The 72089-nt window shown below is 37.5% G+C and overlaps 2 long non-coding RNA genes across 4 annotated transcripts; one reads left to right on the top strand and one right to left on the bottom strand.

Annotated features, from left to right (window-relative positions):
* Window positions 1–22540: 22540 nt before the first annotated feature.
* Window positions 22541–23897, bottom strand: LOC113691472 (uncharacterized). Of its 2 annotated transcripts, XR_011816239.1 has the most exons (3): window positions 23883–23897; window positions 23554–23766; window positions 22541–22987 (listed from the first exon to the last, which is right to left on the bottom strand). It is a non-coding gene; the product is annotated as an uncharacterized lncRNA (long non-coding RNA). The 2 variants fall into 2 exon arrangements; XR_011816238.1 differs by lacking the exon at window positions 23883–23897 and having other exon boundaries at window positions 23554–23874.
* Window positions 23898–45292: 21395 nt separating this feature from the next.
* On the top strand, window positions 45293–67822 carry LOC140008924 (uncharacterized). 2 transcript variants are annotated; one of them, XR_011816236.1, is made up of 4 exons: window positions 45293–45679; window positions 48288–48350; window positions 53524–53586; window positions 67613–67822. It is a non-coding gene; the product is annotated as an uncharacterized lncRNA (long non-coding RNA). The 2 variants fall into 2 exon arrangements; XR_011816237.1 differs by lacking the exon at window positions 67613–67822 and adding an exon at window positions 53873–57031.
* Window positions 67823–72089: the final 4267 nt, after the last annotated feature.

Raw genomic sequence — 72089 nt, 5'->3', positions numbered from 1 at the left:
CAAGCATAAATGAGGGATACAATTTTGGGCATATTGGCAAATCAAGTTTCAATCTCTCCTTTTTTTTTGGGGGGGGGTTGTCGGTAGAGTGTTAGGTCCTATATTGGCAGGACACTTATTTTTTCATTTTTTTTCTCTTTGAAAAACACTTTAGTAGGTTCTTGGTATATGAGTTTACTTGTGAATCATATACATTTTTAAGAGATACATTAATTTTCCTGCATCATCATACATGATAACTACCACTTTTTGTATGTCATCGTATGTCAAAAGTAATTATTCTGGAATACCAATATGGTCTACAAATGAGTCGACAAACTATTTCTACCCAAGCATTTTTCCCTTTCTTTTTGGTAGCATTAAAATATGTGCTTGAATTTTTTTTTTTTTTAAATTGGGTGCCATAGAGACACATAAAAATCACAAAAAGAAAAGGAAAAGGAAAACACATTGGAGGTGAGGGTTGGAGCCATTATGAGAAGTGTAGAACTACTTTGACTGCTTCAATTGCATACATGTTCACACTAAAACACTTTAACTCTTTTACGGAGCAAATGACACCAAATGCAATGAGCTAAAAGAGTAAATCTTCTATATACTTTCAGTAAAAACTGAGTTTATATTGATGGCTTACCATATTGTGCCATTTCATTGCTAGAAATGAGTAGCTTATTGAAGCCTGTATTGATTATCAAAATATTTAATTAACAAATATTTAGTTTGTAACAAAATCATCATAAAAAGTACTTCATCTTCTTTTCTCCCTCTGTTTATCATTATATTTTGTGCTGAAATTGGTGGTTCCCCACTGATTTGCTGCAAAATTAATTGGAAGACAGATTTGATTTGTTTAATCTTTTCTCCTTCTACGTTATTTCAATCATACACTATCTTTTGCTTATTAGGTTTTCGCAAAGTGTGAACCCTAATTCAAATATTTTTTCAAGTTAGGATGGATTTTGTAGTATGAATAAAGAAATTTTTGTATGGTAAAATATTTTGAAAGAAAAGTAGGAAACAAAGATGAAATAGATGCTGAAAGCAATGATGAAATAAATATATCATATATAAGGGAAAGACGCTAATGTTATGGCGGAAATAGTTGCAGCTCTGTGACTGGAAATCCTAATTAATAAGTTTTTCTTAAATATATCCAACGCATTTGTTTTTTTTATTCAATTATTGGTTGCGTTTAGTGAAGTTTGTCTCTCAAAGTTTGATATCGCATTTGCGGTTGGATCCTAGAGTTCCTAAATCACTCCATGGAAAGAAACATCCCAGATTAACTTGAAGGATGGATTTTAATTAGAGTCCACTATCATTCCAAAATTATATTGGCTATTATCCTTAGAGTTTGGTTTGTTTATTTGTCAAATCGAGTTTGAACAAGTTTTATATCAAATTTGACTGTTATAGAACATAAAACGCTGTTCAAATTTAGCTTGATTAATTGGGAAACTAAGATCGAACAAATTTTTACCAATCGGATTTCGATTCAAGTATTGAGTAATTTATCTTTCAACTTTGTCTAAATCACCCCATGGAAAAAAAAATCCCAAATTAACTTGACGGATGGATATGTATATGTAGCTTTTGGATTGCTTTGATGGATTTGCTAGCTTTTGGATTGAGATTGCTTGTTAACCTAAGTATATGTTGTTAATTGTCAATTATGTATATAAATTGGTAGTGAGATATAGAAGTCGGACCACGACGACGAAGCCGTAAACCTAGGCAAACCCAAGAGCAAGGGGAAGAGCAGGAATTTGCAGTTAACTAGAACCAGGAACAAGGAACCCATATAAGTGATCTAGTAGCTACTGCTTTAAATCGGATGACTGACCTTTTAGAGTGTATAGCACCCCGACAGGATCAAGGGGTTGGGAATGTAAATCAACCTAGGGAATGGGAGGTAAAATTATCCATTACGAATTGGGAAAATCGTTCAAAATATCCCTCACATTTTACAAAATGACTTTTTTTGTCCCTTACTTTTAAAAGTGTACTTTTACGTCCCTTACAAATTTATATTGATTAAATTTGGTCCCTATCTAGGTTTCCGATTAGTTTTTTATCGGAATCCACCACGTGCCTTGCACATGATCATTTTTTAAGGGCAAAATTGTCAAATCAAAATTTACATAATTCAATCCATAGTCTCTCACATTTCACAATATGAATTGTTTTGTCACTCACATTTCACAAAAATGAATTTTTTCATCCCTCATATTTTACAAAATAAATTTTTTCATTTCTCATTGTTCATGTGTATGAATAACTTTTTTTTAAACTAATTTATATATCTATTTAATCTTATATGGACAATACAAATAGCATGTAATATATCTCTATTTTTTTTAAAATAAAAATTTTATTGCTGCAACCAACAAACATACCCAGATCGGGTCCAACCCATTTCCAGGAGTACAAATTCAAAACCCTGACCAAACCCACCACCCCCTACCACCGGCACCTATGAAAGCTTGGGAACCCGTACACATCCAAGGTAATGTCCCCCCTCACCAACCTCGGTAAAGCACTATAACCCTCATAAACGATAGTATGCCCATCCTCCACTCCAGCGTTAGACAACCTGTCCGCCGACTTGTTTGCCTCCCGATAGCAATGAGACACGGCTTCAACATACCGTCCATATTGCTGCAGTTCTCGTAGCTCCTTCTGCAATCGCCAAGGACATCTAATCTTCCCCTGAATAAACATCTATTTAATTTTTGCTTAAACATACTGTTTATGTGAAATTAAAATAGATATATATATATGTAGGGGTTTAAAAAAATTGTTAGTTTTTCACTCATATTCAATCCTTTTACTCGAAAATTGAAAACCAAGGAGACATTTAATTCTAAACATTATCAAGTATTTATATCGAATTAAATTTAGACAGAAAAAATAAACAAAGCAAAAGTATCACAAAAAGAAGTAAGTAATTGACATTTTCAAATTTTAAAATAATCATAAGGTAAGAAATTCAATTGTTGGACTTAAAGGTAGCGAGTAAAAATTTTAGATTTAAATTGTAATTTGTTAGCATGACTATAGAATTCAAATTAACACCAATTAATTAGATACTCTTATTAAACAACTCAATAAATGAATTATTACTAAAATAGAAAACATTACAAATATTGAATAGATTCACATGGTGAAATCACATATATATATATATATTTATATATATAGGTTTAAAACAAAATTATTAGATTTAAACCCATGTACATATTGATCTGTTTAGGTGAAATCAAATAGAGATATATTATATATTATTTGTACTGTTTAGATAAAATCAAATAGATATATTCATGAATTTAAAAAAAATAAAAACTATTCGTACACGTGGTCAATGAGAGATAAAAAAAATTCATTTTGAGAAATCTGAGGGACGAAAAAATTTATTTTGTGAAATGTAAGGAACGAAACGATTCATTTTGTGAAATGTAAGGGACTATAGATGGATTATGTAAATTTTGCTCCTAAAAATGATCACATGCAAGTCATGTGATGAATTCCAGCCAAAACTAGTCGGAAACCTAGATAGGGACCAAATTTGACCAACGTGAATTTGTAAGGGATGTAAAAGTACACTTTTAAAAGTAAGGGACGAAAAAAGTCATTTTACAAAATGTGAGGGACGTTTTGAACGATTTTTCCTTACGAATTATACAAGGGTTGCATTTAAGAGATATAGGAAGCAATCCAGGAACTAGAAGATAAGATGCGAAAAGAATACTTGAAACTCTTTATAATGGAAGGTATGAATTTCGAGGGCGAAATTTCTTTAAGGGGGGAAGGATGTGAGAACCCGAGAAAATTATGTGTATACCTTAAAATTATTTTATTTTATTTACATTGATATGAGAAAAATTATATAACGAATAAACGGTTAACTTAAATGTCTAATTGAATCCCTATAAATTGAGAATTTTGAAAATAAATTCAATAAGTACATGTCTAGAAGTGTAGAAAATTTTACGAATTAAATAAATATATGACATGCATATCGTAAATTGTGTTAATTACAAATATTATTAGACACGTAACCTATACTAAAAATGTAACAAGAACATGTCTAATAAGTTTTTCTTAAAGCTAAATGTGTTAAAAATCAATGTAAGAAATTTCCCACGAAAATACAAATGAAGTTAGGAGTTCATGCATAAAATCATAAAAATTTCAGGACTTAGAGAGTAATTAAACTACAACCAAAAGACCAAACTAACCTTAAAATTCTAGACTAATTGCCATGCGGCCATTACTTGAGCTATCAGAATTTCACAAAAACAAATGGAACCGAATGGAAGCTAGGCAATTATCTGCTAAATCCAAGCGGTGGGAGGTTAGGATCTAACTGAGATTGGGTGGTGAATTGAGACGGCTGTCAGGAGGGAATGCATCACCAAATTGCTGAATAAGCAATAACCGAATGAGAACAGCGTAAAGAAACAAAAATTGGCGGTGGCTGAGAGCAAAACCAAAGCTGTCGTCCTTTCTTACTTTCTTTCAAAAACAGACTCGAGTGAGTGAGAAAAGAGAGAGAGCACGGTTAAGAGAAACCAGTTAATGTTAGGACCGGCCCAGGAATAAACAAACTAAAGTTAGTACAAATTAGGCGGTATAACCGACCATATAAAGACGGATAACAAAGTAGATAAAAGACACAGGAGATTTACGTGGTTCGGTCAAATTGACCTACGTCCACGGGCGAGGGAGGAGTAATATTTCTACTATGAAGAAGAAATACAAAAGCCGTAGGAAAGTGGTTCCTAGGCCAAAAGGCACTTATAAAAGGTTTAGGAAATATTCCTAAACACAATACAAGAGAACCTAAAATATTTGACTAAATGGGATAGATGACTCAAGAAACTAATAACCCATATAACTCTCTTGAGTGGTGCCCATCAAACGTTCAATGGCCTCTTCTATTTATAGGGATCAAGAGGGAAGCCTTCCGTTTCTGATCTTAGATGTAGGACGCAAAATTCTGCCATCCAAGGTCAAGAATTGCGGCTGCGGCTTGACAAATCAACAAATCTCCACTTTGGAATAATTTTAGTTCCACCATTGACAATAGTAAAATTACTTCACCTTCTCCACATAAGCCCCAATGGGCGTAACTCACCAACAATGAATACCAACCAAATCCAAGCACTGCTTGAATTTGTAAACTGGAAGAGGTTTCGTAAACATGTCAGCTGGATTGTCCTTGGTATTGATTTTCTGAACAAGGACCTTTCCTTCAGCAATGATATCCCGAATGAAGTGATACTTTACATCAATGTGTTTCGTCCTCTCATGATACATCTGATCTTTAGTCAAGTGTATGGCACTTTGACTATCACAGTGAATAACAGTAACACCTTGATGTAGACTAAGTTCGCTAAATAAACTCTTCAACCACAAGGCTTCTTTGACTGCCTCAGTCACAGCCATATATTCTGCTTCTGTAGTAGACAAAGCTACGACAGGTTGTAGAGTAGCTTTCCAACTAACAGCACAACCGCCAATACAAAATACATAGCCTGAAAGCGATCTTCTCCTGTCAAGATCCCCAACGTAGTCTGAGTCTACAAAACCAACCAAAGTGTTATCATTTCTTCCAAGCTCCAAACATACATTTGAAGTACCTCGTAAGTATCTGAGAATCCACTTCACAGCTTGCCAATGTGCTTTACCAGGGCAAGACATATATCTGCTAACAACATTGACTGCTTGTGTAATATCTGGACGAGTACAAACCATTGCATACATAATACTGCCGACTGCACTGGAATAAGGAACCCGTGCCATATAATCTTTCTCTTCATCTGATTTTGGTGATTGAGCAGCAGATAGCCGAAAATGGCTAGCAAGAGGAGTAGATACTGGTTTAGCATCTTTCATGCCAAAACGCTCCAAGACTTTCTCAAGATAATTTTTCTGGGTTAAGAACAACTTCCCTACTCCTCGATCTCGATTGATATCCATGCCAAGAATTTTCTTAGCTGCTCCCAAATCTTTCATTTCAAATTCACTATTTAACTGCAGTTTCAAAGTGTAAATTTCTGACAAATTCTTGGCAGCAATGAGCATGTCATCAACATATAATAATAAGTAAATGAAAGAACCATCATTTAACTTCCGGAAGTAAACACAACTATCATACATGCTCCTCAAATAACCATTACCCAACATAAAGGAATCAAATCTCTTATACCACTGTCTTGGAGACTGCTTCAATCCATATAAGGATTTCTTCAATAAGCAAACATTGTCTTCTTTACCTTCAATTTCAAAACCCTGGGGTTGTCTCATATAAATTTGTTCTTCAAGTTCGCCATGTAAGAAAGCTGTCTTAACGTCGAGCTGTTCTAACTCCAAATTATACATGGCAACTAAAGCAAGCAAAACACGAATAGAGCTATGTTTAACAACAGGTGAGAATATATCATTAAAATCAACACCTTGTACCTGACTATAGCCCTTTGCAACCAATCGTGCTTTATATCTTCCATCTTCAACCCCTGGAATACCTTCCTTTTTCTTGAAGACCCATTTGCAACCAATTATTTTCTTATTTAACGGCGGTTTTACAAGAACCCAAGTTTCATTCTGATAAAGAGATTCAATTTCTTCATTCATCGCAATCAACCATTTTGCAGAATCATCACAAGAAACTGCTTCTGAATAGGTGGAAGGCTCACCAACTGCATCAGTTTCTTCTGCAACAGACAAAGCATATGCAACTAAATTTGCATATCTTTGTGGTGGTCGAATGTCTCTCCTTTGTCTATCTCTGGCTATGGAATACTCCTTTTCTTCTGAACTATCTTCAACAGTAGATTCAGGTGCATCTATTGGTACTTGCTGAATAGAAGATTTGGATTGAGAAGGACCAGAACTGTCAATATCAAGCTCCACCTGCTTCTGTGTACTATCAATAGTACAAGGACTAGAAGACTCCTTCTTGGAAGATAACATAGACAATTCATCAAAAGTAACATCTCTACAGATTACAAATTTTGGGGATTTGGGATCAGGACACCATAATCTGTATCCTTTCACCCCAGAAGCATATCCAAGAAAAATGCACTTTTTAGCCCTAAGCTCCAATTTTCCATCATTCACGTGCATGTATGCTGGACACCCAAAAACTTTTAAATTGGAGTAATCAATAGGAGTACCTGACCAAACTTTCTCAGGAGTTTTGAAATCAAGAAATACAGAAGGAGAACGGTTGACAATATAACAGGCCATATTGATCGCCTCTGCCCAAAAGTCGTTTGTCAACCCTGCATTGGAGATCATACATCTTGCTCTCTCCAAAAGCGTTCTGTTCATACGTTCGGCCACACCATTTTGTTGAGGCGTCATCCTGACGGTGTGATGCCGAGCAATTCCTTCATTCTTACAAAATTCATTAAATTCACCTTCACAAAATTCCATGTCATTATCTGTTCTCAACCGCTTAACATGTTTTCCTGTCTGTTTCTCAATCAAAACTTTCCATTGCTTGAAAGTTAGAAAAACATCATTTTTATGCTTAAGAAAATAGACCCAAACTTTTATTGAATAATCATCAATGAAAGTCAACATGTACCTGGCACCACCTTTAGAAGGAGTACGAGAAGGACCCCATAGATCTGAATGAATGTAATCAAGAGTACCTTTTGTCTTGTGAATTGCTGGTGAACTGAAGCTGACTCTTTTCTGCTTCCCAAAAATACAATGTTCACAGAATTCCAATGGCTCGGTACTTTGTCCACAAAGAAGTCCTCTTTTGCTTAGTATGCCCAAGCCTATTTCGCTCATGTGCCCCAAACGCATATGCCATAATTTGGTGATGTCTATATCTGACAAAGATGATGTTGAAACAGCAGAGCACCTATAACAGTAGATCCCTGCAAAATATATAAAGTACCAGATCTGTGTGCCTTCATAACAACAAGAGCACCTCGAGTGATTTTGAGAACTCCATCTCCACCTGAATACCTGCACCCAATAGACTCAAGAGTGCCCAAAGAGATGAGATTTTTCTTCAAATCTGGAACATGTCTAACATTTGTGAGCGTCCTCACAATACCATCGTACATTTTAATCCGGATCGTACCTTTACCAACAACTTTACAAACAGCGTTGTTGCCCATTAAGACAACTCCACCTTCAGTTGATTCATATGTTGAAAATCAGTCCCTATTAGGACATATATGATACGAACAACCCGAATCTAAAATCCACTCATTGTTAGACCTAAAAATATTTTTCGTTGCACAGAATATGGTTCCATCATTCTCATCAGCTGCTATACTAGTTTCAGCGGATTCAGTGTTTTTCTCAACAAATTTCCCCTTTTGCTTTTCTTTATTTTTCAATTTAAAGCAATCAGAGATAACATGGCCATTTTTTTTACAATAGTTGCACACCACATTTTTATATCTGGACTTGAATCTACTTCTATTTTCTGTGTTTCTCTTTTCAGATCTACCCCGAACAAATAAGCCATCGGCTTGACTCCCACTAGTTTCCCCAGTAATATCCCTATCTATCTGCTCTTTAGATTTTAGTGCAGATTTAATTTCCCGATATGAAATTGTTTCCTTTCCATAAATCATAGTATCACGGAAATACTTAAAGGATTGGGGAAGGGAACACAAAAGTAATAGGGCCTGATCTTCATCATCAATTTTCGAATCTATATTCTCCAAATCCATAATAATGGAATCAAATTTATCAAGATGGGAGAGTATAGATGTATCTTCAGACATCCGAAGCATATACAAACTCTGCTTCAAATATAGCCGATTCTCGACTGTCTTCTTCATATACAAGGCTTTCAATTTATCCCACATAGTCTTGGCCGAAGTCTCCGTTGCTACCTCACGCAATATCTCATCGGAGAGATTCAAAATTATGCTGGATCTAGCCTTCTTATCCATATCAGCGAAATCTGCATCCTTTACATCTTCTGGTTTGTTCTCGATTCCATGAATCGCTAAATCAACTCCATCTTGAACAAGAATGGCCTCCATCTTGAGCTGCCACATGCCGAAGTTAACATTCCTGTCGAATTTCTCGACAACCGTCTTTGTTATCGTCATTGTTGTCACAAAATCTGTAACCTGAAGTTTGTCTAAAAAACTGGCGAAACAAATATGCAAGTCTCGTGAGTGGGCCCCACAGGGTGAGCGGGCCCCACGAGATAAGCGGGCCCCACGGGACGAACGGACCTCACAAATGAACGGGCCCCACCAGATGAACCTGTCTTGCAAAATATATCAACCAACTCTGATACCAGTTTGTTAGGACCGGCCCAGGAATAAACAAACTAAAGTTAGCACAAATTAGGCGGTATAACCGACCATATAAAGACGGATAACAAAGCAAATAAAAGACACAGAAGATTTACGTGGTTCGGTCAAATTGACCTACGTTCACGGGCGAGGGAGGAGCAATATTTCTACTATGAAGAAGAAATACAAAAGCCGTAGGAAAGTGGTTCCTAGGCCAAAAGGCACTTATAAAAGGTTTAGGAAATATTCCTAAACACAATACAAGAGAGTCTAAAATATTTGACTAAATGGGCTAGATGACTCAAGAAACTAATAGCCCATATAACTCTCTTGAGTGGTGCCCATCAAACGTTCAATGGCCTCTTCTATTTATAGGGATCAAGAGGGAAGCCTTCCGTTTATGATCTTCGATGTAGGATGCAAAATTCTGCCATCCAAGGTCAAGAATTGCGGCTGCGGCTTGACAAATCAACAGTTACAACTTAGGTAAGCATCATAATCAATTAGCCAGAGCTGAGGAAGGGACTGCAAGGAACGGGAGAATCGAGTGCTAGGAATTGAGGAGCTGAAACCGAAACTTGAGCAGCCTGCAACATCGAACTTTAAGGGGAACAGGTAAGATTTTATAACAACTCGCTGTTTAGTTGGTATAATTGGATAAACACCAGCTGCATGTCGAATTTAGCTAGGAATTTGAGCTTGTGGCTGAAGTAAATGTCGGGCAGCAACTGTAAAATTGCAGGAAAAGGGAAATTGCAGAAAACTGAGATTAAAGCCTGAACCTGCAACTGTTATCAAATTTTTCTTGGGATGATAACATTAAGAAGTGCATGCAACAGATATTTCTTCAGTATTCTCGTGAATTCTAATCATAAGCTGTCATCCTTTCTTTAGGATAATTTTTAGCTAAGTCATTACCCTCTATACGTTCAGTTGGGACATAAAACTGAATTCGATGGAGTCTGATGCATGCTGCCATGCATCAAGTTTTGCTGCTAAGCTTAGGCACGGGATTTAGCCCAGCATTCCTCTGAATTTTGGTCATGAACGACTCTGCTTAGCTTAAGATAACCTGCAGTAGATTGAGTGTCCTCTGCATAAGTGATTGAGACCAGAAACTGAGGAAGTAAAGGCGAGAAAATGTCAAAAGATAAGCCACTGTTTTACTGGAAAAAGTATTTGCTGCAACCGAGGGGGGGAAGAAAGAAACTTTGGTGATCCTCTATAAACTTTAACTTCTAAACCTGTGTAGTAAATGTAACATGTCATACGGACCTTAAACCTCAACAAGGAAGATTGGAACCAGTAGAAACTCAACTAAATGCTAAAGTAGAAATGAGTGCAGGTTGGTTGGCCGAGGGAGTGAAGCAGAATGTGCTTTTGTCCGGCCATTTTTGACCCTGAAAATGTGAGAACTGGGTGTCGATGTCTTCATAAGAATGGTTGACGCTATAAAATTCACCTCAATCTCATAAGTGTAGCTTCAGTTATGATCAAAACACCAGAGATTGGCAAAGCTACGTTTCTCGTTGCCTCTCTCTTGTTTTTCCGAATGCATTCTACTTGATGGTGGCCGTGAGGAAACCTATTTTTGAACAGCATTTCATCTAATTTCCAACCCTATAAGCTTTCATAAATGATAGCTAAGGTTGCTCTAAGATTCAACGACTATATCTAGTTCCACGAGTAGAGTTAAATTAAAGCAAATGAGAAGAAAACTCATGATAGTTATATACCTAAATTGGCTTCTAATCACTTAATATTGTCTTTACACATATGTTAAAAACTATAAATTTGAGGGCCGAGTGTAGTGGAATAAAATTTAATTTACAAATAACTTAGAGTTTAACTAATTTAAAAAGGGAACCAATGGAATATTCCTAAGTTTTAAACTTAGAATCTGGAGTAGAAAATGATTTAATCCTAATGTAAACATTTTATAAATTATTAATTTTGGAAAGTATGTATATATCTTGATTTAAGATAATAAAGTCAATAAGTCTCGAAATAAATTGGGGAATAAATATTGCGTATATTTTGTATTTTAAGGTCAGACTTGATTTTAATAGTTTAAACAATAAGGTAGAATAAATATTGAATATGTTATATTTTTTATTTTAAAGTCAAACCTAATTCGAATGATTTAAATAATAGTTGAACATCTACAAATTATAAATTTACCATGGAATTATATATTTATCTTAGGAAGTAGCTGCGAGTCAGGAAACAAACCCGAGACTTGAGAGTAAATTATTTGGATAATTTGTGAGTGCTTTTCGAATTTATGTGTTTAACTGTTTATGTGTATCTAAATGAAATTATGTGACAAATGTGCTTATTATGAATTATTACTAAATGATTCCTTGTGAAGTGTATCTCAATTGTCCCTTGCCTTCTAAGTTGAGGGTGTAGTTTATCACACTCGACTTAGTTGAGCTTGAAGGTCAATAATTGACTGAATGTTACTGTAAGTGTGCATGACTGTAAGCCATATGTGTGCCTCGCCGCATCGGCTGAACTGGGCCCCAAAACCCTCTATTCAACGGACTATTCGAGCCAGCAAAGGGCTTGGTCGGGTAGGACGGTAGCTTTGGGTAAATGTTTCAATATACTTGAGTATTACCATGAGGTTGGGAGATTATTGAACTGATTATTGAATGTAGTGGATTGTTTATTGTTTTGGAGGACATAAGGAGGCGAATTGGCGGAATTTGCAGTGATATTGAAATGAATGTACAATAACAATGAAATGAGTGTCTCTTGACACAGAAATGAATGCTCAATGACATTGAAGTAGCTCTAATGCGAGAACCGTATCCTTTTAAATGTGATTGTTTAGTGAAGTGTTTTCTCAATTACTTAATGAAAGTGATTGCACAGTGAAATGTGCACTACTTGCTTAATTGTACTGATTTAAGTGTTTATTAAATGTAACTTGCTGGGCAAACCTCACTGAGCTTTAGCTCAGCCCTTTAGTTTTGTTTTTCTTACAGGGGTTGGAGTCTGAAGGATGATCAAGTAGAGTTAGAGTGTTTTGAGAGGCCTAATGTTATATATTGATGTTAAGACCTGCATTTTGTATCTCTTAACGGATAGATTTATATTTCATGCTACTTGGTGATGTACTTAAAAATGAACGTTTGGATGATTCACTTTTGTAATTTGTAGTGGATAAAGCTTTTGTCTTACTAAGAAGTATTAAGAATGGATGTTTCGATGATTAATGAGAATTGTTATCTTTGAAGTTAATGTTAGTGAACGAGTCTTGGTGAGAGCCAAGCGGGCGGTCCACTAACTTCTAGGGTATGCCCTAGGAGGAGACCGGGCCGTTACAGGTAATGTGAGAACTCGAAAAATTACGTGTGTGCTTTGCATTTATTTTATTTTATTTACCTTGATATTGAAAATATAACATATAACGAATAAGTGGTTAAATTAAATGCCTAATTGAATTTTTATAAAATTGAGAATTTAGGAAATATCCTAGAATGGTATAGAAAAATTTTACGAATTAAATAAATAGATGACATGCATATCGTAAATTATGTTTGCGAATATTACTAGACACGTTTTTTTTTAAAACACTAAAAAAACACTTTATTGAAAACGAAAGTAGGTGAATGAAAACATACAAAGCTTATATATCCCACATCCTACGAAAATTAGGACAACCTACGCGCTCCAAAGCCAGTTCCCCCCGAACCTTACGAGGCAAAGCGGAAAGACAAGTAAAAACCCTCTCCTGTTTCGAATCCGCCCCCATATTAGCCAAGCAATCAGCAGGCTTGTTTGCCTCTCGATAGCAATGCGTGATCTCTATGAAGTAGTGCTTATAGCTGAGCAACTCGTACATCTCCTGTTGGAGCCGCCACGGGCAACTTTGACTCCCTAACAAAATCCGCACCAAGATGAGCGAGCCCGACTCGATGTGCAAACCATGCAAACCTTGAGCGACACATAACCTTACCCCAAACAACATTGCCCTGAGCTCCGCATGCAAACTCGTCAACGAGCCAAAGAAACAAGAATAGCGGACAATGAGCTTCCCTTCCCTATCATGCACCATACCTCCACCTCCACTAATCCCCGGATTTCCTCTAGAGCATCCATCTGAGTTCAATTTATGCCCTCCCGTAGGAGCCACCCATGCCACCTGAATAATAGACACCCTCCGTCTCACACCGACCAAAGCCGAGTGGAGAACATCCCATGACTCAAAAGGACCATTAACCTCAGGGAAGCGGCAATGGAGTAAAGCACACAGTTGTAAAAATACCTGACGCACCACCTCCGTGCACACCGCTCTCCTCCCCTCAAATACCCCAATGTTCCGTGCTTTCCACAACTCCCAACAGACTAGCATTGGGAGTAATCGATAGACAAATTTGATGCACGCATTGTGTCCCCGGCGCAACCACCAACGCACAACCCGATGACACACCGTGGAGACCCTAGCCAACTCTCCCTGACTTTCCTCGAAGCAAGCCCAAACCGCATGTGCTAACTCCCCCGTGCAGAAGGTGTGTTGGATCCCTTCCTCACTCGGCTCAGAGCAACAACCACACCTAGATGGGCCCTGAACCCCAAATCTCCGTAGCATATCCATAAAGGGAAGACGCGACCGCAACAGCCGGAGCATGAAAAACCTAGACACGTAACATACACTAGAAGTTTAACAAGTACATGTCTAATAAGTTTTTCTTAAAGTTAAATGTGTCAAAATCAATGTAAGAAAATTATTCACTAAAATACAAACGAAGTTAGGAGTCCATGCATGAAATCATAAAATTTTAGGCCTTGGTGAGCAAATAAACTACAACAAAAAGACCAAACCGACCTCAAACTTCAAGACTAACTACCATGCAGCCATCACACAAACTATCAGAATTCATAAACAAAACCTAGAGAAAGTAAGATTTGCTGTGATAGGAACCGAATGCAAGCCTCTAATAGATCAAGTGGTGGAAAGGAAAAGGAGTAGAAATTGTCTGACAGTTTGGGCGGTGGAACATTTGCTGAGTTAAGTAATGACCGAGAGAAAGGAAGTGCTCTGCCATTTTGGACTTCAACCGAGAGCAAACAAATAGAGATAACAGAGTACTAAGCTTTCTTCCTTTTCCATACCCAAAACCGAGAGAAAGAGTGAGAGTGAGGGAGCTCTCTGATTCCATTCTTTCCTTCCAGTCAACCGAATGAGTAAGAGAGTAAGGTAGAAAAAAGGGGAACTTGGAGCTTTCATCATGAGGAAACGAAGGAGGAAGGAGTCTGCCTGCGGGTTTCTTCTTTTCCAACTTCGATTGTTAGAAAAAGGCAGGTAAAATGCTGCAACAATCTTTTAATTATCTAGTATAACTGAATACTTAAGCTGCATGTTAAGTTTTAGCTAGGAAAAATAAGTTTTGGCTGAGGAAAAATTCTGTTTAATGACTGATTAAGAGCTACAAGAAAACTCTGTGATGGCCGAGAGAGTGGACCTGGAATTGCAGCTTGTTACCAGAATTTCCTTTGGAGAATGATGCTAGGATTGCATGAAATAGGTTCATCTCTGATCTTATAGGATATCTATTTGTGGAACTAGTAAAAATGTTGATAGATTTGGCTTGAAATGTTGAAAGAAAGCTGCTGAAATTTTTCAGCATGGCCGAGAGAAGGAAACAAAATTTTATCCAACTTTCCCTTTGAATCTTTGGCTGTAAATTTCATATTGTTGCACAAGATACACCGTAGCATGATAACTACACTCTGCATGTTGAGCTGGAGTGGAAAAATGAAGAATTTGTGGAGAAAGTTTCACATTAAACTGTCAAATTGCTGGAAGATTATATGTTAGCTGATGACAGATTTATGGGGACTTCTTGGTGGAATAATTTGCTGCAATTACCTGTTGTTTGATTCATTTCATATTGGACAGAATGTATGTTAAGTGTTTAGTGTTTAAAGCAAGCAAAGGATGGAAACCTTGTTGAAAATTTTGGAGCAATGTTGCTGGAAAATCTGTTTTGCTGGCCGAGAGAGGGTGAAGGCTGAAACTCTCATGTTAATTTCGAAAATTTCATGATAATTGGCAGTAATCTTAAGTAAAACATCTCATAACATCTTGTCCTAGTTTTCATGTACATCTTATTGATTTTAACACTTGAAAAGCTGGTGAATTGGAGCAAATTTAAACAACAAGCAAACTAGAATCTGGTTTAGCTTAAAAGGAAAGAAATGAAAAGTTCACTAACCTTAATCTTTAAATTTGGCATGAAAATAGTTTAACCTTAGTTTAAACACCTTACAAGACCTTAAATTTGGTATACATGAATATTTCCCTTGTTTGAGTTGATAAATTTGATGAATCTTGAAGAGAAATGTGAGGAAGGTTGCTGGAATTGTTGCATCTTGTGTGACAAGCTAAGGGACTTGAGTTCTAGCAATTTAAACCTTAAATTGGTGAGTGATTAGTAGTCGGACATAAAGATAAATGGATGAGAAAAGTTGTTATATCAACTATAGGGATCTAATAGGCTATAAAACTTATATGAAAAGATATACAAATAAAACATGATTCAAACGGCTTTATAAGCATTGTATGTTCACCGTTAAGGTAATAAACTAGTTTTACTCATGATCATAAGTAAGTAAAAGAGATTTATAGGACAATAAAGTACTTTAAAGGTAGTTATTTCTAAAATTTACTTTATTAAAGGTTAATGTTGAGTTTTAGTACGATAAATCTAGCAGTATAAAAGTAATGAAGTCACAATACTGGAATTGCTACTTAAACTTCCTCTCTTTTGAAAACTAAAAGTCGAAGGGATGAGTGAATGTAAGAAATGCACTAGTCGCCTCATTTAAACAAAGCAATAACTGAGAATTCGGTTGGAATGGTGACTTAAGGCTAGAATACAACACGTATGTTGATTATACTTTAGAACCTCACCAAATGAGTAGTTAAATAATTATGGCAATTATAACTTGTCTTAGGAGATAGCGGTGTGCAAGAAAGCAATTCCGAGATCGAAGTGTAATTTTTTATTACGGTGAGTGTTTCTGAATTTATGTGTTTAACTGTTTATGTTACTTAAGTGAAATTATGTGATAAATGTGCTTATTATGAAATATTGCTAAGTGATTCATTGCAAAGTGTATCTCAATTGTCCCTTGCCTTCTAAGTCGAGGGTGTACTTTATCGCACTCGCTTTAGTTGAGTTTGAAGGTTGATAATTGATCAAGTGATATTGTAAGTGTGCATGACTGTAAGCCGTGTGTGTACTTTATCAGATTGGCTAAATTGGGCCCGAAAACCCTCCGTTCAACGGACTATTCGAGCCAGCAAATGGCTTGGTCGGGTAGGACGGCAGCTTTGGGTAAATGTTTCGATATACTCGAGTATTATCATGAGGTTGGGAGATTATTGAACAGATTATTGAATGTAGTGAATTGTTTATTGTTTTAGAGGACATAAGGAGGTGAATTGGCAGAATGTTCAGTGATATTGAAATGAATGTACAATGACAGTGAAATGAATGTCTCTTGGCACTGAAATGAATGCTCAATGACATTGAAGTAGCTCTAATGCGAGCGCCGTATCCTTTTAAAAGTGATTGTTTAGCGAAGTGTTTCCTCAATTACTTAATGAAAGTGATTGTACAGTGAAATGTGTACTACTTGCTTAATTGTACTGATTTAAGTGTTTATTAAATGTAACTTGCTCAGCAAGCCTCACTAAGCTTTAGCTCAGCCCTTTAGTTTTGTTTTCCTTACAGGGGTTGAAGTTTGAAGGATGATCAAGTAGAGTTAGAGTGTTTTGGGAGGTCTAATGTTCTATATAGATGTTAAGACCTGCATTTTGTATCTCTTAACGGATAGATTTATATTTCACACAAGTTGGTGATGTACTTGAGTGATGTATTTAAGAATGAACGTTTGGATGATTCACTTTTGTAATTTGTAGTGGATAAAGCTTTTGTCTTACTAAGAAGTATTAAGAATGGATGCTTGGATGATTAATCAGAATTGTTATCTCTGAAATTAATGTTAGTGAATGAGTCCTTGCGAGAACCAGGCGGGTGGTCCGCTAACTTCTAGGATATGCCCTAGGAGGAGACCGGGCCATCATAGTTTGGGTAATGGATACCCATTGGCAATTGATTAAAGGGGCTCAATTGTTAGTTTTTTGGAAAAGTATAGTTAATTTGAAAAAGTATTACAATTTTTTTTCTTTTTTTATCTGCTAAAATATTTAACTTACTCCTACTCCTACTCTATTGGGCGGAGTCTAAAGAGGCATGTGTGGGAGTTAGGAGCGTGAAGAATCAAACCGGACAAGTACACTATTGCACTCTCTGAATTTTTTAAAACAAGAAGTACTATATTTCTTGTGTGATACACTAAACGGGTGTTTGAACTTTTGGCCTAGTGCATAGGAGAGTTTAAAGGATAAGTATCCCAATTCAGAGGTATAATAAATATGATGTATGTATTTAGGTGGCGTTTGGTTCGCACATCGGAATCAGATTCGGATTCGGAATTGGATATCTTGGGTTTGGAATGAGGTCATTCATTCCAATACATTTGTTTGGTTCAAGTACTTGGAATGTGTATCATTACTATAGTTGATGTTTGGTTCGTCGACTTTTTTGGAATGGAATATAATAAATCTATTATAAACCACATCGTAAATGATAGTTATTGGCTCTTTGTAAATGGGATATAAGAAATTTTTCACTAATTAAATATATTAGTATAAATGTATTAGTAAATTTAGTCTAACTAATTAATAATTTTTATCAGTAAACATGTATAATTATTTGTATAATTGATAATATTAATTATATTACATAAATTAATATACATTATATAATACATATAACTAATAATATTTTTATTATAAGTTTGTAACTAATTAAATTAACTATTATATATATAATTAAATATAAATATACAAATGTTATAATATAAATATATAATTATAATTATATAATATATACAAATATTAATTATACTAATATTTTATATAAATGTAATATATATTACATATTAAATATAGTTATTATTATATATTATTATATTTAAAATAATAATTATAATTCTAATTATATAACTTATTAATATTACATACATGTATATATTATAATTATATGCACATATAATATACATTTATAAATATACATACATATTATAAATATATTATTATATAATATTAATAAATTTATAATATATATTATATAGGTATAATTATATTTAACTAAATAATTATAATATATAATTATATGATATAATAATAATATTATTATAAGTTTGTAACTAATTAAATAAATTATATATATAATTAAATATAATATACAAATGTTATATTATAAATATATAATTATAATTATATAATATAAACTAATATTAATTAATATATACTAATACTAGTTAGCTCAGGAGGTGGTGTCGGGTATTGGCAAAAGAGCCAGGGGTGGCAATGTCGTCTTGAAGTTAATTAGATATGTCCAAGGCTTATGACAGAGTGTCTTGGTTGCATATTATTGGGGTATTACGGAAGTTTGGTTTTGGGGAGCGATTTATTGATCTGGTATGGCGGTTGTTGTCTAATGTGTGATTCTCGATCATTATCAACGGGTCGTCATACGGCTTCTTTAAGTCTATGAGAGGGTTACGTCAGGGTGACCCGCTGTCGCCGGCCCTGTTTATTATTGGAGCTGAGGTCTTGTCGAGAGGGTTAAATGGACTCATGGTTCAATCGGGGTTCTTGGGGTTTAAAGTCCCTAATGGCTGCCCCTCTGTAACTCACTTGGCATTCGCGGATGACGTGATTATATTTGCGAACGGGTCCACCTCTGCTTTGAAGGATATTATGCAGGTGTTGGAGATGTATCAACGGTGCTCGGGGCAGCTGATAAATGCTCAGAAAAGTGGCTACTTGGCTTATCCGTCATTGCCTCCGACTAGAAGAAGAGCGATTGAACGTGTTACGAGGTTTGCTTGGCAGCCTTTTCCTATACGTTATTTAGGGTTTCCGCTGTACCTTGGGAGGTGTAAATCGTCGTATTATGGTGAAGTGTGTCAGTCTATCCTTGGAAGGGTCCTGTCATGGAAGTCAAAATTCCTGTCTGCGGCAGGCAAGATGGTGTTAATCAAGCACGTGTTGTCATTGATGCCAGTTCACTTGCTGTCCACGGCTGTGATTCCTGGCAAGGTGTTTAACACTATAGAGAAGGTTTGCGCGAACTTCCTGTGGGGGTCATCACCCGAAGAGTCGAAGTTCCACTGGATACGGTGGTCTCAGCTGTGCTATCCGGTTGAGGAGGGTGGAGTGGGGTTTCGAAGGCTTATGGACGTCTATTTAGCTTTCTCTTGTAAACTCTGGTGGAGTTTCTGAACGGGATCGTCATTGTGGGCTACTTTCATGCGAGCAAAGTACTGCAGAAGGACCCACCCTTGTCAAGCAGAAATGAGGTTGACTGATTCGGCAGTCTGGAGACGGCTGTTGAACGTGCACCGACACGTAGAATTGTCCATGATTTGGTTGGTCAGTGACGGGTCGTGTCACTTTTGGTACGACAACTGGTTGGGCACTGGGGACTTATTTCTTTGAGCATCAGTTGATCCGAATCTCTCATTTCGCAATTGCACGTCAAATGGGCACTGGGATGCAAACCTCTTGCTTCAAGCTTTGCCACGGGATATTGTTACCTCCATTTTACAACACCCGATCCCTGATGGGCGATGTGCTGATGAAATCATTTGGTTGCCAACACCTTCTGGAGAGTTCACATTAGCCTCTGCTTTCCGGGATGTGCGGCAGGCCCGTAACACGTCGGTGGTCTTCTCGAAGGTTTGGCGCTCCCGAATCCCTTTGAAAGTGTCATTTTTTATGTTGCGGCTGTTGATGGGGAGGTTGCCGCTACCGGATACTTTATGTAAACTAGGGTTTCATTTGCCGTCTAAATGTTGGTGTTGTCAAGTTGGGGCGGAGGAGTCAATTGAGCATGTGTTCTCGACTAGCCAGATAGCGTTGGAGGTTTGGACTTTTTTTGGTGGTCTGTGTGGTCTTAATTCGCTGGGTTCTTCACTGTGTGCTCACATAGTTGACTGGTGGTTGCGATCACACAAGTCGGAGATGCGACGTTTTATTTGCCTTATCCTGCCAAGTTTTACCTGTTGGCATATTTGGAAGGCTAGGAATAAAGCAATGTTTGAGGGTGAACAAATGCGGTCTTCAGCCATTTGTCAAGCCATCTTCTCGGAGATTAAATCCATTGTGGAGATTCAGTTCAAAGAGAGGATTGGGGTGCAAACATTTGGTCAGCTGTATGATTGCTCAAACTCGCCTGCCAGTGTTAGCTTCAAATTTGTACGCTGGGAGGCAAAGGAGAGGGGGAGGTTGGTACTGAATACGGATGGATGCTCTAAAGGTAATCCGGGAGTGGGTGGAGGGGGTGGGGTTCTTCGGGATTCAACGGGGCTACCCCTGGTTGCGTTTTTGGCCTTCTTTGGAATAACTACTTGTCTTCGCGCAGAGACTTTGGCCCTTCTGGTTGGGCTTCAAACGTGTGCTAATAGGGGTTTTACTAATCTATGGGTGCAATTGGATTCTTTGGTCTTAGTTGGGGTTCTCCAGCGGCGTACCCAGTGCCCGTGGCAGATTCGACGCGAGGTCCGGCAAATTTGGCAGTTAGTCGAGGATCCTACTCGATTCTCCCATTGCTATAGGGAAGCAAACACAGTAGCTGATGCGTTGTCCAATGTGGGTATATCTCATCCTGAGCACCAGGTCAAAGTCTATGATTGCTTTCGTATGTTCCCGAGGTTGGCCCGCGGGGCAATCAGGCTGGATAGATTAGGCATGCCTTCTATTCGAAAATTTTGGCATATGTAAGCGGAACTTATTGATTGTTTTGGTGGAATAAGAATTACAGTTTGATTTAAAAAATATATATATATAAATATAATATATATTACATATTAAATATAGTTATTATTATATATTATTATATTTAAAATAATAATTATAATTATAATTATATAACTTATTAATATTACATACATGTATATATTATAATTATATGCACATATAATATACATTTATAAATATACGTATATATTATTATATAATATTAATAAATTTATAATATATTATATAGGTCTAATTATATTTAACTAAATAATTATAATTTATAATTATATGATATAATTTTTCCCTGCAATCTAATTATATTATAGAAAATTTTTCCGCATTTTATTTTTTTGGTATTCATGCTTCTTTTAGCCTATTCTTGTTTGTTGTAAATTTTGCAATAGTTGATCATAGAATGTAATTATGGAGAAAAAAAATCAGAATCAATTAAGTTAAGTCCTAGGTATATTCTAGATTTTGACCTTTTTGGTTTAAAAAAAAATCTAAAATCTAGATGTAAAAGAAAATGAAAACAGTCCCTATAACCAAGACAATACAATCTTTTAATTATAGAATAATTATACCTATTTATGGCTTTGATTAATTTTTATTTTGTATTTCTTTAGCATGCAGTAATATTTATTATTCCCTTACATTTTCCCAACTTCCAGTTTTTAAAAAAAATTACACTTGGGGCCCGTGCCTCACCAAAAACTCCTACAAACTCACTCTTTGAAAAAATTATGAATTTTTATAATGCGTCCCACCCTATTGATGTCAATTAATGGAAAACAAATAAATTACATGGTCTTCGGTTTTCTATTCAACTAAACTAAAGGAAGCTAAGCCAGAGTCAACGGAAACCTTCAAAAAAAATAAAAAGGAAAGTAAAACAGTAAAATGGTAAAATAACCATCCTTTTTTAGTGTCATGTTTTCACCTTTTGGATATTCCAAACAAAGGGTCATCTTTTCAAAATCAACACAACTTTCCATTTTACCATTTGAAAAAAATACCTTTTGCGTGCCACTACACTCCATGTGAGGGCCATGTTTAAGGTTCATCCAAAATCAGTACATTCAAACTTAATAATTACATTTTTTTTCTTAAAAAGTTTGATTTTCAAAAAACAAAAAAAAAAAAACCTCAAATATGGCACATAGGGAGTGCAAGATTTTCAAGGCCAATTTTTATATTTCAATCAGTGTTTATTTTTTGTTTTTCATGGAGAATATTGGTTGTGCATATGACTTTCTTTCTTTTTTTTCATTAGACTTTTTTTTTTGCATCCAATTCTTTAGCAGATATTTTTGGTGTTTATCAGAGTCCAAACATAATAATCACATGTACTCATAACAAGTTGAAATCACAGAAGATGACCCTTATACTTGGACAGAGGTAGTCCATTTATATTTAAATGAATACAAGACAGATCGCAACAGACACACATGGATAGACTGATTAAGTTATCACTGAGCAGTGATTTTTCAATGATAACACAGACAGCACCGTACGTTATTAGCAACTGACATAGGAACAACAACTATTGGCGGCACATATGCAATTCTAGTGAATTGTTCGCCTTTATTTGAATACAAAGTACGTTGCAAATTGCAGAAAATAGTAGGCTTTCAACAGTTGTAGACACAGTAGCAAGCATAATAACGATGCTGACCATTGCCATTCCAATTACATTCTCCGGAGTAAACATGCTCTGTATACTTGCAATAATTGTAGCACCTGTCAGAGGAACAATCCCCGGACCAGTTCTTGGCAAGCCTCTTGCAAAATGAAGCTTCAGCCATTGGCATCTCTGCATGAAACAAAGCAAAACATTAGAGTTAGTCCAAAGTGTATGGTATATATCAGGGATCTAGCCCGTCCACCTAAGGGATAGGTGTTTGTTAGTATTACAGGGCATGGTTCCTCTATGTCATTTTTTGTGTCAATCTTTATCCCATTTTCTATTTTTATGCCACATGTATTGTTATTCGCAACACTATACATGTATACTTGCAGTATAATTACATGTCACGAGAAATTAGAAAGCGCGAGAGAAAATTCAAAAGCAGAGTACAGGGCTAAACTTTAAGCAAAAACATTTATTGAAAAGCATACGGCGCATATGTAATACAAATTAGTTCGTAAAATTTTGATTGTGAGTGTACATATACATGATACACACTTATAACTATTCTAATTCGTTGCTAGTGACAACCATTTCTGTTTGTTCTACTCGAAGTTCTCTAACTAAGAGAGAGGTAGAGACAAATAATTAAAACTTTGGGAATGTACAAATATACGCCATTCTATGCACGTGTTCACCATTTAAGACTATAGAAGTGTAAACTCTCTTACTAAAGACTAGCTACAACTTACTATTTGGTACGAGGAGGAGGAAGCAGATGAGCAGGGCAAAGAAGGTTGCGCAGCTGAATTGAGATTTAGCCATCTCCGATATCTTATGTTAGCTATGCTTGTGAGAACACAAGTTAATGATGATAACTATTTATAGCAAGAGATGGTGCAATTTGCCAAAACCTAATCGGTAGTTGTGTTGAAACTTCTTATCGCTGAGTTGTTAAGAGAAAGCTACAAATATCAAAGAATTAAGACAAAGTCTAAGTCAGAATTAGCTTACGAAAGGAGTTTAAACAGAGCATCAACATCATTAAGATTTGAAATTTTTAAGTCCAGCAATTTCTAACCTCTTTTAGTGGAAAAGATAATGAACATTAGCATAATGTCGCAAAGCTTAAGTATAAACTCATCTGGTTGCGGGATCGACGGTTACATCATTTTCACATACAATCGATGGACGCATGCCGAATTTTGGTACATCAATTTCGAATGTAGAAGCCACAAGGCAGAAAGGACGGCAGCAATGGAATGCTGATAATTGAGCTATTGCATGCATGATACATATACAGTTTGCACACACATATTCATGTATATAAATGTATACATACATATGTACATTGTCCAAAATTTATATTGAGGATTGAAACTTGAACCCCATATCCCTCAAGTTTTCAATGGACATTCTTGTGCTTTATTTTCTGACAACCAAGACTATCTAGTAAAGGAAGATGAAATATAAGCTTTTAGAATTCTTTTTACCTATGATCTATTTAAGTTTTCTTGAGATTTAACCATGTCCATTATTTGTATTTTACCAAGCGCGTGGAATAAAAAAATCAAGGATGATAAGAATTTATAGCAGGGCACATATAGCGAGCTTTTCAACAACTTGATATACGTTGAAATTTGAATCATTCATATCCGTGGAAGATCAAACAAAAGGAAATGTACGAATAGAATAAGGACCGGTACATTCAGCAAACATCACTTATCCAAGGACATAATTAATAGCATTAGGACCGGTACAAAATTTGAACAGATCAAAAGATAGCTTAATTTCCTACCGTCTTAATAATTGTGGGGAACTAAATTTGGACATCCTTCGCCGCATAGTGTTATTCTAAATCGCTGTCAGTGTCCTGTTAAGGATTAACGCATACTTTTGTCTTCCTTCGAAAGAATCGTTTTCTAATTTCAGCCCCTAATTTTCACAGTTTATTGCACGTAATTACTTTAGTTCAATGTCTTTCACTTCTTCAAACGCCTTGTGTTCGTAAAATATGCCATTACTTGTTACTAAAAATTAAACTACAGGAAAAACTCTTTAAAATTTTGTTTCTTGAGAAAGATCTTGTGAGATCTGGTGCTTATTTCATCAATTACTTGAAGGCTTACCACTGAAGAATCTTGTTTTGATCGATTGTTTGAGAGATTAGTCTACTCACTGCACTCAAAATCTTTTCTACTGTTAGATTCAGGGTTCAAATATCATGCCTGCCAATTGGAGATGGAAAAGGTGTGGAGAGAGATGGAAAAAAAATCTTGTGTAACTTTGACATGTATTAGAGTTTTTGGAACTTTGAATATTTTTTTTTTAATTAGTTGATTCTGACTCTAAGAGTTTGGTTACGTCATTATGGATTTTAGCTCTCCAATGCAAAAGAAGAAGAAAAAAGAAATAGTATTCACTGGTAATCTTGAAAACCTAGTTTGGTAAATAATTGGAAATAGTTCTTAACCCTGATATAATAACTTTTATTTGATCCCGTCTCGATTATCTTGAGGAGACAAAGTCGCAGACAATATAATATTAGAGGTAGCCTGCCAACTACACCAAACCTGTACGCTAATTAGTAATAAGTTTGGATAGTTGACTAATGGTAATATAGTGTCCTTGATTTCGATCCACGCATGTATTATATTAGCTCTACCAAATCAAACCTTGCATCCATAGTAATGTTCACCCTACACCAATACGCAACATACATCAGGCTGTTATAATAAATGAGAGTCAAATTATCAAGTTGCGTGAAACATTTATAACAAGAAACAAACACTTTCTATAGTTTTGCTCTAACAGGATGCCTCGAGATACTATTAGAGTAAAACTGAAATATTGTAGCCGGATGTAAATATTAGGTGACGCCTCCTTGTGTAAATGCCATTCTTGGAAACAAAATTTTCATCCTTTTAATTCAAAAGCACACGGAGTAATTAGGTATTAATCTTCAACTTCCATATTCAAATTTTAATTGCCTGTGTGCAAGACATAATATATGCCACTAAAAAAGTCGTTCAGATAAAATTATTCTTCCCCAACGTTTCTTTGTCAAGTAATCTTCCTTGGAGCTTCAGCATGATTATAATATATAAGTCAATATATCTTTGATAGTGCCATTTCTTTAGAAATAGTTTCTTACTGCTCGCATGATTGTTGAAAATTTCAGAGAAAATAGCACAATAGTGTGGTATGAGCAAATTTCCAAGGAATGGCACGATTGTACGTATGCATGCATAAAAAACAAAAGGATGAGAAATTTTTTGTATTTCCTTTCTTTGTTTCCTCCTTTGTAACTCGTAAGTGAAACAAAGCATGGCGGAGTCACGACCAAAATGGTGGAGTCATGACCAAAATCACGAGGGACAATTGTTTATTGTTGGTCAATATAAGGATTGAATTGAGAGCCAACAATATTGATGGTAGTTGGAATTGGTCAAGGCTCAAAACAACTATCTTGATGGTATGGACAACTACAAGATGCGAAAACGCCTAATTTCTTATATGATGGGTAATATATTGTACTATTAATTGATAGTTAGCATAATGCGACTAATCTTAAGAAATGTTTTCTTGAAAAGCAAAATTAGAATTAGCATTTCTTCGTGTTTTATTAGTTAGTTGAATAACTAGTATTTGTGTTTTACAAAATTATATGCACAATCAGTGAGTATTAAATTGCAGTGTATTTAATACCCAAATAAGTTATACAATTACAAATAATCAGAGAGTGAGTTAATAAATCAACCAAATAAAGAAGTAATAGTATAGCATAATTCAAATTTAGCAAACAAAGAAATATTCTGAGAAATCTTTTGTAACGTAGAAATATTCTACGTGTATTTTTTTTTGTTCTTCTTTCCCCATAATTAGCTCTTTTATCTCTTCAATACAATAAATATAATTGGCTATCCCTTTAATATTTCTTTCAATCTAATATCATATCATTTGACTTTTTATACATGTATTATCTTATTTCATATTTTTTGGATTTTGCTTCACTTGTTTCTTATTATAATGGGGTTTTGATTAATTTAAATTTTAGTAAGTACCCACTATTATTTTGTTTGTGGGGGTGCAATACACAATTTCGGTAGTTTGAGAGGATACAAACTATTAAACTATAACTAAATAAAAATACAATTGACAATAATTGTAAGGTATAAAAGGAAATTTTAAAAATTTGAGGGAGCAATTACCCACCCTCAAATGTAAATAGCTCTGACCCTGCCCCCTACTACATTGAATAAAATTTCTCACCCTACCAATAAGTACAGACCACAAGCTTATTATTAGGGAATAATTTCAGAACCTTCCTTGTGGTTTCTAAAAATTTCATATTGCTCGTCTCAAATTTTTAAATTGCACAAACCTCCCTGACTTTTAATGTCAAACTAAAATTTTTTTCAAATATCCTAAATTACCCTTTTCAAATTGAAAAGAAAAAAGGAGAAAACAAAGTTTCCTAATTCCTTCCTCGACTCCATGAACCATTTATGTTCCAAACAAACTTCAGATCATCAAAAGACCAAACCATCCAATGTAAAAACGGTTTTCAGTGCTGGATATCCAATTGTCAACCCAAGCTTCATAAGTGCTCAAGCGCTTCCCCAACTAAAGCTTGCATTTTTTTTTAATGTGGTGTGGAAGCTGCCCTTTTCTTCTATTATTAAATGGATAGTTATAGGTAAAGATCACTCCTAATTGCTAATATTAAATCTTAATTATAATATATTCCCAATCAAGGGAATCCTTTAAGGATTAAAGTAAGTAGGTTGGAAGGCCCACACTTCTGCCGATATAGAAAACCCAAATTTGATCCAATATAATCAAACCAATCCAGCAGCCAAAAAATCCCAACCAGGGCTCTTCACCTTGCCCCAAAACTCTCACCCTAAACAAACACTAATATTTCAAAGAAATTCAACCTCAATGCTTTCTCAAAACAAAATTTCCATCAACTACCAATCTTTACATCCCAAACCGCCTCCACCTTTCTCTAGTCCATTTTGCAGCTTCTTTCTAACAAACAACCTAATTCCCATTAAGTCAAAAACCTCCATGTTTTAAAGTTTGATCAATATAGTTCTTGTGCAGAAGATAAAAATAAAGGTTAAATGCAAAAAACTGTCTTGAACTTTTATAACTATTGCACAATACATCCCAAAGTATGTTTATAGGTACTTTGCACCCTAAGAAAACTATCATTCACAAATTTCATGGTCAAACAAAGCGCGTGTCTTGCAAGCTCTGTCTGTTGAAATTTCCTAACAAAATTGCCTTCCTTCCAAATGAGTATAAATGGCTATCTCCACCTACCATCACTTGTCCATTCTGCTCATTTATTATCATCTTCATCACATCCTTTATTTCCTTTTCTTCACAGATGCCGCACAGTTTTCTACACACATGGAGCACAATCCTAACAGTTGTAGCTCAGGCAATGCATATGAAGCAACAAACTTCTGCTCAAGATGTAGGTGTGGAAGAATAGCACCTCTATGCACTTCATGGACTATTCACAATCCAAGAAGAAAATTATTTGAAATAACTATTGTAGTATTTTTTGGGATGTGATGTATGTAAAAAAAAATGATTGGAAAAATAAAAAGTTGATTGGAAATTGTGTTTGTAGTGCAAGCAAAATATTATTTAGAATAATTTTGTTTTCCAAAAAGAAAACAAAAAGTACAAAAATTTTATCTTCTCAAATGAGTAAAAAATTTCTAAAAAAGTGTCGTTAACGAATAATATACTGCTACTAATATTTTTGTTTTTATTTTAATCTTATTAATTGCCACTTTACTACTAATAATTAGATTTGTTATAAGCTCATTTGTTTTAGATATACCTAAATAATTTGAATACCATACAAAATATGCTTTGCAATTATTGTTACTACTAATAATTGAACATAGAAAAGAGATGAAAAGAGAATAAGTTGAAGTTCATTAAAAATACTATACGAATAATAATACTAAAAAATTAAAATAACTAGTCATACAAGACAGAAAAGAATAAGAAAAATGTAAAATGGAACAAAGTAAAGAGTAAAGAAAAAAGTACCAAACATAATTGATATATAAATAATATTCCAAAAAATAGTTTTCTTTTCACATACATCATATCCCAAAATTATTTAGATACTTCATGTACCATCACATCTCACTCCATGCAATACAATAGCCAACTGGACATGAAGAGTGCTTTTGTCCGTTATTTTTTTGAAAAAAATTGAACTTTCCATTAATGTTGTAATCATGCTTACACTGGCTGAATACATTCACAGATAACCAATTACTTGTCTACGAAATGATGAAAACCCTAACTTATCCATTCCAATATCCCCCCTTGACCAATCGTGGTAGATCTGAAAACCTATTAAACACCTGACCTGCATTAGAATCAGCACCCAAATTTGCAAGACGGTCAGCAGGAGCATTCGCTTCCCTGTAACAATGTGAAATCATTTGAAAATGTTGTTTAAACATAAGCAACTCATCCAGCTCCCTCTGCAACTGCCATGGGCAAGCACTAACCCCTTGAACGATCCAAATAAGGGTAAGAGAATCTGCCTCTAAGTGTAACTCCAAGTACCCTCGAGTAATACAGTATCTAATGCCAAGTAGCAGCGCCCGAAGCTCCGCATGCAGACTAGTCATTGTCCCAAAGTGCTCCGAGTAACCAAATACAAAATTACCTAGACAATCACGCACTAGACCACCTCCTCCACTCAATCCTGGGTTCCCCAGAGAACATCCATTCGAATTTAACTTGTACCCCCCCTGCGGGGATACCCACCTGACCGACTGAATGATCATCCTCTTTTGTCGGTTAACCAACTCTCGAAGCATCTTTTCCCACGAGGAATCTGACCACTAAATCCTCGGGAGCTGTACATGAAAGATGTCACTTAGCAATTGGACTATCCGACTCACAGTCTCCCTGACCCTCATTCTCCGTCCTTCAAAAACCTTCCTATTCTTTGTCCTCCATAATTCCCAGCAAATCACCGACGGGAGAACACTATTCAAAAACTTCAAATATATGTTATCCCCTCTCCTTAACCACCAAAACCATACCATATGTCGCACCGTATTCACCTCCCTCATTTCACCAACATTAATATCGAAATGACACCAAACCAATCTTGCCCCTTTTCTTGAACAAAAAACATGATTCGGGTCCTCCTCCCGTGGATCCTGGCAACACCAACACCTAGAGGGGCTGCTTATCCCAAATCTCCTCAATTGGTCCTTAAGAGGGAGCCCGCCCTGCAGCTGTCGCAGTATAAAGAAAGAGATTTTAATTGGAAGACTGCTGCCAGACAAAGGCAGAAAGCCATGAGCTGTTAGTAACCCGTTCGACAAGTGAGTAGGCCGATAATGTGGAAAAGGTGGCAGAATTTGTCAAGGTCCAAACCATTCTATCATTGCCCTAAAAGGATGGGAGGATGGGGGTGCAACCTCCAAAACTCACCCTGCTAGAGCGGCATCCAAATACTGATTAAGCATGGCGACATTCCAGCCCCCCCGATCGACAAAATCAGCCACCAAATGGTCATGGAAGATTTCCACCTTGTTGCATAAGACTCCTGATCCCATCCAGTTGTCAAGCCAAAAATCCATCGATCCTTGCTGTACGATCCAGCTAATGTGGTCCTCCCCTACTTGCTGCACCGCAACCATCCTCCTCCACGTATGGGAATTCCAATGGCTATCCTCAACTAGACAAGGATTCAACCCCACGCAATAATTTCTTGACATAAACTCTGCCCATAGCGACTGCTATTGTCAAAATTTTCACTAGAGTTTAATCGAGATTAAGTCGTAGACCTCCCTAATACCACGTAGACCAATACCCCCTCTTCTCGCTGCCGACACAAATCCTTCAACCGCATCTAGTGGAATTTAGTACCAAAATCAGATGACCCCCATAAGAAATTTGCAAATAACTTCTCTAATGCCACGAATATCCCCTTTAGAGGAGAAGAAGCTGTGAGCAAATGATTCGGCATTGAGGATAACACAGTCTTAATCAATACCACTCTATCTCTGGCTAACAAAACCTGATTCATCCATGACAGGATATGAGCCGCCACTGCATTATATATATCTGCAAAGTAAACTTTTTTTCGCCTTCCTACGTACAACAGACATCCTAGGTATAGTATCGGGAAAGCTCGCTTTGGAAACCCAAGTACCTATCCAATCAATGCTGCTCTCTGTGACGGAAACCGCGGATGAGTCAAGAAGCAGCTTTTTTGGGGATTGATCCATTGGCTTGATGCAACACTATATTCCTCCAGTACCCTTTTAATCGATTTTAGAGAAGATCTCATACCATTGGAGAATATGATAACATCATCATCGTACGCCAAGTATGATACTATAGGGCAATGAGGAGGTAGTTTAAAAGGGGTGAATCGCCACTGTGTGACTAAAGTATTTAGGGCTCGAGACAACACTTCTGCTTCAATAATGAATAAGGCTGGCGATATGGGATCCACTTGTCGTAAGCCCCATGAAGACTTGAAAAAATCTTGTGGAGAGCCATTAACCAATACCGAAAACCAGACATTAGAGACCAAGTGCCATGTCATGTCTATCTAAGTCTCACTGAACCCGAAGTGACGAAGCACTTGCAGAAGAGAATATCATGAGACTCTATCATATGCTTTCATCATGTCTAATTTAATCACCACGTTACCACCTCGATTTGTCTTCTTGATATCTGTTAATAACTCCAGAGCTAGCAAAAAATTATCCGCAATTTGTCGCCCTTGCACAAAACCGCTCTGCTGTGGAGATATGATCCGGAGTAATATCTTAGCCAATCTCTTCGATAGAAACTTGGAGATGATTTTGCTAGCAAAATTGCACAGACTTATGGGCCGAAACTGAGTAAAGTCTTGTGGGTTTTCCACCTTTGGCAGTAGAACAATTGAGGTAGCTGTGATACTCTGAGGGAGCTCAGCACCATAGAAAAATCTCACTACCACCCTGTACACATCCGTGGCTACCATCTCCCATGCGAAGGTGAAGAATTTCCCTGTGAATCCATCTGGGCCCGCTGCGCTCTCCTCATCCAGTGCAAAGATTTTGTCCTTGACGCCTTGAAGAGAAGGAATCTCCATTAACAGCGAATTGTCCTGGGCAGTGACCAGTTTCGGAATGAACTTTAAAATTTCATTGGATGTCGAGCCTCCCTCTGCCTTGAAAAGCTCCTAGAAGAAGCATACCGCCGTATCACCAATCTGTGGCTCCTCCTCGATCCACTCTCCATCCGCCTTCCTAATCCGATGAATCACTGCCCAACGTCTCCTTTCTACTACCACTAAGTGAAAGAATTTGGAGTTCCTGTCCCCGTCCAAAAGCCACTTCACCCGTGCTTTCTGCCTCCAAAAACCCTCCTCGAGTGTCAGCGCGCGCCGTAGCCGCCCTCGAGCATGATGCAGCTCACAGCGCAATTGATCCAAGGGATTCAGGTCGTATTTCATCTCGGCATCCACTACCTCATGCTTTGTGCATCGAGCTACCTCAAAAATATCACCAAACAAATTCTTAGACCATTGTTTGAGAAATTGTTTAACATTCCGAAGCTTCATTGCCAATATATGCAGGGGACACCCACTGACCGATTAAGACCAGCAATCTTTAACCACCCCAACAAGTCCTTATGTGTGGTCCAAACATTCAAAAAGCGAAATGGCCTGGGTTTATTGTCCAACCTCGTAACGGGGAGTGATCTGATGGATCACGCCCCAAATGCTGGACCATGACTTGTTGCTGCATCTCCAAAGCTAACTCACTTATTAGTAGTATGTCAAGGCGCTTCCAAATCCGAGCTGCACTCGAGTGATTATTACACCAGATATACCTCGACCCAGAGTACCCCGCATCACTCACTCCCGCCACTGACATGAAATTCAAGAAATCCAATCCTTCCGTCGGTGTGAATGGCAAACTGCCCCTTTTTTCCCCCTCATTTGTAATCACATTGAAATCCCTTTCTTGGTCCGTGCGTTTAGTATGAATACATGACAAACTAATGGAAGCTGGAAATAGGTGAGATTGTACTTGAATAGTTAAATATTGGGGCGACTTCCCGATACTCTAACAGTTAAACAAAGACCAGTAAAACACCCAAACAGAACCCCACTGATTGGTTATGCAACAGTCCATCCCCAACTTTAGTCTAATATCAGTAATATTCTCCAACCCCGTCTTTAGTTCAACAATTACCACTAATTGTAATGAGTACAGTTTGATAAGTTTCCTCAGTCTTTTTAAATTATGAGCTCAAGTCACTCCCCTTATATTCCAAAAAAGCAACTTAATCATCAGATAAGACAGAGAAGGAATTTGTTGATGCATTAACCATGGATCTTAGAGTTCTATCAGAAGGGAAACCTGCACGAATACCTCGCGACTTTGCAAAGGACATCTCCTTCAGTCCCATTTTCTCCTACTCATGGTTGCCAGAGATCACCACCGGGTCTATATGCAATGTTTCCAGCAGCGACGCCTCCCCTTGAACAGCATTCCTGTGACATCCGCCCCTAGGGGATAAATTTCCCACCCGTCGCTGAGTTTCCTGTAGTTCCTCAGTCCTCCCTGCGTCAGCTAAATCCCTTGCTGTCCGCCCTTTTGCTTGCACCCCACCAGCCTCCTTTGCCATCCCCTTTCCACTAGATTTGATGCTCCCCTCACCAGTCCCAGGCAAGGCAGTCACCTCCCCTTCGCTTGTCTCTTCCACGGCGGCCATTGCCTGACTGTCAGCCGCGACACTCTTCCCCACAGCAAAATCTGGATGCATATCTATAGTGGGTGGTCGCATAACTGCCCCATCAAGACTCTCGTTGGACTGCCCTCCCACATTATCCTTCGTGCTGATAGGAACAAGGTTCGTAAGTATCGGTCCCGCCTGAGGCTCAGCCGCGGCCATCTGCAGCCGCAAGGTAGACGTCTTCCCAATCACTTTCGCTGGCACCTTGCCATGGTCATCTGTGGCAGCCGACTTTACATGACCTTTTATATTAGAAAATAAAATTCAATACAAGATTCTTGCATAATATTCTAATATTAGGATAACAAGAAATAACATTAACAAACAGATCAAATGGGAATGCCATATCCTTATTTAGCAATAGTAAAACTTCTCTGGACGTTCATAGTTATGCCTAGTATAGCATTTGTTCCCATTTTCTACATGCAAATCTTGGGAATGTGCAGCAGCTAGCTTTTTGTAACTCCAGAAACAGGAAACACAGACAGTTTTAATGGAACCAAAGATGGAGATTTCCCTCAGCATTTAAAATAACAGAAGCAAGGAAATCCAAAGCCGCTTCTGTGACAAGCTGCATGCTGAGCTCCCTCCCAACTCTTGCATTGGCTATCGCAATTCTCAGTTTTTATGCATATCCCAGTCCATGTCTGGCTGCGCTTCGAGCAAATTTTTCCTACTACCTCCGCCATCTGTAACTCTGTATACAATAAGCAAGAACATGTTAAAAATTTTCAGTTTTTTTTGTTAATTGTTTTTGTTTATGTGATCAGAGCATGATGCTTAGTAAAGCTAAATCAAGTTTACCCTTTCTAATAGTTTCTAAAGGGCCCTAAAGATTAATGTAAATATGTGGTTTTCATGCAACTCTTAATTTTCATAAGGAAGTATAGTAGGCCTAAGTAAAGAACGAGAACAAGTGAGGGGCTAAGTTATAAATGCCGGTTGACAGAAAAGAAAAAGTTGATGACCGCATCTCAGAAAATAAACAAAAATCCATTTGTTTATGTAGTGCAAGAGAGTTGCATTTTTGTATCCAACTTTGATAATCTCTCTTGGACTTAAGACTATTATTAGTAGTTAAGTACTATACTAATTCTTTTTAAAATTTTGTTATGTAATGGTAATATTGATATATGACAACATGCCAGAGCATTACATACTTGGGAAATTGGAATAAAGAATGACTTCAGGTGCGTGATTCACTGCAAAGTTTGGTATAAATAGTGGAAGTTTTTGACAACTAACCGATTGAAGCAATGAGGAGAAAGCAGAAGAGGACTGCAACCAAGGTCTTGTAGCTGATCAGTTGAGATTTAGCCATTTCCAATCTTTAATCTCTTTGCAATTCGTGTTTGAAAAGAGTAAAGATGACATGTATATATAGCAAAAAATTAGTCTGTGTTCGGGATCTGACCTCACAAGTTGAAAAACGTCGAGTTCAAACTGATTATTATAATTTGTATTACTTCTGGTATAAACTTAGTACAATTTTGAAGTAATTATAAACTGTGCATCAATTTAGTTGTATAAGTTGATGAGAAATTTCTAAAATTATGATGAATTTTAAAAAAATTCTACAAATGGGGCATTTTGAGTGTGGGGTTCCATCCAAGGGATCTTCGCATTCAGCAAATACGAGCTCCCTCAACTCGCATTTGCTGAATGCGAAGTCTCTTGAATTTTCCTCCAACGAAATCCAAAAAAAAAAAAGAAAAAAGAAAACCAGACCTCGCATCTCTTAAATGCGAGGTCAGTTACCTCGCATCTCTTAAATACGAGGTCACTGTGCTCAGACCACAGACCGCAGAATGCGATCTCATCTCAAAGCTCAGACCCCAGAATTCTGGCGTGATGCCAGGAATACAGGAGATGGCACGGTCGTGTTACTAGTGCTGCTTACACCTCCCATGTCCTTGGTCTTGTGGAGAAGGAATGTTCCAGACAGGATAGTCACAAAGCCACATACTTCAGAGACAATTTGCGATGCATTTTGACTGTCCCAGTCCTGCATGAAAAGTTTGAAAGTCAGCCTTTTGTTGCTCTGATTCGTCCCTCCTCCTCCCAATCCACAACACTAAAATATATATATATATATATATATATATATATATATATATACACGAAAGGAAAAAGCTAATAATAAAAGCCAAATGAAAGTACCTTAAACATTATAATGCTAGCTAGGATGGTGAGGGATGTAAACATAACATAATATACTGGGGACACCACAGCTGTATTAAAGGCATCCAGTGCCTGCAAAATGACATGTACAATTATCAGATTACACATTTTTCAGGTAACTGGAATCCATTGCAGCAACATAAGAAAGGTACAACGAATTACAGTTTATCTACAACAAAATCCATAGTCAGAAATTTAGTATCACTTGTTCATGGAAAAGATAACAGGAAAAAATCAAGAAAGGGAACATTCGTGCTCTCTGAAGAACTGAAGAATTTGCCTGTCATAGCAAATGGTAAAGCCAAAGATAGTGTTCAAGACACAGATGGCAGAATTTGCTAATATTTCAGTATGTCTACTTGAAGCCAGTTGACGAACCTTGCTTTTAGACCAAAGGAAGTGATTTATCTTGCCCCAGGGACCAGTTTATTGTCATAGCGTAGGAAAGGAATCTCAATATAGTGTTTGTTTATCAGTGCTAATAAGGATGTAAAGAAATAGGCAGTAGATAACCATCATTTTCATATGATAATGCACTGATTGTTGAAAATTGAAATCCATCAACAAAGACATCATTTTCTTTTTGTTTATGTTAGAGCTGTCACGAAATGAAAAATATTGTCCTGTCAGAGCTCTCCTTTAAAAAATATTTATTTTCTATGAGTAAATGCGAGCTCCTAAAAAAAGTAAATATAAAAAATATTTTTGTTTTTTTATAGCTCGCATGTAATAGTAAATTTGTTTTCTTGGAGCTCGCATTTACTAATAAATGCGAGATCCTTCAAATATAAATTTAAAAAATATTTGTTTTCTTCGAGTACTAAATATTTAATTAAAAAAATTAAATATTTTAATTAAAAAAATATTTATTTTGCAGATATCTCATTTACTAAATGCAATGTCTAGTACAATCTTATTTTTTAAAAAATAATTGTTTATGCATTCATTGAGTGCGAGGACTAAATAATTTGGATCTCGCATTCGATAAATGTAAATTCCTAGAAAATTATATTCAAAATTTGCTTTTTTTTTTTTAATTAGGAGCTCACGATCATTTTTGTTTTTGCATTGGCATTTATCATAGAGGAATAAATCCATATGAATAATATGGATAAGCCATATGAATGTTTTTGAGAAGAGGCATTATTGCTCCGAATTGGTTGCCTAATTACTTTAGTGTGGATATGTTCTTCTATGCTCTGCGGTCCAACGAGGAGAGTGGAAATGCACAGGGCTATCTATATATGCACATATTTTAGTGAAGAGTGATGATAAGCAAATGCTTGTTGGCATATAAAAGTAATCAAGTAGAGGGTGTTTGTACTAACAATTCAAGAATTAATGAACTGTGTTCATATTCAAAATAATGGTTGATTTGGAATATGGAACTTGCAAATTGCATCTATATCTTTTTTGACATTTCTTACTTGGAAGGAACTAACATGCTTGCTCAATAAAAGACCACAAAAAAAAATTAAAGAAAAAAGTACACTGGAATGCGGTAGTTGAGTTGTATTGCACCACCTTCAAAAGTATACCATAGTAAGAAAATTAACCAAGGCCGGGTTGGATGTATGTACCCTCCTCAATGGAGTTAAACTAAAACAACCTAATTAAGAGGGATTCTTAATCCTGTTGAGGAACTTGAGAGAGAGCTGAGGTTAAGCCATTTGACACGGGCAAAAGCAAGGAGCAATTTCTTGCGATGAATGTCATTGCTTTGAATTTCAATGAACAAGAACTACAAGCTGAAGATTGCTGGAAATGCACTGAACATTCATTTTTAGACATCTGAAACCAAGCAATAGAGCAATTCAAAAATACTCTTCTTAATTCTTGGTACTTGTTTAAAACAAAAAATGAGACTGTATGCAAGCTACTTCACATGTATAGGACAACGATGTGGAGGCCCCAACAGTTAAGTGGTAAATTTGACGTGAGATCTGTACAGATAGCCCACTGAGGACATTCCCAAGGATGTCTCTAGCAGCAAAACCAGTAGCCACTCCTGCATGGCAAGTCAAAGCATGATGATATCAATTATCAATGCTTCTTAAATTTAAACACAACTCTTCTTTAAAAATATAGAATGCAAGCATTTTTTCCCCTTCAATTGGAAAAAAAAACTTCTAATAAGAATTTTCAAAATCAGGAGAGCTGAATCAAAATATTCACAGGTCTTAGTGCCATTTTTTTTTTTTTTTTTTTGCAATAACCAAAGCAAGCTCTTTGCCTTTCATTCTATTTTTACTTTGATCAAAATATGACCATTTAATCCAACCATGGCATAACTTGGTGACTACAACCTGTTGCTTCCACTACATTCATAAATAGCTGTCTAATAATCCCTATAAGCCCTCCCCCAGATACCAAGTTCTTTCTTAGTGACTACAACCTCCAGCTTCCACTACATTCATAAACAGTTGTAGACCTCCCCCTGATACCAAGTTCTTGACCCTGAAATATCTTCTAAAAGGCAGTTTAAACCTGTTGAGCTGCTATGAGAATCACATAGGGATGCGTAAAGGAAAGCAAAATCATGTGGGAGGAGCAGCTTGGCTGCTGTTGCTGTTTCTATTCGTGGCGCTGCATTTTTGGAACTCTATCATGTACTATTGGGTTCCTATTGCTTCTTCCTATAATCAAGTGGATTATGACGAAAATTTTTTGGGGTAATACGAGTCAGCTTATTGTTCTTGTGTGTATATCATTATTAAATCAAGCTGAAACAAATTATATCCAGAGCGGTGCATTTCATATTATATCCACAACTTCACTTAATTCATCATCTTTGAGGCAGGAGGACGCCTCATATATTGCAGAAGTTAGCAACTTCTGTTCAGGAATTTTCACAAACGCCTTGTATACATCCATAAAATCACAGGAATTTACACTTTCTTGCTTAAATATCGCTCCAAAAAATATCTATCTAATCACACGAATTTACAACTCAAACACGAGACCAAATGCATCAACAAATGACACCATCATTGAAGACTAGGCATGGCAAGCAAATAAGAGACAAAACGAAAGAACAAGAACGCTCAATAAATTGCCAATCAGAAAAACCATTTCAATTCAGAAAACAAAAAATCCCAGAAAAAAAAGAAACTCAGAAAAAAAAAAGAAATTCATTCTTGGAAACCTCCCTTGAGGGTTTGTCTAATATCACTTAAAATTCTTGAAATGTTAAAAATATCACTAACTTCGCATTGGATTGTGCTAAAAACATGAATAAAAGAAAAGGAAAATAGAAAAACTCCAACTATCTCTATCTATAAAATTTCAATTGTTAGAATGTACAAGCCAAAAAAACTTTACGTGGTGGATCATTTATACTCCATTATTGACAAAAATAGAATTAACATAATACAAAGAATTCAAATTACATGTATGTTTATTTTTCTAACTTAATTATATTCTTCGTTTATAAAAAATTTTGATGATTGTGGTTTATATGCAATAGAGTCATGTATATACAATACTTTTGGTAAAACATGATATTATCAATATTTGATATGTTAGAATTCAAGCTATAAATCAAAAAGTGTTTCATTCATGATTTCAAATTCAATCTTAAGGGATATGCCAACTACATTGGAATGTTTTCTGTCTCTTTTCATTTAATAAAATTTTTAAAAGTAACTAGCTTAAAAAAATAAATAACATAAAAATACTATATTATGATGTTGATGATCAAAATTTCATAAAAAATTTTTAGTATCTGAAAAATAATATATTTTAAAATATTACAATCACGTGCAAAGCACGTGAACTATTACTAGTTGATATAAATGCTTGGGAGAGTTGCCGTAGCTCCTCCATCTCCAACAATATGGATATGACAACTTGCTAAGCAGAGTGTTAACCAAAGCGAGTCAAGCTGTATATGGAACCTGTTATAAGTTCTGTTCAAACATTGATGTACACAAAACAACACAACCTTGATCAATTTCCTGAGATATGTACAGGAAGTGATCAGCTCAATTATCTCAAAAACCAACATAAACTTCCACCTACAAGCCTTGTGAATTTTCTGATCAAGTTAATATGTTTCTAGATGCTTATCCAACCATAAATTCCATTATAAGGAAAAATCAAACACTTTAAGCATACAATTTACAATCACTTGCTTCAAACACCAGAAAATTCATGACAGCTATAAGAAATAAACTCTTCAATTTGGTTCAAGAATTTTGGATTGGACTGGCGTCCATGATGTACCAAGATCATTTTAACCCCTGTTGCTAAGGTAACATAAAGCAAGGCATTCTGCAATAATTTAACTAGGTGGCAGAACTAAAAGGCTAACTACGCAAGTGAGACTGAAAATGAATAGAATGCTAAGAAGTCCAAGAGGTTAAGTTCGTTTCTAGCATATTCTCCATATGCTAAGAAGTCCTAGAGGTTAAGTTGGTTTCTAGAATATTCACCATATGCCATCGTCAAGAACTAGAAATTATGCCATTGTTTCTTTTGCTTTTTAGAAACTAATATGCCATTGTCAAACTCAAACTTCATGGCATTAGAATTTCTTCAAAAAAGTGACCCTTATACAGGTTGTATGCCCCAATCCCCAACTCTTGCTTCTACCGAGCTTGCAATTTTTTCCATGGTTGATTGTATGAACAGATTTAAAATATAAAAATAAAAACAGAGGAGTTGTACAGTCCGGAATGGGTATATTCATTCTAGTTCCTCAACCAAGAAAAATTCACAGTTGCCCTCACAATTAACTAAGATTGGGATCAAAACTTCCATGCATTCATAAGCCTACATGCAAGTACAAAATATTTAGATTCTTCAAAATCCAATCATATTAGGATGGACCTTACTGACTATACTCAATGATCAGATTTAAGATGGAAGAAGGTTGAATGTTGCAGAAAGAAAGACCACTGTGCCAGCAGTGTGTCTTGAATAGCAAATGGACTGGGTACCTCAAGGTTTCTAGCCATGCAAAAACAGTTATTTAGGTGTATTACCTAAGCGAGCCTCATTATGCAAATGTTGATGATCTAGAATTGTTAACAGTGATAACTCAGAATTGTAAGACTAGATATATGGTGCAAGGACCTACAGGTTTTTCCTGCATCTCAAAACTATACATAGTTTCTCAATAAGAAGCAAAACTTCAAAACAAGTAGCTAATACATACCACTACTTAAAAAGGTAAAACAAATTGCATCGTTTAATAGTAAGTAGCTAATAGCAGTTTTTTTTTTTTTGGGGGGGTTACAAAAGCATGAACTAGAACCTGAAACCTTACTGGTCTGGTAGCATTACAACCCATCAAGGTACTGAAGAAACAGCATTACAACAAAACTAAAAGATGGACAACTTAACTTAGCCACTAGAATGCCACAAACAGACTATTCACTAAGAGAATCCTAATTGATTCAGCATATTTTAAGCATTAACCGTATATTAAGCAGCCAGCTAGTAAACTTTCAAAATTGCCAAGTTATAAATAGCAATGCCAATACCGTGGATGCTAATCACGAAATCCAACTTACTGGTATCATGCAAAAATGCCAAATGGCTGGTCACATGAACACTAGAACCAAGTCAAAGTTATCGGTAACTCAAAAGAAAATGAAGCAGGACTAGCTGTGAAGTTATATGCAAATACCACTAATTTTATCTACATCTGTCTCTGTCGTTTTCTTTCTGCATTTACGTTTACTCTGGCTCTGCGGTGCAGTGGGTCATTTGACCCAAGGATTTCCCCTCCCTGAAGATATTTCCTCAGACTCGACAGAAAAAAATGGAAAAAGCAGCACAACCCACATGATATTTACATCCAAATTTGACATCAAATCTGAACTTTACATCGGATTAAAGTATTAAATAAATATAAAACGCATAAAAATCAGGCTTTGCAACAAAAGTTCATACCTTTTATGCTGTTTGTGAGCTACAGAGCACAGCCACGAATTTGAAAGCCATTTGCGAAGGGAAAAGAAAATGTGCAGCGCAAAGGGTCACAAATTTGGTTGGGGATGACTGCTGAGGCAGAAATGGCAGCTGGTTGGCGTGCAAATGGCGTCTGGTGGAAGCTCAACAATGGCGGACAACAACCGACGAGAAAGAAAGAGATTGAGGGATTTTGGGCAATTTCCTCTTGGAAGCTTGGACTGGTGTCTAGCTACGCAAAAGACGAGAGAGTGAGCTGGATGTGCAAAGTTTCGTTCCAATTTCTGCCCCTCTGCTTATGGATTTGAATGCCGAATGTTTGACGTAAAGAACGGAGCTCTATTTTTGGGTTTAGGTGAAAGAGACTGAGAAATACGAGGTACTTTCTTTTAAAATATATATATATATCCTAGCTCGTTAAGTTCGCATTCAACAAATGCGAACAACCTCATTTTAGATTCGCCTCCACCAATAGCTTTACTTGTAGAAACTCTTTTTTTTTTTCATCATAATTCAAGAATTTACTTATAAGTTGATAGATTCAAGTTTACATCTAAACTACGTGAGTTTACAATAAATATTATAAGAATTATAATAGTCAGTTTGAACTACATAAACTAGATAGAAATTCAACTTATGAGGTCTCGATCCCTAAATTAATGATTTATTTTTAATATTTTTCTGAGATCAACTTTATCAATCAATAATATGAACTCAATGAGTTGTGCTCAGTGGTACAGGTCAAGTAGTAGACTTTGATGCATATGGACAGGCACCACTTGCTAGATTAAGCAAGTCAGATTTGTTCAATGTACCACGTGTGTAGGGTCATGAGCAAAAGAAGCAAAATACAATGGATTGGAAGTCAAAAAACTGCGCGCATTATGCAACAAGTTGACATGGTTGCTACTGATTGAATGTCAAAGTGATCCATATCTTATTTGTTAGTTCCTTTTCAATCAGCATTCTTTGTTATAAATGTTTTTTGGTTCCTCACACAAGCATAAATGAGGGAAACAATTTTGGACATATCGGCAAATCAAGTTTCAATCTCTCCTTTTTTTTTTGGGGGGGTTGTGTCGGTAGAGTGTTAGGTCCTATATTGGCAGGACACTTATTTCTTCATTTTTTTTCTCTTTGAAAAACACTTTAGTAGGTTCTTGGTATATGAGTTTACTTGTGAATCATATACATTTTTAAGAGATACATTAATTTTCCTGCATCATCATACATGATAACTACCACTTTTTGTATGTCATCGTATGTCAAAAGTAATTATTCTTGAATACCAATATGGTCTACAAATGAGTCGACAAACTATTTCTACCCAAGCATTTTTCTCCTTCTTTTTGGTAGTATTAAAATATGTGCTTGGTTTTTTTTTTTTTTTAAATTGGGTGCCATAGAGACATATAAAAAGCACAAAAAGTATTGAAAAAGGAAAACACATTGGAGGTGAGGGTTGGAGCCATTATGAGAAGTGTAGAACTACTTTGACTGCTTCAATTGCATACATGTTCACACTAAAGCACTTTAACTCTTTTACGGAGCAAATGACACCAAATGCAATGAGCTAAAAGAGTAAATCTTCTATATACTTTCAGTATAAACTGAGTTTATATTGATGGCTTACCATATTGTGCCATTTCATTGCTAGAAATGAGTAGCTTATTGAAGCCTGTATTGATTATCAAAATATTTAATTAACAAATATTTAGTTTGTAACAAAATCATCATAAAAAGTACTTCATCTTCTGTTCTCCCTCTGTTTATCATTATATTTTGTGCTGAAATTGGTGGTTCCCCATTGATTTGCTGCAAAATTAATTGGAAGACAGATTTGATTTTTTTTAATCTTTTCTCCTTCTACGTTATTTCGATCATACACTATCTTTTGCTTATTAGGTTTTCGCAAAGTGTGAACCCTAATTCAAATATTTTTTCAAGTTAGGATGGATTTTGTAGTATGAATAAAGAAATTTTTGTATGGTAAAATATTTTGAAAGAAAAGTAGGAAACAAAGATGAAATAGATGCTGAAAGCAATGATGAAATAAATATATCATATATAAGGGAAAGACACTAACGTTATGGCGTAAATAGTTGCAGCTCTGTGACTGGAAATCCTAATTATTAAGTTTTCTTAAATATATCCAAAGCATTTGTTTTTTTATTCAATTATTGGTTGCGTTTAGTGAAGTTTGTCTCTCAAAGTTTGATATCGCGTTTGCGGTTGGATCCTAGAGTTCCTAAATCACTCCATGGAAAGAAACATCCCAGATTAACTTGATGGGTGGATTTTAATTAGAGTCCATTATCATTCCAAAATTATATTGGCTATTATCTTTAAAGTTTGGTTTGTTTATTTGTCAAATCGAGTTTGAACAAGTTTTATATCAAATTTGACTGTTATAGAACATAAAATGCTGTTCAAATTTGGCTTGATTAATTGAGAATTGGGAAACTAAGATCGAACGAATTTTTACCAATCAGATTTCGATTCGAGTATTGAGTAATTTGATTCATCTTTCAACTTCGTCTAAATCACTCCATGGAAAAAAAAAATCCCAAATTAACTTGACCGATGGATATGTATATGTAGCTTTTGGATTGCTTTGATGAATTTGCTAGCTTTTGGATTGAGATTGCTTGTTAACCTAAGTATATGTAGTTAATTGTCAATTATGTATATAAATTGGTAGTGAGATATAGAAGTTGGACCACGACGACGAAGCCATAAACCTAGGCAAACCCAAGAGCAAGGGGAAGAGCAGGAATCTGCAATTAACCAAAACTAGGAACAAGGAACCCATATAAGTGATCTAGTAGCTACTGCTTTAAATCGGATGACTGGCCTTTTAGAGTGTATAGCACCCCGACAGGATCAAGTGGTTGGGTTTGTAAATCAACATAGGGAACGGGAGGTAAAATTATCCATTACGAATTATACACGGGTTGCATTTAAGAGATACAGGAAGCAACCTAGGAACTAGAAGATAAGATGCGAAAAGAATACCTGGAACTCTTTATAATGGAAGGTACGAATTTCGATGGTGAAATTTCTTTAAGGGGGGAAGGATGTGAGAACCCGAGAAAATTATGTGTATACCCTAAAATTATTTTATTTTATTTACTTTGATATGAGAAAAATTATATATAACGAATAAACGGTTACCTTAAATGTCTTATTGAATCCCTATAAATTGAGAATTTTGAAAATAAATTCAATAAGTACATGTCTAGAAGTGTAGAAAATTTTACGAATTAAATAAATATATGACATGCATATCGTAAATTGTGTTAATTGCAAATATTATTAGACACGTAACCTATACTAAAAGTGTAACAAGTACATGTCTAATAAGTTTTTCTTAAAGCTACATGTGTTAAAAATCAATGTAAGAAATTTCCCACGAAAATACAAATGAAGTTAGGAGTTCATGCATAAAATTATAAAAATTTCAGGACTTAGAGAGTAATTAAACTACAACCAAAAGACCAAACTAAACTTAAAATTCTAGACTAATTACCATGCGGCCATCACTTGAGCTATCAGAATTTCACAAAAACAAATGGAACCGAATGGAAGCTAGGCAATTATCTGCTAAATCCAAGCGGTGGGAGGTTAGGATCTAACTGAGGTTGGGTGGTGAATTGAGACAGCTGTCAGGAGGGAATGCATCACCAAATTGCTGAATAAGCAATAACCGAATGAGAACAGCGTAAAGAAACAAAAATTGGCGGTGGCTGAGACAAAACCAAAGCTGTCGTCCTTTCTTACTTTCTTTCAAAAACAGACTCGAGTGAGTGAAAAGAGAGAGAGCAAGGTTAAGAGAAACCAGTTACAACTTAGGTAAGCATCATAATCAATTAGCCAGAGCTGAGGAAGGGACTGCAAGGAACGGGAGAATCGAGTGCTAGGAATTGAGGAGCTGAAACCGAAACTTGAGCAGCCTGCAACATCGAATTTTAAGGGGAACAGGTAAGATTTTATAACAACTCGCTCTTTAGTTGGTATAATTGGATAAACACCAGCTGCATGTCGAATTTAGCTGGGAATTTGAGCTTGTGGCTGAAGTAAATGTCGGGTAGCAACTGTAAAATTGCAGGAAAAGGGAAATTGCAGAAAACTGAGATTAAAGCCTGAACCTGCAACTGTTATCAAATTTTTCTTGGGATGATAACATTAAGAAGTGCTTGCAACAGATATTTCTTCAGTATTCTCGTGAATTCTGATCATAAACTGTCATCCTTTCTTTAGGATAATTTTTAGCTAAGTCATTAGCCTCTATACGTTCAGTTGGGACGTAAAACTGAATTCGATGGAGTCTGATGCATGCTGCCATGCATCAGGTTTTGCTGCTAAGCTCAGGCACGGGATTTAGCCCAGCTTTCCTCTGAATTTTGGTCATGAACGACTCTGCTTAGCTTAGGATAACCTGCAGTAGATTGAGTGTCCTCTGCATAAGTGATTGAGACCAGAAACTGAGGAAGTAAAGGCGAGAAAATGCCAAAAGATAAGCCACTGTTTTACTGGAAAAAGCATTTGCTGCAACCGAGGAGGGGAGAAGAAAGAAACTTTGATGATCCCGTGAGAACCCGAAAATTTTCTGAATTTCTAGGCCTTATTTTCTTTCTTTGTATCCGTTTTCTACATTTTTGTTATTATGTTAACTTTAGAGATATTTTTACAAGTAAATACAGTTTTTAAATTATTTTCTAGTATAAGTTAGTTAATGAGATATTTGAAGTGTATAGTGGATGTGGGACCCGCTAGTGCGTTAAGTGTAGTTAATTTGGCCAATTAGGTTCAATTTTGCATTAAGGGATTAATTGACTAGGTGTTAGGAGATAATTGGAGGTTAGCTAGATTAATTTGTTAGGAGAGACAAAAGGATAAGTGTTAAACCTAAAAGGTGCTAGGTGGCGCGTTTTGATTGGAGGGTGGACTTTGACTACTTTCTTTCACCTTACTAAACATGAATTTTGACCAATTTCATCTTCATTTTTCTTTCTCTTGGCCGAACAACATAGAGAGAAAAGAGAGAAAATTCCTCAACTTTTACCTTCTATTCTCTTGTTTAATCTCTTGATCCAACCATTTAAACTTCAAATTCCTCCATAAAAACCTATTGCTAGGTAGGATTGAAGAAGGTGGTGGAGTGGTTTTAGAAGTGGAGGTGCTAAGTTGCCATCTTTCTTGAGTTGTAAAGGTAAGTTGCTAAGAAATCTCCTTTTTGTTCTTAATAAGGAAAGATTAGTGGTTTCTAGTGGCCTAACATGTTAATTTGTGGAAGACTTCATGGGTTGAACTAGTGTTTGTTGAATTTCTGATTTAATGGAGATTTTTCTGATTTTATGGGATGATTATGGTTTAATTATGGTATGATAGCTTGTTATGGTGTAAAATGGAGCTTGTATATGTTAGTTACGATTGTTTGCTGAAAATTTCAGTTTTATGCAGAAATTTCAGCTTTAGGGTTCCAATTTTTTCCTGTTCTGTCTGGCTTTATTTGAGCATGCTAGAAGCTGAATCAATCTTAGCTTAAAACATGAAAGTTGTAGAAAATGATGTTAACTAGCTGCCTGCAGAATTTCAGCTCAATCGGAGCAGGTATCTTGTGACATGACAAAATTGCCCCTGCTGCCCTGTTTCTGTCAAAAATGATAATCAGCCTCTGTAAGTGGTTAGTTTGACCAGGAATATTACCGAATTGGTTGTCGACATCTTCTTAAGAATTATAGTCTTCTATCTTAGCTTTCAAATGGCTTTGGAATTACCTGAATTACAGTTGGGTGTGTTGAGATATGATTGAATGAATCAGGACTGCTAGTTGAATTTCATAGTGAGCTTTGAACTGGAAAATCTGGGGTTGTTTTGGTAAACTTGACCTAGTTAGGGTGAGAACTGGATTAAGTAGTTTTCATCAAAGTTATAGCCCTCTGTCTTAACTTCGAAACGGTATAACTTGCACTTCAATCCAATAAGCGTAGTTTCAGTTATGTCCGATACGCTAAGTAGCGGTGAATCTGCCTTTTTGGTTTCTTAGCTTAAAGCTCATTTCCGGTCATTTTCCTAGCTAAATCTTGTACTTGAATGACTTTGAGCCTATTGAATGGCTGTTGTGATGAATTTATATTGTGTATGACTTTGGAGTTGATTGAGGAAAATAATGAAGCCATAAGTGGCTGGAAAATAGGTAAATACAAAGGACGTGCTGCCCAAATTTACGCTCGAGAATTAGGTAACGATTTGAGAGCAAATACCATATGAACCATCTAGAATATTTGCGTCTTTTTTTATCGAGGTATATAAGTTCAAGTCTGGCTGAAACTTGTACACTTGGAAAAAATGAAATTTACGACTAATAGAAATACATTTTCTTCATTTCTTCGACTCAAATGGATATTTCAAAGTTTTATGAGCGAGAATAAGTTTTTCAAATATTTTACTCATGTCCTTTGGTTTAAATGTACTCTTTTCACTTCCAAAATCATTTTTATACTTTGTACTAGTAGTATTTGAATTGTTTTCAATTCACCTAACTTTTGCTGAAGGAACTGTAATATTTTCTCTTGATTAACCTTAGGATTCATCGGTGATTGAGAGTGTTACCCGGAAAGATATTCTGGACGTTATTTCGCTTTAATAGGTGAGTGTATCACTCCCTTGAATTGTTGTTTAATTGGTTCATCTATACTTGAAATGTGTGACATGGATAACTATGAAACTCTGTTATTCTGAATGAGACGAGGGTGTACTTTATTGCACTCGTTCTCTTGCCTGTACTGAATGAACTGGAATCTATTACTTGTACTTGTTATGTACTTGAACTTGCTACTTGCACTTGTTATGAAATCTTTTGGAAGTGTGTCCAACGATCTTCCTGTTAAACTTGAGCTCAACCTCATGGGGAGTTAATTAAATCAAGCCAGCAAGGGCTTGGTTGAGGTAATTGACAATCCATGGGTACCTGTTCCTGGAGAATCTTTGGGTATTGAAACTCTTGATTTCGCTATACTCGAGTATTACCATTACTGTTCCCGTTCGGCGTTCGGACCCGGTAAGGGGTATGTTTGGTGAACGGGATTTTGGCGTAAGAGAGGTCAACGGACATGAGTGTGTTATTAAACATTGACGGAGAGTCAACAAAGTTGGATCAAGTATTGCAACGGGGATTTGGCTCCTGAGGGCCACCTGTATCTTTTAAATTGTGGTGTTCGTTTATTTCTCTTACTTGATGTGTATGTGTGCCCTAAAAGTGTTTTCTCATGATTTTCACCGTTATGCTTTTGGTACCTCATTGAGCTTCTAACTCACCCCGTTCCGTTATCCTTGTTTTCCTTACAAGGAACCACTTTTGGAACTGTGATTTTGAAGCATGAGTTGAGCTAGTTTAGATATTTTGTATAGCTCCTCAATGGTTGGAAATCCTAATTGTACTTGGATTCAAATGTTCCCTTTTGATTTATAAAAATATGAATGTGGTTGATAAAAGCATGTACTCATGTTCATGTGTTATGTTTGGTTTATATATGTCCATTTCAAGGATTATATGAAGTCACTTGTATTCGATTGGGTCCCGGTCGGATGGTGACGTGGCAGGCACTATTCACTTTCTATTTCGATTTTCTTTTTCTATTTCGTGATTTTTGCTTTGTTTACGCGCGCTACTGTATTCCGACACGTTTTGAGTTGTGTATAACCGCCTTAGTAGTCCTAGCGAGAGTTAGGCAGGCAGTCCGCTAACCTCTTTGGTACACCTTAGGGGAAGGTGGGGCTATCACAGGTGATATCAGAACCGTTTCGCGTGGTCTCTACCCGGAGTGAGTTTGGGGCCAAGTGGTGTTGTGGTCTCGATCATGTGAATGAGTGTAAGGGACTAAGTGCTCTTTTGAGCATAAGCTATGGATCACAGTGTATTATAGGTTTTAAAACATTATTTTGGTACTTAGAGACTATGAATACATATGTCGGGTAGGAATTTCAAATGTAGATGATTTACTCTTGGGACTGGCCAGCTCGAGTGGTAAATTCTCTTATTTTGGATTCTTGTACCCGAATACGAAATGGGATGGAAGCCTAGGTTAGAATGACTTGGCGAATTAGACATCTGATTCTACGGAACTTTATATGATGTGTGGATGATTAACCCTGCTTAAGAGATAAATTGCGATTTTTTGTAGATTACGGATAGAACCCTAGGGGGGGAGCTTTTCGTTAGTTGCTTTTGTACTCCTGGTTTAGTTCATAGTGTGTACTATTGAATGACCCCCTTACTTCCCTAGAATTTCCTTTGCTTGTATTTGACTGACTGTTACTGTGTGATTTGTTTGATATAGTCGTGTTATATGTATATTTGCTTTTGAATTGATTCGGATGTATTATATATATCTGACTGACTGACCTCGTTAGTTGTATATTGTATTCGCACCTTGAGCCTAGATTAGTTAATCCAATGGAAGGAACTCGTAATGGACGAGGCCGGGGCTGTGGATGTAGGCAACCCTTGAATGAAGGGGGAAATCGGGAACCAATGCCTGAATCCAACCCTGAACGACCGACCTTTTGGCTCACGTAGTGGAACAGTAAGGCCAAAATCCTATTACTCAGCCGGGAAATCCTGGTAATCATACCGAGGGTGAGGATAAAGCTCTTGAACGATTTCAAAAGTTCTCACCACCGAATTTCTTGGAGGACCCAACCCTGATGTGGCCGAGAGGTGGCTAGAGAAGATGATTGATATTTTTGCCACGCTACATTATACTGAGGAGCGACAGGTAATATTTGCCGTCTTTCAACTGGAGGGAGCAGCCTGTTCTTGATGGAATATCATAAGACTGAAATAGGAAAGAGAACAAACCCCAAGGACGTGGGTGAATTTTATGAGAGAGTTCAACACGAAGTATTTCCCACCTCTGATCTAGGAAAAGAAAGAAGATGAATTCATTAGGCTTCGGCAGGGAACTCAAAGTGTCACCGAATGTGAGAGCCAGTTCACCAGGTTGTCTAAGTTCGCTCCCGAACTAATTGTGACCGAACAATGGAGGATAAGGCGTTTTGTCCAGAGATTAAATGTTGAGATTCAGAAGGACTTGGCGATAGCCCAACTCAATGCCTTTAGTGATGCGGTGGAGAAAGTTCAACGAGTTGAAAGCGCGAGGTTACAAGTTAGAAACTTCCAAACTAAGAAAAGAGGATTTCTTGGAAGTAGCTCAGAGCAAGGGGATAAGGGTACGCCTCCTAAGATTGGAAGGGGCAACGGGGGAGTACAACTACCAGGGATGTCAAGTGGTGCCTCACAGAGAGGCTCAGTCTCCACTTCCCGTGGTCCCTGCGGTTACTGTGGGAAGCCGAATCACACGGAGGAGTCTGTTGGAAGAAAGGAAGAAAATGTTTGCGTTGTGGGAGCGCAGATCATCAAATTGCAAACTGCGCAGGCCGATCTCGAGAAGGGAGTAGGAACCAACAACCAACCACGACCAACCCTGACCAGTCGAAGGGGAAGAAGGATGGACAAAAGGTGTCGGCTCGGGCGTATGCCCTATAGCAACATCAAGCCCCTGACTCGTTTGAAGACGTGGAAGGTAAGATTCTGGTATTCCACCGTACGACCACTAGAATGGTGTATAAGAATTTCACTTTGAGAAGGAAGAAAAAACTATACGAAAAATTCAATGAGCTTGGCTAGTGAAGGGATACTGATTGGTTAACTAAGTACGGTGCTCAATTTGATTGTGAGAAGGAAGTAATAAAAGTTTTGTATCCCGAAGAAGGCGATGATAAAAAATTTCGAGGACGAAATTCTTTTAAGGGGGAGAGAGTGTGAGAACTCGAAAATTTTCTGAATTTCTAGGCCTTATTTTCTTTCGTTGTACCCGTTTTCTACATTTTTGTTATTATGTTAACTTTAGAGATATTTTTATAAGTAAATACAGTTTTTAAATTATTTTTCTAGTATAAGTTAGTTCATGAGATATTTGAAGTGTATAGTGGACGTGGGACCCGCTAGTGCGTTAAGTGCGGTTAATTCGACCAATTAGATTCAGTTTTGCATTAAGGGATTAATTGACTAGGTGCTAGGAGATAACTAGAGGTTAGCTAGATTAATTTGTTAGGAGAGACAAAAGGATAAGTGTTAAACCTAAAAGGTGCTAGGTGCCGCGTTTTGATTGGAGGGTGGACTTTGACTACTTTCTTTCACATTTACTAAACATGAATTTTGACCAATTTCATCTTCATTTTTCTTTCTCTTGGCCGAACAACATAGAGAGAAAAGAGAGAAAATTCCTCAACTTTTACCTTCTATTCTCTTGTTTAATCTCTTGATCCAACCATTTAAACTTCAAATTCCTCCATAAAAACCTATTGCTAGATAGGATTGAAGAAGGTGGTGGAGTGGTTTTAGAAGTGGAGGTGCTAAGTTGCCATCTTTCTTGAGTTGTAAAGGTAAGTTGCTAAGAAATCTCCTTTTTGTTCTTAATAAGGAAAGATTAGTGGTTTCTAGTGGTCTAACATGTTAATTTGTGGAAGACTTCATGGGTTGAACTAGTGTTTGTTGAATTTCTGATCTAATGGAGATTTTTCTGATTTTATGGGATGATTATGGTTTAATCATGGTATGATAGCTTGTTATGGTGTAAAATGGAGCTTGTATATGTTAGTTACGATTGTTTGCGGAAAATTTCAGTTTTGTACGGAAATTTCAGCTTTAGGGTTCTAATTTTCCCTGTTCTGTCTGTCTTTATTTGAGCATGTTAGAAGCCGAATCAGCCTTAGCTTAAAACATGAAAGTTGTAGAAAATGATGTTAACTAGCTTCCTACAAAATTTCAGCTCAATCGGAGTAGGGTATCTTGTGAAATGACAAAATTACCCCTGCTGCCATGTATCTGTCAAAAATGATAATCAGCCTCTGTAAGTGGTTAGTTTGACCAGGAATATTACCGAATTGATTGTCGAAATCTCCTTAAGAATTATAGCCTTGTATCTTACTTTCAAATGGCTTTGGAATTACCTGAATCGGAGTTGGGTGTGTTGAGATATGATTGAATGAATCAGAACTGCTAGTTGAATTTCGCAATGAGCTTCGAACTGGAAAATCTGGGGTTATTTTGGTAAACTTGACCTAGTTAGGGTGAGAATTGGACTAAGTAGTCTTCATCAAAGTTATAACCCTCTGTCTTAGCTTCGAAACGGTATAACTTGGACTTCAATCCAATAAGCGTAGTTTCGGTTATGTCCGATACGCTAAGTAGTGGTGAATCTGCCTTTTTGGTTTCTTAGCTTAAAGCTCATTTCCGGTCATTTTCCTAGTTAAATCTTGTACTTGAATGACTTTGAGCCTATTGAATGGCTGTTGTGATGAATTTATATTGTGTATGACTTTGGAGTTGATTGAGGAAAATAATGAAGCCATAAGTGGCTGGAACATAGGTAAATATAAAATGTGTGCTGCCCAAATTTACGCTCGAGGATTAGGCAACGATTTGAGAGCGAATACCATATAAACCATCTAGGATATTTGCATCTTCTTTTATCGAGGTATATAAGTTCAAACCTGGCTAAAACTTGTACACTTGGAAAAAATGAAATTTACAATTAATAGAAATACATTTTCTTCATTTCTTCAACTCAAATGGATATTTCAAAGTTTTACGAGCGAGCATAAGTTTTCCAAATATTTTACTCATGTCCTTTGGTTTAAATGTACTCTTTTCACTTCCAAAATCATATTTATACTTTGTACTAGTAGTATTTGAATTGTTTTCGATTCACCTAACTTTTGCTAGAGGAACTGTAATATTTTCTCTTGATTAACCTTAGGGTTCATCGGTGATTGAGAGTGTTACTCGGAAAGATATTCTGGACGTTATTTCGCCTTAATAGGTGAGTGTATCACTCCCTTGAATTGTTGTTTAATTGGTTCATCTATACTTGAAATGTGTGACATGGATAACTATGAAACTCTGTTATTCTGAATGAGACGAGGGTGTACTTTATCACACTCGTTCTCTTGCCTGTACTGAATGAACTGGAATCTATTACTTGTACTTGTTATGTACTTGAACTTGCTACTTGCACTTATTATGAGATCGTTTGGAAGTGTGTCCAATGATCTTTCTGTTAAACTTGAGCTCAACCTCATGCGGAGTTAATTAAATCGAGCCAGCAGGTGCTTGGTCAAGATAATTGACAATCCATGGGTACCTGTTCCTGGATAATCTTTGGGTATTGAGACTCTTGATTCCGGTATACTCGAGTAGTACCACTACTGTTCCTGTTCGGCGTTCGGGCCCGATAAGGGGTATGTTTGGTGAACGGGATTTTGGCGTAAGAGGGGTCTACCGACATGAGTGTGTTATTCAACATTGACGGAGAGTCAACGAAGCTGGATCAAGTATTGCAACGGGGATTTGGCTCCTGAGGGCCACCTGTATCCTTTAAATTGTGGTTGACAGGTCGTCAGCCTGTGCAATAATAAAATTAAACCTAATTGCCAGTTAAAATGACCAAAACCCAATTCCAAGTACTGGAGCAGGGACTCTAGGTGTGCAATGGGTTATTTGATTCACCCTATTCCCGAAAAGTTTGCTTGATCCGATATACCCGAATGGAATGGTTATTCCTTTTCACAAGTGATTATGAATTTGTAGACAGGGTAAGTAGGGTCGTATCCACAGAGACTGGGTATATTCGTTTCTTAAGAAATCCAAAGTGACACAGGGGGTGATTTTGTAGGAACGACGATAATTAAATAAATTCAAATGGGAAAGTAAAAATAAACAACTAACTAGAAATTAAACCACAATTTTCTGAACTCAGGATAACAATAATTAAAGGCCTAAATTAATTAAAACGAGGAAACAATCAAAAATAAAATAAAGTAGGCAATTAAAAGTCAAATGGCAATCCACTACAATCAAGAAAATATTAACTAAAGATCTAGCCAAGAAGTAACTTCAGCAATGGTTCACCTAATTGATCATTGATGCAAAGCCAATCCCACTTATTTACCAATAAATAGGTTATAACTACCAAACAAGCGATGGCAGCCAACTCCTCCTTACTGTGTCGGTGATCAAGGTACGCCCGTTAATCACTGCTCTAATTGAGAAATAATCTTAGGTACGCCCGTAAGATTTAATTTCCCAATTGCCTTACGTATTAGAGGAGCCCTATTCTAACCAAATAACGCACTACCAGGGTTATTTTAGATTAGCCCACGTAATCCCCTGACACAAATCTAATCATGCCAATTGTCACTATTTTGAGGTAATTAAACAATTACGGATTTAATACCCCAATTGACAATAGATTACCCAATCAATTAATTATCCGGATCCAAGACAAGTAATTAATTAAATAACCATAAGCTTAGCAATCAAGGAATATGCGAATACCGATAAATAAAAGGAAAATATTAAATTAGAATGATCTCACAATTTTAGGTGACCCAAAGCATCCATTGCTCCTTGACTAGAGTGGAAAAATTAGTTCATAATTGATGAACTAAACCCACACAAAATTGCAGAGAAACTAGCGGCCATGTCCGTTGAAATTTGGCAAAATCCAATTCGTCTCAATATATCGAATGAATAGAAAAGCTACGAAAGTTCATGGTTTTCACTTCGTCTCAAGCTAAAGAAAAAAGTCAAAAGAAACAATTCTCCAATGCTCCTGCCATGCGCAGGATTCAAAAGAGAGGAAAAGGAAAAGTCAAAGTCCGAGGCTAACAAATGCCTTTTCTTCCTAACATCCGTAGGCTTCTCAAGCCAAAAAGTGAATTACAAGGGAAAAGTCAAAAATTGCTGCTAAGCTCCAGACGGAGAATCAAGAACAAGCTAGCTCCCACAGGGTTGCTGCCTTTCCCTCTTTTAATTGCGGCGGGACCTCCACAGGAAGCGAAGCCCTCCGTCCGTCATTTCCTTGCGAAAATTACCAAAATGGGCATGACATCTTCTCTTCCAAAAGTGCCCCTGGGACAAGCTTTCTCATCTGAATTCTTTTTTTTCCCAATTTGGCACCTGTTATCATATTTATATTCTACTCCCTGAAATAAACGTCAAATACTAAAAGTGAGTAGAATCCAGCAAATAAATCCACATCAAGTCAGGTAATAGGAGGAATTAATAATAAAATAAATGAATAAATTGCACCCTATCAATTCCCCCCACACCTAAACCATGCTTGTCCTCAAGCATAAGAAAAGTAAACGAACACCAAAATTCGACGATGGCCATTGCCCAATCTCCTATATTGCCAAGACATTCAAGAGAAAAACACATATCGAGCATTGGTGATTAGAATCCAAGAAGCATCCCCCCGGTTAGCCCCTAAACTGCCAATTCCTTCAATTTCCAGGTTAACTACTCTAAGAAAAGGGAATGGCGCACAACATTTATCAGCTAACGGTCCAAATATTCACACAAGTCTCCATATTAAGTCCAAAAACCAGCAAGCCTTCCCATTATTTATTCTCTCTTTTTTTCATTTTTTTTCCTTTTTTTTCAGAACAATAATAATTAATACAAAAAGACTTAGTCGTTAGCCGTCGGGGCATTTTGACGCGAACTCCAACATTTTTAAATGAAGGAGCCCGGTTACTCAGCTCCTACCGCTATACGACCACGTACTCATATAAAGTACCACCTTTTGTCGCGAGAATCGACACTTTTAGGTGCCGATCCCCGGTTACTCAGTAGTAACTTAATAGCGGAGTACAGTCAAGCTTATTCACAGCCAAGCAAAGCCAAAAACACATACTAACAACACTAAGAACCAAAAATAGGAACAGCTCGCCTCATTATTGTCAAACATAGAGAACTGGAGTCAATATTGGACCAGTTCACATTAAAATGCCAACAGTCATTCCCCATGCCTAGAGAAATTAATCACAGAAATCAAAGGAGCCGAGCAATTCGATATTCACCAGGAAGATATTCTGGATCCAACCACATTAACCCGATACATTTTGTATTTTAAAAACTTGGCAAAAGTAGACTTGGAGTCAATAAGTCCACATCTCAACTTTTAGCATTCACATGAAGGGTAAGCACCAAGAAGAAAGAACGAAAACGAGCAACTAGAAATGAAACTACGAAAAACTACTAAAACTAAAAACTCACTTTTCTTTTTCTTTTTCTTTTTTTTTTCTTTTTTTTTCACATTAACCAACAAGATCAAGATTGAAAGAGAATGAACAAAAAGAAAATAAAACGAAAAACGGCTAAAAACTAAAACCCAAAGCTAAAAACTTAAAAAAACTAAAAACTACAAACTAAAATTACTAAAACTAAAAACACTAAAAACTACTAAAATGAAAAGCTGAAAACTGAAAACTACTAAAAACGGAGCACACTTGCATAACTTTAGATCCCCCCCCCACACCTATAGGACACATTGTCCTCAATGTGACAAATAAAAGCCAAAAGTGAAGCAAAAGTGAGAGGGAATTAGCCAAACTTCCCTGAAATTGGGTCATAGCGGAGGGCGAGGTGGGAATGGAGGTGCAAAGCCTGTATGCATCAGAAACTGCGCCAAATTCTGTGCTATGCCTGCGACATTGGCGTCGACGTTGTTCATTCGGGCCTGCAAATCCTGAACCTGCTCCTGGAGTTGCTGCCATTCAGAAGTCCCACGGCGTGGAGGTGGTGCAGAAGATGACGGCCCAGCCGTGTCCTCGGCCGACTCATGAAAGGAAGAGGGTCCTGGTCGGGGCGTAGGGCGTGCACCCGGAGCTCGAGGTGGTCCCGGAGGGGTAAACTGGTAGGAACCATCGGGCAAGCGCTCGACGATTCCCATCCTCTCTAAGCAATCCACATCCAAGAGCTCTATCTCGAATGCCAAATGTAGGTCATGGTCCTCCAAGTCAAGAACCCCTAGCTCGGTCGCCAAGTGAGTGATAAAGGACCCAAGGATCAGAGGTTTGTTCTTCTTGGTCAGAACCGTCTTGAACTGCGCCGCCAACCAACACCCCAAATTGACCTTGATGTTGTTCTTCATGCTCCAGAGGAAGAAAAACTCGGGGCGAGAGAGTATACCGGAGCTGTCCTTGCGCCCTGAGTAGCTGCAGGCTAAAAATCGCTGAACATAGCGGGCACTAGGGTCCTTAAGAAAGGAACTCCTAGATCGAGAAGGATCGTAGCGCTCCCCATCGACGGATATTTCCTCCCATACATCATGGTAGCGGGAGAGGAATGGCTCTACATAGTTACAGGCACTCTCACTATACTCCCTCGTCTCCGCATACTCTCGAGTAATGAATCCGAATGCCAAATTAAATTCGGTAATCGAAAAATTAAATTCCCGACCCATCAGACGGAAGCGAATGACATTAGGTGTCGCAACGGTGAACCTCGAGGGCAACTCAAACTCAAAGGTAGCATAAAACTCCCGAGTCAGCTCGACAAATGCGGGACAGAAGATATAGAGATATGGGCGCCACCCGATGGCTGTAAACATCTGCTCGACCTCCTCTCGTATGCCTAGGCCCATCATGCTTAATTTGTCACTAGTCTTACAAGGTATGATACGCCGCTCACAGACTTTGGCATACCTCTGCTGATCCGCAGGTCTGGTTAAGGTCAAGTGCCCTCCAAAGTGAGCTGGGGTATCTACCTGAGCACCCTACCCCTACCCAAGCGGGTTCGGACATTAGAAGAGTACGGTAGGTTGGTAGGTGTATTCACCGGAATAGATGCCTGTGGAGGGGGTTGAGACTGAGAGGCCCTAGACCTAGAGGATGACTTCGGTCGCACCATGTCCTCCCACAGTGAACTCAAACCAACAAGAAGCTTCAACAGGTATAGAAACCAGCAAATGTAACTAGCAAAGGAAACTCAGCAGATCACAACAATAATTCCCCAGGAAGGACCCAACCAATAACAAAAAGAGGAGTTTGAGCAAGTAGCAATGCCCAATGCCCGATACAGGAAGACCCCTCAAAATCAGCAATTCAACAAGTAATTAAACTGAATATTACCAATCTCAACAAGTAGAGCATGCGGCCAGTCTCTCCAAAGCAACAAGAAATTTCAGAAATAACCCAACTAAAAACCCAAAAAGTGTCGCCCAAAGTCAACAACCAATCACAGCAATTTAGCTCACCCAAAGTCCCAACAAATGGCTCCAGTTGGCCAATTAATTGCACAATTTAACACACCCCAAGAGAAATAGCAGTTCCAAGCAAGAATAGACCAACCAGTACTACTGGAGGAAATCACACAATCGAGAAATAACCTCCAACCGTTGACAATAGCAACTAGTTATCAACCCAGGCAGTACCAATTAGATATCAAAAATTGGGGAATAAAGTCCAAATACCTCCACTAGTACCCCGCCAGTCTGCAGATAGAGCAGCTAGCTGTGTCGTGAAGCTGGAGTGAGAGGGGGCTGCGGTCTGCTGTGGCTGGTACGGCTGTGGTTGCGTGAGGGAAGAGCTGCGGCAGGAGCAGCAGCGCGGGGAAGGCGTGGCGCGTGCGCGGTCGAAGAGCGGCGGAGCGCGCGATTTGGGGCGCGCGATGGTGGGAGAAACTTCGGCCGCCGCGCAGATCTGGTGGCGGAGAAGATTCGTCAGTGGGCGGCGGTGGCGTGAGCAGCAGAGGCGCGCGGGCGGAGGGTCTGGTTTGCGCGCGAGCTGCTTCTGGGCTGCGCGCTACAGCAGCGGCGGCGTGCGGCTGCTTGGCGTGGCTAGGTGGAGGAAGCGGCGGTTGATGGGTCGACGACTGGATCAAGTCGACAGGAGGAAACAGCAGCGGAGAACAAAGAAAGAAAGAAGAGAGAAAGAAGAAAGAAAGAAAAGAAAAGAAGGAAATTTTTTTTTTTTTAAATAAAAGAAATTGCTACGGTTAAGAGGAAAATTTTTTTTTTATATAAAAGAAATTGCTACGGTTAAGAGGAAATTTTTTTTTATTATTATTTGAATAACTGAAATAATAATAATAGTTTTTCTATATTTTTTTTCAATTTTTTTTTCATTTTTTTTTATTTATTTGAATCCTTACCTTTCCCGCGAACGTGACGCGGGCACGTCATGAGGCCAAAAGAGCTCCCAGAAGTTTCAGAATTTTCTGATCGTGAGCGTCCTGCACATCACCACGCGGGCACGTCATGAGGGCAGGAGAGCTCCCAGAAGTTCAGAATTTCCTGATCGTGAGCGTCCTGCACATCACCACGCGGGCACGTCATGAGGGCAGGAGAGCTCCCAGAAGTTCAGAATTTCCTGATCGTGAGCGTCCTGCACATCACCACGCGGGCACGTCATGAGGGCAGGAGAGCTCCCAGAAGTTCAGAATTTCCTGATCGTGAGCGTCCTGCACATCACCACGCGGGCGCGTCAAGAATGAAGGACACCTAAAAATCAGCAAAAACGAAAACTGAAACTCAAAATCAGTCAAATTAAAGGGAAAATAGATTTAAACTATGACCCGAAACCAACAAGTAATTGACAGAAACAATTGGGTTGCCTCCCAATTAGCGCCTTTCTTTAATGTCTTTGGCTAGACATGGTAAAGTGTCATTGATTAGGACACGGTGGTGCGTCTAGCCTTATTGTCTCCACCTCTCCACCTGAAAATCCTTCGTAATAATACTTGAGACGGTGTCCATTCACCACAAATTTGTTGTCTGTCTTAGCACTCTGGATTTCAACTGCACCATAGGGAAAAACATGAGTTACAATAAAAGGTCCAATCCAACGGGAACGTAGCTTACCTGGGAATAGCTTGAGCCTTGATTGGTATAGGAGGACCTTCTGACCAACTTCAAATGTTCTTCGTGAAATTTGTTGGTCATGAAATGCCCGGCTTTTCTCCTTATAAATCAAGGCGTTTTCGTATGCTTCGTTCCTGATCTCCTCCAATTCTTGCAAATCCAGCTTCCGTTGAACACCGGCCTCTTCTAGATTCATATTACATTGCTTTATCGCCCAAAAAGCCTTGTGCTCGAACTCCACTGGAAGGTGACACGGCTTCCCAAATACCAACCTGTATGGTGACATCCCTATAGGAGTCTTGTACGCCGTCCGATAGGCCCAGAGTGCGTCCTCCAACCTTTGGCTCCAATCTTTCCTATCAGGGCGCACCATTTTCTCTAAAATGGACTTAATCTCCCGATTTGACACCTCCGCTTGACCGTTGGTCTGAGGGTGGTATGACGTTGAGACCCGGTGGAGTACACCATACTTGCGAAACAACGCAGCTATGGTTTTGTTGCAAAAGTGCGTTCCCCTATCACTGACAATAGTTCTAGGCATTCCAAATCGTACAAAAATATTAGACCTGATAAAATCTGTAACTATTCTCGAATCATTAGTCCGAGTGGCCTTAGCCTCCACCCATTTAGACACATAATCAACTGCCAACAAAATATATAAATAACCAAATGAAGTAGGAAAAGGTCCCATGAAATCTATACCCCAGACATAAAAAATTTCAACAAAAATCAACGGGACCTGGGGCATTTGATCCCTGCGGGATATATTACCTACTCTTTGACAGCGATCACAGGACTTACAAAACACATAGGCATCTTTAAACAATGAAAGCCAATAAAATCCACTTTCTAAAATCTTATGAGCAGTTCTCTTAGGTCCAAAATGACCTCCACAGGCAAAAGTATGACAAAAAGCTAAAATTGATTGAAACTCCACTTCACTTACACATCTCCTCATTATTTGGTCGCCACATCTTTTCCATAGGTATGGGTCGTCTCAGATGAAATACTTGGCGTCACTCTTCAATTTATCTTTCTTCGATTTTGGCCAACCTGCAGGAAAATCACCCGTTACTAGATAATTTACCAAATCAGCATACCAAGGCAATTGAGAATTTAAGGAAAATAAATGCTCTTCAGGGAATGCATCCCTCAACGGCTCATTATCCTCCCCAATTGGTATGCGACTTAAATGGTCTGCTACTAGATTTTCTGAGCCTTTTTTGTCTCTTATCTCCAGGTCAAATTCCTGTAGTAGCAATATCCACCTGATGAGCCTCGGCTTTGCATCTTTCTTGGTCATTAGGTACCTTAATGCTGCATGGTCAGAAAATACAATTACTTTAGCACCTAGCAAATATGACCTGAATTTTTCTAAAGCAAAAATAACTGCAAGAAGTTCCTTCTCAGTGGTGGAGTAATTCAACTAGGCTCCATTCAATGCCCAGGATGCATAATAGATGACGTGAGCTGCCTTCCCTACTCTTTGCCCCAATACAGCCCCTACGGCCTGATCACTGGCATCGCACATGATCTCAAATGGTAGACTCCAGTCAGGGGGCTGGATAACTGGGGGTGAAGTCAACAATTCTTTTAACTTGTTGAAAGCTTCCTCACACTTATCATCGAATTCGAAGGTCACATCCTTTTGTAGAAGTTGGAACAACGGGGCTCCAATTTTTGAAAAATCCTTGATGAACCTTCGATAAAAACCTGCATGTCCAAGAAAAGAACGCACCTCCCGCACACTCGCGGGGTAAGGTAATGCAGAGATAATGTATATTTTAGCCCTGTCAACTTCTATGCCCTTAGACGATACAATATGACCCAGGACTATCCCATGCTCAACCATAAAATGACATTTTTCCCAATTAAGCACAAGATTAGTCTCTATACACCTTATCAGGATCAATTTCAGGTTATCTAAACAAGTGTCAAAACTATCACCATACACACTGAAATCGTCCATGAAAACTTCAATAATTTTCTCCACATATTCAGAAAAAATACTTACCATACACCTCTGGAATGTTGCAGGTGCATTGCATAACCCAAATGGCATTCGTCTATAAGCAAAGGTCCCGAACGGGCACGTGAAGGTTGTCTTCTCTTGATCCTCTGGGGCAATTGCTATCTAAAAGTATCCTGAAAATCCATCCAAAAAGCAATAATAAGCTCTACCAGCTAAACGTTCAACTATCTGATCAATGAAAGGGAGAGGAAAATGGTCCTTTTTGGTGACGGCGTTTAGCCTACGGTAGTCTATACATTGCCTCCATCTAGTGGGTTTGCGCACTGGCACGAGCTCACCCGTTTGGTTGGCTTCTACCGTTACTCCTGCCTTCTTTGGAACTACCTGGACCGGACTCACCCAAGAGCTATCAGATATTGCAAAGATGATCCCCACATCTAGCAATTTTAGAATCTCTTTCTTTACAACTTCCATCATGAGGGGGTTGAGCCTTCTTTGAGCCTGCCTAACAGGTTTGGCATCCTCTTCTAGTCTAATCCGATGCATACAGACGGCCGAGCTGATTCCCTTAATGTCTGCAATTGTCCAACCTATCGCCTCTTTATGCTCTCTAAGGACCCGGATCAATTTCTCTTCTTGGATTTTTGACAGTGCCGATGAGATAATCACCGGGAGTGTCTCATTATCACCTAGATATGCATATTTCAGGTGCTCTGGTAGAGGTTTCAACTCCAGTACAGGTGCCTGCACCACAGATGGCAATACCCTCTGGTGAGGCTCGGGAGTAAAAATAGGTAAGACTTCATACCTTTTCGTGGTGGTCTGCAACGAGTGTAATGCACCTATTGTGCATTCTAAATCCTCACTCCACTCCACCTGAGGAGTTGTCTCCAACTCGAGGTGCTTGGTTAAAGCCACCTCCATCTCATCCCTGCCATCAGTTTCAAACACTTCCTGTACTACAGGGTCAATAGCACTCACAGAAAAAACTGAGCTAAAGTTGGAGTTCGAGGGGTACTTCATAGTATCAAAAATATTAAAATGCACAATTTTCCCATCAAACTCCATGGACAGAATACCCTTATTAACATCAATTTTCGTCTGTGCTGTGCTCATAAAAGGTCTACCCAATAACAGAGGTGAGGAATCAGGGGAGTGATCATCATCCATATCAAGTACATAAAAATCAGCTGGAAACACCAAATCATTAACTTTTACCAACACATCTTCAACCAACCTATCAGGATATGCATTAGTTCGGTCAGCTAATTGAATGATTATTCCAGTTTCTTTTAATGGACCTAATTTTAGAGAAGCATAGATAGACTTAAGCATGACATTTATTGATGCTCCCAAATCCAACATGGCCCTTCTGATCACAGTATTACCTATCTTACAGGGAATAGTAAACATATCTGGGTCCCCGCACTTTGGTGGGAGCTTTCTCTGCAGGACCGCAGACACATTTTTCCCAACTATGACCCGTTCATCTCCCCTCAATCGCCTTCGGTTTACACACAAGTCCCTTAGGAACTTGGCATATTTTGGTACTTGTTTGATGGCGTCCAAGAGGGGGATATTTATCTCAACCTTGCGAAAAACCTCCAAGATCTCCTTTTCCTTATCCTGTTTCTTCGATTTTTCCAACCTGCTAGGAAAAGGAGGTGGGTTAGTTTTAACTGTAATTATTGGGTCATGAAGTACCTTTGGATCTGCACCATTGCTGTCCTCCCTTTCAAGATCATTTTCGATCTTCTCTTCATCCTTGTCCTTGGAAATCACAGGTTCAGGCCCCTGAATTTCTTTCCCACTCCTTAGGGTCATTGCGCTCACGTTCTTCGGATTCAACTCCGGTTGAGATGGCAGCTTCCCTTGGTTCTGGGACTCCAAACTATTAATTCTGGTGGCCATTTGACCTATCTGATTCCTTATGTCCTGCATTTCGGAGTCCGTCTTTTGCTGATTTTGCATAATAGCTGCCTCCGTCCTTTGCTGATTTTGCGCCATGGTTGTCATCATTTGTTTCAGCATCTCCTCCGTAGATGAACCAGATTGAGGTGGCGGAGGTGGTCGGGGTTGGTATTGCTGCTGGTACCCTGGTGGCTTATTCGGCACAAAGTTAGACTGCCTGTTCGGCGTGAAGTTGGATTGCCTATTCCCTCGATAATTGAGGTTGGGATGATCTCTCCACCCGGGGTTGTAGGTGTTTGAGTAAGGGTCGTACTGCTTCCTTGGCGCGGGCTCGTGGTCAGCCATATTCACCTGTTCTGCAGTTTCTTCCTGAATCATTGGGCACATGTCTGCAGAGTGGCCTATACCAGTGCAAATCCCGCATACCCTGGCTTGTGATGCATTTCTCACAGCCTGTTGCCTAACAAACGCAGTTAACTCATTTAGCTGCTGCTGTATAGAGGGTGTCTCTACCTCATTCACCCTACGTATTGGGACATCCTCTCTTGTACTGAATTGCTGTGAATTCTCTGTCATCCCCTCTATTAGCTCCCGTGCTTCCTGAGGGGTTTTGTTCACCAGTGCCCCTCCACTTGCAGCATCAATGATGCTCCTGTCTCTAAAAATGAGCCCCTCATAAAAATATTGTATGATCAACTGCTCACTTATTTGGTGTTGGGGGCACCTGCGCAACAAGTTCTTATACCGTTCCCAATACTCGTAAAGTGACTCCCCTGGATGCTGCTTGATCCCACAAATTTCCTTCCTTAGACTTGCAGCCCTGGACGCAGGAAAATATTTATCCAGAAATTTTTTCTTCAATTGGCCCCACGTGGTGATGCTACCTGGTGACAGGTAGTACGGCCAGTCCTTCGCAGAATCTTTCAAGGAGAAGGGGAATGCCCTCATTTTTATCTGCTCTTCTGTGATTTCTGGGGGTTTCATACTATTGTACACGACATCAAACTCCTGCAGATGCTTATACGGCTCTTCACCTGGTAAACCATGAAAAGAGGGTAAAAGCTGAATCAGACCAGATTTTAGTTCAAATGGAATGTTGTCATTTAAAGCGGGGAAAGTAATGCACAAAGGCTGCTGAGTTAAATCAGGAGCAGCCAACTCCCTTAATGTTTGTGCATTAGCCATGGTGAACTCCTCCTGGTCAGAGTCACTCGAAGTGTTACCAAACGAATCTGTTGGTTCAACTTCTGACTCGGGTCTTTGAGATGTAGCACTAGAGTGCTCTTCTCTGAGCTGTCTGGTTTCCTTTCTCGTTCTACGCGCGGTCTTCTCTACCTCAGGGTCAAAAACCAAATCACCTGTGCGAGAAGATCGAGGCATACACTAGAAGAAAACCAGAAAATTAAGACAAAAATTGAATTTAAAAAGAAACAAATAATAACGCCAGTCCCCGGCAGCGGCGTCAAAAATTGACAGGTCGTCAGCCTGTGCAATAATAAAATTAAACCTAATTGCCAGTTAAAATGACCAAAATCCAATTCCAAGTACTGGAGCAGGGACTCTAGGTGTGCAATGGGTTACTTGATTCACCCTGTTCCCGAAAAATTTGCTTGATCCGATATACCCGAATGGAATGGTTATTCCTTTTCACAAGTGATTATGAATTTGTAGACAGGGTAAGTAGGGTCGTATCCACAGAGATTGGGTATATTCGTTTCTTAAGAAATCCAAAGTGACACAGGGGGTGATTTTGTAGGAACGACGATAATTAAATAAATTCAAATGGGAAAGTAAAAATAAACAACTAACTAGAAATTAAACCACAATTTTCTGAACTCAGGATAACAATAATTAAAGGCCTAAATTAATTAAAACGAGGAAACAATCAAAAATAAAATAAAGTAGGCAATTAAAAGTCAAATGGCAATCCACTACAATCAAGAAAATATTAACTAAAGATCTAGCCAAGAAGTAACTTCAGCAATGGTTCGCCTAATTGATCATTGATGCAAAGCCAATCCCACTTATTTACCAATAAATAGGTTATAACTACCAAACAAGCGATGGCAGCCAACTCCTCCTTACTGTGTCGGTGATCAAGGTACGCCCGTTAATCACTGCTCTAACTGAGAAATAATCCTAGGTACGCCCGTAAGATTTAATTTCCCAATTGCCTTACGTATTAGAGGAGCCCTATTCTAACCAAATAACGCACTACCAGGGTTATTTTAGATTAGCCCACGTAATCCCCTGACACAAATCTAATCATGCCAGCTGTCACTATTTTGAGGCAATTAAACAATTACGAATTTAATACCCCAATTGACAATAGATTACCCAATCAATTAATTATCCGGATCCAAGACAACCAATTAATTAAATAACCATAAGCTTAGCAATCAAGGAATATGCGAATACCGATAAATAAAAGGAAAAGATTAAATTAGAATGATCTCACAATTTTAGGTGACCCAAAGCATCCATTGCTCTTTGACTAGAGTGGAAAAATTAGTTCATAATTGATGAACTAAACCCACACAAAATTGCAGAGAAACCAGCGGCCATGTCCGTTGAAATTTGGCAAAATCCAATTCGTCTCAATATATCGAATGAATAGAAAAGCTACGAAAGTTCGTGGTTTTCACTTCGTCTCAAGCTAAAGAAAAAAGTCAAAAGAAACAATTCTCCAATGCTCCTGCCATGCGCAGGATTCAAAAGAGAGGAAAAGGAAAAGTCAAAGCCCGAGGCTAACAAATGCCTTTTCTTCCTAACATCCGTAGGCTTCTCAAGCCAAAAAGTGAATTACAAGGGAAAAGTCAAAAATTGCTGCTAAGCTCCAGACGGAGAATCAAGAACAAGCTAGCTCCCACAGGGTTGCTGCCTTTCCCTCTTTTAATTGCGGCGGGACCTCCACAGGAAGCGAAGCCCTCCGTCCGTCATTTCCTTGCGAAAATTACCAAAATGGGCATGACATCTTCTCTTCCAAAAGTGCCCCTGGGACAAGCTTTCTCATCTGAATTCTTTTTTTTCCCAATTTGGCACCTGTTATCATATTTATATTCTACTCCCTGAAATAAACGTCAAATACTAAAAGTGAGTAGAATCCAGCAAATAAATCCACATCAAGTCAGGTAATAGGAGGAATTAATAATAAAATAAATGAATAAATTGCACCCTATCAGTGGTGTTCGTTTTTTTCTCTTATTTGATGTGTATGTATGCCCTAAAAGTTTTTTCTCATGATTTCCACTGTTATGCTTTTGGTACCTCATTGAGCTTCTAACTCACCCCGTTCCGTTATCTTTGTTTTCCTTACAGGGAACCACTTTTGGAACTGTGATTTTGAAGCATGAGTTGAGCTAGTTTAGATATTTTGTATAGCTCCTCAATGGTTGGAAACCCTAATTGTACTTGGATTCAAATGTTCCCTTTTGATTTGTAAAAATACGAATGTGGTCGATAAAAGCGTGTACTCATGTTCATGTGTTATGTTTGGTTTATATATGTCCATTTCAAGGATTATATGAAGTCACTTGTATTCGATTGGGTCCCGGTCGGATGGTGACGTGGCAGGCGCTATTCAGTTTCAGTTTCGATTTTCTTTTTCTGTTTCATGATTTTTGCTTTGTTTACGCGCGCTACTGTATTCCGGCACGTTTTGAGTTGTGTATAACCGTCTTAGTTATCCTGGCGAGAGTTGGGCAGGCAGTCCGCTAACTTCTTTGGTATGCCTTAGGGGAAGGTTGGGCTGTCACAGATCCTCTATAAACTTTAACTTCTAAACCTGTGTAGTAAATGTAACATGTCATACGGACCTTAAACCTCAACAAGGAAGATTGGAACCAGTAGAAACTCAACTAAATACTAAAGTTGAAATGAGTGCAGGTTGGTTGGCCGTGGGAGTGAAGTAGAATGTGCTTTTGTCCGGCCATTTTTTACCCTGAAAATGTGAGAACTGAGTGTCGATGTCTTCATAAGAAATGTTGATGGTATAAAATTCGCCTCAATCCCATAAGTGTAGCTCCAGTTACGATCAAAACACCAGAGATTGGCAAAGCTGCCTTTCTCGTTGCCTCTCTCTTGTTTTTCTGAATGCATTCTACTTGATGCTGGCCGTGAGGAAACCTATTTTTGAACAGCATTTCATCTAATTTCCAACCCTGTAAGCTTTCATAAATGATAGCTAAGGTTGCTCTGAGATTTAACAACTATATCTAGTTCCACGAGTAGAGTTAAATTAAAGCAAATGAGAAGAAAACTCATGATAGTTATATACCTAAATTGGCTTCTAATCACTTAATATTGTCTTTACACATATGTTAAAAACTATAAATTTGAGGAACGAGTGTAGTGGAATAAAATTTAGTTTACAAACAACTTAGAGTTTAACTAATTTAAAAAGGGAACCAATGGAATATTCCTAAGTTTTAAACTTAGAATCTTGAGTAGAAAATGATTTAATTCTAATGTAAACATTTTATAAATTATTAATTTGGAAAGTATGTGTATTTGTTGATTTAAGATAATAAAGTCAATAAGTCTCAAAATAAATTGGGGAATAAATATTGCGTATATTTTGTATTTTAAGGTCAGACTTGATTTTAATAGTTTAAACAATAAGGTAGAATAAATATTGAATTTGTTATATATTATATTTTAAAGTCAAACCTAATTCGAATGATTTAAAAAATAGGTGAACATCTACAAATTATAAATTTACCATGGAATTATATATTTATCTCAGGAAGTAGCTGCGAGTCAGGAAACAAACTCGAGACTCAAGAGTAAATTATTTGGATAATTTGTGAGTGTTTTTCGAATTTATGTTAAACTGTTTATGTGTATCTAAGTGAAATTATGTGACAAATGCGCTTATTATGAATTATTATTAAATGATTCCTTGTGAAGTGTATCTCAATTGTCCCTTGCCTTTTAAGTCGAGGGTGTACTTTATCACATTCGATTTAGTTGAGCTTAAAGGTCGATAATTGACTGAATGTTACTGTAAGTGTGCATGAATGTAAGCCGTATGTGTGCCTCACCGCATCGGCTAAACTGGGCCCCAAAACCCTCTGTTCAACGGACTATTCGAGCCAGCAAAGGGCTTGGTCGGGTAAGACAGTAGCTTTGGGCAAATGTTTCGATATACTTGAGTATTACCATGAGGTTGGGAGATTATTGAACAGATTATTGAATGTAGTGGATTTTTTATTGTTTTGGAGGACATAAGGAGGTGAATTGGCGGAATATGCAGTGATATTGAAATGAATGTGCAATGACAGTGAAATGAGTGTCTCTTGACACAGAAATGAATGCTCAATGACATTGAAGTGGCTCTAATGCGAGGACCGTATCTTTATAAAAGTGATTGTTTAGTGAAGTGTTTCTTCAATTACTTAATGAAAGTGATTGTATAGTGAAATGTGCACTACTTGCTTAATTGTACTGATTTAAGTATTTATAAAATGTAATTTGCTCGGCAAACCTCACTGAGCTTTAGTTCAACCCTTTAGTTTTGTTTTCCTTACAGAGGTTGAAGTCTGAAGGATGATCAAGTAAAGTTAGAGTGTTTTGGGAGGTCTAATGTTATATATTGATGTTAAGACCTGCATTTTGTATCTCTTAACGGATAGATTTATATTTCACACTAGTTGGTGATGTACTTAATAATGAATGTTTGGATGATTCACTTTTGTAATTTGTAGTGGATAAAGCTTTTGTCTTATTAAGAAGTATTAAGAATGGATGTTTGGATGATTAATGAGAATTGTTATCTTTGAAGTTAATGTTAGTGAATGAGTCTTGGCGAGAGTCAGGCGAGCGATCCACTAACTTCTAGGGTATGCCCTAGGAGGAGACCGGGCCGTCACAGGTAATGTGAGAACTTGAATAATTACGTGTGTGCTTTGCATTTATTTTATTTTATTTACCTTGATATTGAAAATATAACATATAACGAATAAGTGGTTAAATTAAATGCCTAATTGAATTATTATAAAATTGAGAATTTAGGAAATATCCTAAAATGGTATAGAAAAATTTTACGAATTAAATAAATAGATGACGTGCATATTGTAAATTATATTATTTGCAAATATTACTAGACACGTAACATACACTAGAAGTTTAAGAAGTACATGTCCAATAAGTTTTTCTTAAAGTTAAATGTGTCAAAATCAATGTAAGAAAATTATTCACTAAAATACAAACGAAGTTAGGAGTCCATGCATGAAATCACAAAATTTTAGACCTTAGTGAGCAAATAAACTACAACAAAAAGACCAAACCGACCTCAAACTTCAAGACTAAATACCATGCAGCCATCACACGAACTATCATAATTCAGAAATAAAACCTAGAGAAAGTAAGATTTGCTGTGATAGGAACCGAATGCAAGCCTCTAATAGATCAAGTGGTGGAAAGGAAAAGGAGTAGAAATTGTCTGACAGTTGGGCGGTGGAACATTTGCTGAGTTAAGTAATGACCGAGAGAAAGGAAGTGCTCTGCCATTTTGGACTTCAACCGAGAGCAAACAAATAGAGATAACAGTGTACTAAGCTTTCTTCCTTTTCCATACCCAAAACCGAGAGAAAGAGTGAGAGTGAGGGAGCTCTCTGATTCCATTCTTTCCTTCCAGTCAACCGAATGAGTAAGAGAGTAAGGTAGAAAAAAGGGGAACTTGGGGCTTTCATCATGAGGAAACGAAGGAGGAAGGAGTCTGCCTGCGGGTTTCTTCTTTTCAAGCTTCGATTGTTAGAAAAAGGCAGGTAAAATGCTGCAACAATCTTTTAATTATCTAGTATAACTGAATACTTAAGCTGCATGTTAAGTTTTAGCTAGGAAAAATGAGTTTTGGCTGAGGAAAAATTCTGTTTAATGACTGATTAAGAGCTACAAGAAAACTCTGTGATGGCCGAGAGAGTGAACCTGGAATTGCAGCTTGTTACCAGAATTTCCTTTGGAGAATTATGCTAGGAGTGCATGAAATAGGTTCATCTCTGATCTTATAGGATATCTATTTGTGGAACTAGTAAAAATGTTGATAGATTTGGCTTGAAATGTTGAAAGAAAGCTGCTGAAATTTTTCAGCATGGCCGAGAGAAGGAAACAAAATTTTATCCAGCTTTCCCTTTGAATCTTTGGCTGTAAATTTCATATTGTTGCACAAGATACACCGTAGCATGATAACTACACTCTGCATGTTGAGCTGGAGTGGAAAAATGAAGAATTTGTGGAGAAAGTTTCACATTTAAACTGTCAAATTGCTGGAAGATTATATGTTAGCTGATGACAGATTTATGGGGACTTCTTGGTGGAATAATTTGCTGCAATTACCTGTTATATGATTCATTTCATATTGGACAGAATGTATGTTAAGTGTTTAGTGTTTAAAGCAAGCAAAGGATGGAAACCTTGTTGAAAATTTTGGAGTAATGTTGCTGGAAAATCTGTTTTGCTGGCCGAGAGAGGGTGAAGGCTGAAACTCTCATGTTAATTTCGAAAATTCCATGATAATTGGCTGTAATCTTAAGTAAAACATCTTATAACATCTTGTCCTAGTTTTCATGTACATCTTATTGATTTTAACACTTGAAAAGCTGGTGAATTGGAGCAAATTTAAACAACAAGCAAACTAGAATCTGGTTTAGCTTAAAAGGAAAGAAATGAAAAGTTCACTAACCTTAATCTTTAAATTTGGCATGAAAATAGTTTAACCTTAGTTTAAACACCTTACAAGACCTTAAATTTGGTATACATGAATATTTCCCTTGTTTGAGTTGATAAATTTGATGAA

Source organism: Coffea arabica, chromosome 6c, assembly GCF_036785885.1.
Source record: "Coffea arabica cultivar ET-39 chromosome 6c, Coffea Arabica ET-39 HiFi, whole genome shotgun sequence".
NCBI lineage: Eukaryota > Viridiplantae > Streptophyta > Magnoliopsida > Gentianales > Rubiaceae > Coffea > Coffea arabica.
Note: the sequence above shows the minus strand (reverse complement) of the source record. Positions and strands in the feature narration are given on the sequence as shown.